The 63,289-nt window shown below is 58.4% G+C and overlaps 7 protein-coding genes across 7 annotated transcripts; all 7 read right to left on the reverse strand.

Moving 5' to 3' along the window:
• Window positions 1–762: 762 nt before the first annotated feature.
• On the reverse strand, window positions 763–9,644 carry LOC148050181 (uncharacterized). Its single transcript, XM_087744277.1, has 11 exons — window positions 9,549–9,644; window positions 4,981–5,131; window positions 4,826–4,898; window positions 4,299–4,369; window positions 4,058–4,135; window positions 3,868–3,966; window positions 2,744–3,029; window positions 2,489–2,523; window positions 1,842–2,256; window positions 1,286–1,336; window positions 763–1,135 (listed from the first exon to the last, which is right to left on the reverse strand). The coding sequence occupies exons 1-11, from the start codon at window positions 9,642–9,644 to the stop codon at window positions 763–765; spliced, it is 1,728 nt and encodes a 575-aa protein (XP_087600403.1).
• Window positions 9,645–9,706: 62 nt separating this feature from the next.
• On the reverse strand, window positions 9,707–14,677 carry LOC148050182 (uncharacterized). The gene is made up of 10 exons (XM_087744278.1): window positions 14,581–14,677; window positions 14,123–14,275; window positions 13,968–14,040; window positions 13,443–13,513; window positions 13,202–13,279; window positions 13,012–13,110; window positions 11,888–12,173; window positions 11,633–11,667; window positions 10,986–11,400; window positions 9,707–10,463 (listed from the first exon to the last, which is right to left on the reverse strand). Exons 1-10 carry the CDS (start codon window positions 14,675–14,677, stop codon window positions 9,707–9,709), a joined length of 2,064 nt encoding a protein of 687 aa, XP_087600404.1.
• Window positions 14,678–15,068: 391 nt separating this feature from the next.
• Window positions 15,069–23,298, reverse strand: LOC148050183 (uncharacterized). The gene is made up of 7 exons (XM_087744283.1): window positions 22,588–23,298; window positions 22,347–22,424; window positions 22,157–22,255; window positions 21,211–21,318; window positions 20,131–20,305; window positions 19,325–19,608; window positions 15,069–15,172 (listed from the first exon to the last, which is right to left on the reverse strand). Exons 1-7 carry the CDS (start codon window positions 22,589–22,591, stop codon window positions 15,069–15,071), a joined length of 852 nt encoding a protein of 283 aa, XP_087600409.1. The 5' UTR covers window positions 22,592–23,298.
• Window positions 23,299–28,151: 4,853 nt separating this feature from the next.
• Window positions 28,152–37,080, reverse strand: LOC148050184 (uncharacterized). Its single transcript, XM_087744284.1, has 11 exons — window positions 36,985–37,080; window positions 32,875–33,041; window positions 32,417–32,571; window positions 32,262–32,334; window positions 31,735–31,805; window positions 31,494–31,571; window positions 31,304–31,402; window positions 30,358–30,465; window positions 29,278–29,452; window positions 28,667–28,755; window positions 28,152–28,486 (listed from the first exon to the last, which is right to left on the reverse strand). The coding sequence occupies exons 1-11, from the start codon at window positions 37,078–37,080 to the stop codon at window positions 28,152–28,154; spliced, it is 1,446 nt and encodes a 481-aa protein (XP_087600410.1).
• Window positions 37,081–38,877: 1,797 nt separating this feature from the next.
• LOC148050185 (uncharacterized) lies at window positions 38,878–46,225 on the reverse strand. Its single transcript, XM_087744285.1, has 7 exons — window positions 46,153–46,225; window positions 41,562–41,633; window positions 41,406–41,478; window positions 40,879–40,949; window positions 40,638–40,715; window positions 40,448–40,546; window positions 38,878–39,609 (listed from the first exon to the last, which is right to left on the reverse strand). The coding sequence occupies exons 1-7, from the start codon at window positions 46,223–46,225 to the stop codon at window positions 39,308–39,310; spliced, it is 768 nt and encodes a 255-aa protein (XP_087600411.1). The 3' UTR covers window positions 38,878–39,307.
• Window positions 46,226–46,444: 219 nt separating this feature from the next.
• LOC148050186 (uncharacterized) lies at window positions 46,445–55,373 on the reverse strand. Its single transcript, XM_087744286.1, has 11 exons — window positions 55,278–55,373; window positions 51,168–51,334; window positions 50,710–50,855; window positions 50,555–50,627; window positions 50,027–50,097; window positions 49,787–49,864; window positions 49,597–49,695; window positions 48,651–48,758; window positions 47,571–47,745; window positions 46,960–47,048; window positions 46,445–46,779 (listed from the first exon to the last, which is right to left on the reverse strand). The coding sequence occupies exons 1-11, from the start codon at window positions 55,371–55,373 to the stop codon at window positions 46,445–46,447; spliced, it is 1,437 nt and encodes a 478-aa protein (XP_087600412.1).
• A 219-nt stretch (window positions 55,374–55,592) lies between these two features.
• LOC148050187 (uncharacterized) lies at window positions 55,593–60,407 on the reverse strand. The gene is made up of 11 exons (XM_087744287.1): window positions 60,311–60,407; window positions 59,853–59,924; window positions 59,698–59,770; window positions 59,171–59,241; window positions 58,930–59,007; window positions 58,740–58,838; window positions 57,794–57,901; window positions 56,716–56,890; window positions 56,145–56,195; window positions 55,729–55,964; window positions 55,593–55,696 (listed from the first exon to the last, which is right to left on the reverse strand). The coding sequence occupies exons 1-11, from the start codon at window positions 60,405–60,407 to the stop codon at window positions 55,593–55,595; spliced, it is 1,164 nt and encodes a 387-aa protein (XP_087600413.1).
• Between the last annotated feature and the right edge of the window lie 2,882 nt (window positions 60,408–63,289).

Genomic DNA, 63,289 nt, shown 5'->3' on the forward strand with positions numbered 1-63,289 from the left:
TGGTGTCTCACGAGAGCGGAGCAGAGGGGGAGAATCGCCTCCCTCGACCTGCTGGTCACGCTTCTTTTGATGCGGCCCAGGATCCAGTTGGCTTTCTGGGCTGCAAGCGCACATGGCCAGGTCCTGTTGAGTTTCTCATCAACCAACACGCCCAAGGCCTTCTCCTCAGAGCTGCTCTCTACCCATTCTCTGCCCAGCCTGTATTTGTGCTTGGGATTGCCCCAACCCATGTGCGGGACCTTGCACTTGGCCTTGTTGAACCTCATGAGGTTCGCACGGGCCCACCTCTCCGGCCTGTCAAGGTCCCTCTGGATGGCATCCCTACCCTCCAGCGTGTCGACCGCACCACACAGCTTGGTGTCATCGGGAAACTTGCTGAGGGCGCGCACAGTCCCACTGGCCACGTCGCCGACAAAGATGTTAAACAGTGCCGGTCCCAAGACCGACCCCTGAGGAACGCCACTCGTCACGTGGACATCTTGCCGTTGGCCGATCTCCACTTGGACATCGAGCCGTTGACCGCAACTCTTTGAGCGCGACCATCCCGCCAATTCCGAATCCACCGAGCGTGGGCATCCACAGCTGCGCGCGGGCGCGGAGCTCAGCTAGCGCTGGTGCCTCGCGGTGTTTGCTGTTGGTACCACCCGGACACTTGTGCGACAGCTCTGTCCCTCTTTATTTGGAGGGAAATGGCTGATCCCAAAGCTGTTGGGGGGGGTTTCTGTCAGCGCACCCCCAACCCTTGCCCTGGCGGGGCTGCCTTCAGCGCTTGCCGGAGGGCCGGAGCAGCGGGCTCGGGGGGCGGGGGGCCTGTTTCTGCTGGGGCTGGGGCTGGAGGGCGCTGGGCTGGTTCCGCCACAGCAGGGCTTCTGGGGACGGGCTGGCGGGGCGCAGGGGCCTTGGGGAGGACGGGCTGGGGGGGCGCGGGGGCCGTGGGGAGGACGGGCTGGGGGTGTGCAGGGGCCGTGGGGAGGACGGGCTGGGGGGGCGCGGGGACCATGGGGAGGACGGGCTGGGGGGGCGCGGGGGCCGTGGGGAGGACGGGCGCGCCGGTGTTTGAGGCCGGTGTGGCGGCTGCTGGCGTTGGGTCTGGCTCTGAGGGACGCTGGGGCGGCTGGTTCGGCTCTCAGGGACGCTGGGGCGGTTGGTCCGGCTCTCAGGGATGCTGGGGCGGCTGGTCTGGCTCTCAGGGACGCTGGGGCGGTTCGTCCAGCTCTCTGGGATGCTGGGGCAGCTGGTCCGGCTCTCAGGGATGCCAGGGCGGCCGGTCCGGCTGTCCGGGCGCGAGGGGCGGCTGCCAGTTTCCCGCTGGGCTCCTGAAGCTGCAGAGAGCTGCCTGTGGAGGGAGGAGGCTGCTGAGGCCCTCAGCTGCAGATGGGCCACAGGGACTCTCCTCCACAGCACGGCGCAGAGCTGGCAAGGTTCACCACCGGGGGCTGAGCTGCTGGCACAGCTTGGCCGAGGTGGCACCACCGAGCCCCAGCAGGGGCATTCCTCCCGGCAGGTTCACTGGTCAGGAGCGGGAGCTAGCGCACGTCTCGCTTTCTACGGTAATCTCATGCCCCTCTCTTTCTCTTCCTGACCTTGCTTTGCCTATGCCTGTTGCTCCTGGGGGCTGCTCTTGTCCAGGCAGGGTCAGCTTGAGCTAACACTGGCTCCAGCCAGAGCGGGCTCCCGAGAAGAACACCCGGGAGTTAAGACACCACTTAAAGCCTCTGCCAGCAGCAGAAGCCTTGGCAGAGTTTTTTGGCCAACCACTAACTCGCCGCTCGACAGCAGCCTGACTAGAAATGCTTTGTGGCTACAAGCAGCCATTGAAGGGGGGGAAAGCAACGACTCACTGTTTTCTCTTCCTCCGCCGATGGATCCAAACACAGCACAACGCTATCGCAAGTGGCACGGAAACCACGGCTGCTCCTGTGCCTATCATACAGCGCCTTCGTATGTCTTGGGGACACAAACCACTTGTGATGTTCTGGGGATCGTAAACCCTTGCGGTTGTCTTGCCGAGCACATCTGGAGGAGCAATTTGCGACGTTAGGCCATCCTGTGCACCACTGGTAAGCTTGCAGCACGTTTGATATGGCCGTGAAGTTCTCTGTTTCCCCCCAGTGCTGGTGCCTGGAGGCACGCTCCCACCCTTTGGCACAGGTTGTCCCACCGACCAAAACTCGGAAGGCCAGAAGGAGAGCAGGGGGAGGGGAGCACAGCTGCTTGCCCAGTCGCTCCTTCGAGGGACACGGGCAAAAACCATTCCTGCAGCAGGCAGTGCCACCCCCAACTCTCCCTCGCCCCAGGCCAGCTCCCACAGCCCGAGGGGACAGAGTCAGGCCTTCCCAAGAGATGCTTGAGCCTTGCTCTCCCCCTTCTGCCTTTTCCCCAGCACGGCACCGCTTGCAGCCGCTCCCAGGTTTCGGGACTTGTCTCCCACTTAGGGAGCTCAGCAAGACTGCTCAGTACCTGAGTCCGTTTGAGGAAATCCATATACCCTGCTGCGCTGGTCTTCTCTGGGCCTTGGCAGCACTGCCAAAAAGCAGAGACGACAGGGAAAGCCTCAGCATGGCTCAGGCACAGAGGATGCAGGAGGATGGGGAGGTTCCCTCTAAGACCAAGCCCAGTCTGGGAGTCAGGGCATCGCTCTGGACCTCAGCTGACGGGAGGGATCCCGCTCTGTGCTGCTCTTGTGCCCTGGGCCTCTAGGGACTCAGGGCAAGCTCTGGGATGCAGCTAGAGCGGGAGGTACGTTCGTGCAAGAGTCACGTTTCCCATCATCCGCGGAACATGGTCCAGATGCCTCGAACCCAAAACACTCCCAGCTTTGGCTGCTGACGTGACGTGCAAGAGCGGGCACTGGGGGAAGAGCCTGCTGACACACAGCCATCCTGATGGGTGACACTGGCTGACCACGGGACAGCAATTACCTGGCGTGCCGGCGGCTTGCATCGCCTCTCTTTCTTCAGCAGAGACTGGCAGTGAGCCACCGCTTCCTTCCGGCAGCGCCTCCTTCTGCACAGCCTCTCGGTCCATCTCTTGAAAAAGCAAGCGGGACAGTTGGATCAGATGGAACTGTTCCCCATCAGGGAGATGGCATCTTCAGGAGGCAAGACTTTCTTTGAGAAAGACATTGATAAGGTTTTGAAAAAACGCCTGGGCTTTTGGGGCTGCGCCTAGTCACTGCTCCAAACACCAGCCACGCCTGACCTGCTGGGAGACCAGGCAATTGCACGTAGTGCATTCTCCGCAAAGTGTAAGGCGATGCTAAAGGCCTTCCTTCAAAGAGGACGGGAAGAAGCTGCAGCCAGGCCAGGCGGGGAAACAGCCCTTCTGAGAAGGGCTCCTCCGCAAGGCCCTCATGCCCTTCCCTGTAAGCACCAGCAACGGTCACGTTGGTCCCATCCCAGCTATCGCTCTGCAGACGGGAAATGGAGCACAACCCAAAAAGCCTGCCCAGTCAGCATCTCCACCTGACTTCCAGCACTAGGAAAGGGCAAGCAGCATTGCCTGGGACCTCGCTCCCGCCTGGAACTGGCCCAGTGTCAAGCAGTGCTGCGCGTGAGCCCAACACAAGTTCAGCCCATGCCAGGCCCTCAAATCTGCCTACCGACATGTGCACAAGCCACCTCCGAGCCCTACTGGTCAAACTGGGGCAGCAGCAGCCCCTGGCACTCGGCCTGAACCACGACTGGCAGCAGAGGCTCTGCACCATCTCTGTGGCTCGCCAGCACCTGCAAGGCGTGAAAGCCAGCATTGCTGCTGCGAGGCTCCGATCGAGCCCTTCCTGCTGTGCCGGCTACAACGTGTGCAGACGTGTATCTAAATCCTCCGGTTGCTGAGCCTCACGGCTAAGGCAGAGTGAAATATACCCACCGTGTCCTCTCTTCAGTTCCTCCAGGATTTGCCTTAGGACCTCAGATGGCTCCGGGGACTTTCTTCCTCCTTCAGCTTGGTACTTTGCTCTTGGAGGACCTTAACAGAAAGCATTTGGTTCAACTTCACATGATTAAATTACAGAAAAGCAGTGCACAGCCTGCAAGGTCAGCAGAGACCGACTACTCACCCCTGCGATGCCAGCCTGGCTCTAGCGCAGCATCCAGCTGAGGAGCTGGAAAAGTCCTCCCTGCGGGCTCATCTGTAACTAAACACCCAGAGAAGCTTCCGCCATCTATTGTGATCTACTGAGTCGCAGAAGCCGTAAGGGGATCACGCGAGGAGAGGGCGCACGCGTAGAGGCGCCTGGCTGGCTGACCCTTGGGCTTTCAGCTGGCAGCTCTCAAAGGGGGGAAAAAGCCGTGACGTACCCATGCCATCTGCCAGAGGCTCCGTCCTGGAACCCAAGCGGGAAGCTGGATCACCTTCGCCTACAGGCACGGCTGCAAAGAAGCGCAGGACAGAACAGCTCCCGTGACACAGTTCAAGATACTTCTTCAGACGGGAGCGGCAGTGAGTGCAATTCAAAGACGGGATTACTCCATGGCACTCATCTCTCCCTTCCACTCAGGAGCACGGTGCAAAGAGTTACCGCGTGCCTGCAGTGGCACCGCGCTGGGACGAAACGAACCGCGTGTGGAGCTGCCGGGAGGAAGGACTCCCTGGAGCTCACGCCAGCTCTAAACTCAACCCCAACAAGCCCGCTGGCTTGGCTGGCACCGGGAGCAGCTCAGGCTCCGCGGGGCTGGCAAAGACAGCTTTGCAAGGCAAAACCACTCAGCCCAACGCGTCCCCCCCCGCTCTTCTCCACGTCTGTGCATCGGCCACGGAAGGAGCAACGGGCATTTCACGGGGAAAGAAGATTAAAAGGTAAATGCTCCTTCCTCCCACTGACTTCCCTGTGGGATTGCTCTCAGGCTCGAGGACAGGCATAGGCCAAGAAGTCGGGAAGCCGTCGACCTTGAGAGGAACTTAAGGAAAATTGCACGTGAACAAGCTCTTGCCACGCTGTCAGTGTTTATTCTTTCAAGGGAAGGAACACTGAGAACTTACCTCCGGGATGCCCCAAGGGCTCCAAACCAACATCCAGCCGAGAAGCTGGATAACCATTGCCGCCACCCTCACCTAGACGCAAGCACAAATGAGAAATGTTTCCATTGCATGCTGGGATCCACTGCTGCCTTAGTGAACTGCAGGCACTGGAAGGGGGGGGTCAGGTGACAGCGGGGGAGCCAGACGTAGGTGGAGTTTGCCAAAGCTGCAGAGGGGCCCAGTGACCTCCTGTCTGTCTCCTGGCAGCTCTCCAAACACTCTTTCCAGGCCACGTGCAACACCCCTCGAGGAGCGGATGGACCAACGTACGGCCCCTCGGGGCTTTCTTACTGGGAGAGTTCTCACGCACGCGGAGGAAACCCTCGCTAAAGCACTGGAGGGAAAAAACCATCATCCACACTTCCCGGGGAGAAGAGCCCGCTGGCCCGTGAAAGGCTGCACCAGTGTCCCCCGCTTACCTGCTCCCTGCGCTCGCCACGGAGCAGCCCAGGCAGCCCTGACATGTAGGGCCACCAGGAGGAGGAGGATGAGGAGGAGGCGGCGGGCGGGGGCCATGGCCCCCTGCACTCGCACCATGTTGCTGCTGCTGCTGCCGCTGCCGCTGTTGCCGCTGCTGCCGCTGCTGCTGCAGTTGGGACCGGGTGCTGAGCGGTTGGTGCTTATGGCCAGCGCGGCACCGTGGGGCTCTGTGACCTCACAGCCCTGCTGTGACCTCACGGCTGTGCTGAGGCAGCGTGGAGAGGGCTCTCAGGGCGCTTGTGGAGAGCCGCTGGAGCGCAGTCCCAGCCGGGGCTGAGCCCACAGCTCTGCCCTGTTTTCCGGGCGCTGTCACAGGGGCAGCGAGGAGCTCACAGTCCCCCAAAACAACAGGAAACCAGAGCCAAGGGATTTCGGACCTCCTCGGGTGCTGTTAGCAACAGCTCATGAGGCTGAAGAGTGAGTGGTTTCAGTCTCGAGACTCAAGTGCAAGATCCCCTCCTGTAGGCAGCTTCCAGGCTGGAGCCCCGTTTGGTGCCTTGGGGGACCCCAGGGCTAACGAGTCACTTTCACCTTACGGGAAAGAGGAAGCCGTTACTTCTCCATTTCTTCTTCATGCGAAATCTAAGGGAATACTTTCTGTCAGGTCCTCAAAGAGCTAAGTCATAGAATCATAGAATCGTTTAGGTGGGAAAAGACCTTTAAGATCATCGAGACCAACTGTTGGCCTAGCACTGCCAAGTCCACCACTAAACCATGTCCCTAAGCACCACATCTACCCGTCTTTGAAATACCTCCAGGAATGGGGACTCAAGCACAAGGTGCTGGCCTCTCCACATCCCTCTGTAGAGCCCTCCCACCCTCCAGCAGATCAACACTTTCGCCCAGCTTGGTGTCGTCTGCTATTTCACTCGATCCCCTCGTCCAGATCATTGACAGAGATATAAAACAGAACCGGCTCCAATACTGAGCCCTGGGCAACACCACTTGTGACCGGCCGCCAACTGGATTTAACTCCGTTCACCACCACTCTTTGGGCCCGGCCATTCAGCCAGTTTTTTACCCAGCGAAGAGTACACCTGTCCAAGCCATGAGCAGCCAGTTTCTCCAGGAGAATGCTGTGGGCAACGGTGCCAAAGGCTTTACTAAAGGCCACGTAGACAACATCCACAGCCTCTCCGTCGTCCATTAAGCAGGTCACCTTGTCACAGAAAGAGGTCAGGTTAGTCAGGCAGGACCTGCCTTTCATAAACCCATGCTGAGTGCGCCCGATCACCTGCTTGTCTTGTATGTGCCGCGTGATGGCACTCAGGATGATCTGCTCCATAACCTTGTGCGGCACCGAGGTCAGGCTGACAGCCCTGTAGTTCCCCGGATCCTCCTCCCGGCCCTTCTTGTAGATGGGCATGACGTTGGCTAACTTCCAGTCAACTGGGACCTCCCCGGTTAGCCAGGACTGCTGAGAGATGATGGAAAGTGGCTTGGCGAGCTCTTCTGCCAGCTCCCTCAGTACCCTTGCGTGGATCCCGTCCGGCCCCATAGACTTGTGTGTGTCAAAGTGGTGTAGCAGGTCACTAACCATTTCCCCTTGGATTATGGGGGCTTCGTTCTGCTCCCTGTCCCTGTCTTCCAGCTCAGAGGGCTGGGTACCCCAGGAACAACTGGTCAATCAATAAAACAACTGGTCAATCACTCAAACAGAACAAATATTCTCTTAAATTATTTGACATGCAAAAGGAAACCTCGAGAGAGCACACGGCGGGTATATGCTGCCTGACCGTCCTAGCGGCCTTCTGCTACATCATGATGTGACTACATCAGTGGAGAAAGGAAGCGCTACGGACGTCATCTCTCTGCACTTGTGTAAGGCCTTTGACATGGTCCTCCACAGCATCCTTCTCTCTAAATTGGAGAGATACGGATCTGTTGGATGGACTGTTTGTGGGTAAGGAATTGGTTGGATGGTCCAGTCAATGTTAATGGCAGTCCCTGCCAGGTGAAAGCAAATCTCTCCCTATCTGTCCCCGATATGGGGAGCCTAAAAAGAACATATCCTTCCCACCTACTATTGCCATTCACGGCAAGGCTTGTTCGTTGACACAACGGGCTGTCGCAATCAGACCAAGAGCAGCCGCAGCGAGCAGTTCAGCGGCGGTGTTCAGGGCTCTGTCATCTAGCGCTAGTCACCACTTGCCATGAGGTCTCTCTACCGGCCATGCAGGAGAATTGTAGCGGGAAGGAGACTTGACCACGCTTCCCCGTCCTTCCAGCTCTTTTCAGGAGCAGCCCGGATGGCATCAGAAGGTGACTTGTATTGTGAGAAAAAGGGGCAGGAGCTGGACCTCATGCTACTGACCTGTTTGCAACAGGTTCACAGTCAGGGATGTGCTGATGCGAGGTAAACTGTGGGGCAGAGCGCGTGGTGCCCCTATCTCCCACGAGTCCACCCACGACTGACCCTTCAAGGCATCCACACCTAACCTGTTACGGGGACCTAGAAGTAGGGCCGGACTGTCCGTCCATTAGATAGAATTAATTTAGCCTTGACCAGTGGGTGGGTGGTGATTTGCCATTACCACCTACAAGAGAAACTCTTGGCTTGCTAAGTGGAGGCTGTCCTTTGTTAAGTGTCCTTACCTACCATCCATATTTGGGCTCCTGTGTCAATGAGGAATGTTGTAAAGTAGCAGTCACTAATGGCCGCCATCAGCTCAGGACTGGGAGCCTGAGCAGTGGGGGCAGCGGCCCCAGGGATCAAGCTCTGACCCCAGTTTCCTACATATTGGCAGTGGAGGAGGTTCAGCGCTGATGGGTTCGGGCACCTCCCCGGGCTCACACCCCTCACATCCGCTGGCTCCCGTGTCGTACGGTGTCACTCCATCGCCTGACACAGACCCCGGAGGACAATCGTGAGGAATTCATGAGGGAAACCGGGACCAATTGCCATACAACGGGAGTTGGCAGCCCATTTAACGGTCTCGTGGAGAGCCCTTTGTCGAACCACATCTTCCATCACGGGTCATGCTCAGTGGTGACTGAGGGTGCTCCCCAGTTTCCCCTTTCTGCTTTCATCTTTTGCACAGAGACAGGCTGGGTCTTTCCTGTTATGTAGACTCATAGACTCATAAAGTCATAGAATGGTTTGGGTTGGAAGGAACCTTAAAGATCATCTAGTTCCAACCCCTCTGCCATGGGCAGAAACACCTTCCACTAGAGCAGGTTGCTCAAAGGCCCCGTCCAACCTGGCCTTGAACACTTCCAGGGATGGGGCATCCACAACTTCTCTGGGCAACCTGTTCCAGTGCCTCACCACCCTCTGAGTAAAGAAGTTCTTCCTTATATCTAATCTAAATCTATCCTCTTTCAGTTTAAAGCCATTACCCCTTGGCCTATCACGATATGCCCTTGTAAAAAGTCCCTCTCCAGCTTTCTTGCAGGCCCCCTTCAGGTACTGGAAGGCTCCTATAAGGTCTCGCCGGAGCCTTCTCTTCTCCAGGCTGAACAACCCCAACTCGCTCAGCCTGTCCTCATAGGAGAGGTGCTCCGGCCCACTGGTTGTCTCCGTGGCCCTCCTCTGGACTCGCTCCAGCAGGTCCACGTCCTTCTGAGGCTGGCAGCCCCAGAGCTGAACGCAGCATTCCAGGTGGTGTCTCACGAGAGCGGAGCAGAGGGGGAGAATCGCCTCCCTCGACCTGCTGGTCACGCTTCTTTTGATGCCGCCCAGGATCCAGTTGGCTTTCTGGGCTGCAAGCGCACATGGCCAGGTCCTGTTGAGTTTCTCATCAACCAACACGCCCAAGGCCTTCTCCTCAGAGCTGCTCTCTACCCATTCTCTGCCCAGCCTGTATTTGTGCTTGGGATTGCCCCAACCCATGTGCGGGACCTTGCACTTGGCCTTGTTGAACCTCATGAGGTTCGCACGGGCCCACCTCTCCGGCCTGTCAAGGTCCCTCTGGATGGCATCCCTACCCTCCAGCGTGTCGACCGCACCACACAGCTTGGTGTCATCGGGAAACTTGCTGAGGGCGCGCACAGTCCCACTGGCCACGTCGCCGACAAAGATGTTAAACAGTGCCGGTCCCAAGACCGACCCCTGAGGAACGCCACTTGTCACTTGGACATCTTGCCGTTGGCCGATCTCCACTTGGACATCGAGCCGTTGACCGCAACTCTTTGAGCGCGACCATCCCGCCAATTCCGAATCCACCGAGCGTGGGCATCCACAGCTGCGCGCGGGCGCGGAGCTCAGCTAGCGCTGGTGCCTCGCGGTGTTTGCTGTTGGTACCACCCGGACACTTGTGCGACAGCTCTGTCCCTCTTTATTTGGAGGGAAATGGCTGATCCCAAAGCTGTTGGGGGGGGTTTCTGTCAGCGCACCCCCAACCCTTGCCCTGGCGGGGCTGCCTTCAGCGCTTGCCGGAGGGCCGGAGCAGCGGGCTCGGGGGCGGGGGGCCTGTTTCTGCTGGGGCTGGGGCTGGAGGGCGCTGGGCTGGTTCCGCCACAGCAGGGCTTCTGGGGACGGGCTGGCGGGGCGCAGGGGCCTTGGGGAGGACGGGCTGGGGGCGCGGGGGCCGTGGGGAGGACGGGCTGGGGGTGTGCGGGGGCCGTGGGGAGGACGGGCTGGGGGGCGCGGGGACCATGGGGAGGACGGGCTGGGGGGGCGCGGGGGCCGTGGGGAGGACGGGCGCGCCGGTGTTTGAGGCCGGTGTGGCGGCTGCTGGCGTTGGGTCTGGCTCTGAGGGACGCTGGGGCGGCTGGTTCGGCTCTCAGGGACGCTGGGGCGGTTGGTCCGGCTCTCAGGGATGCTGGGGCGGCTGGTCTGGCTCTCAGGGACGCTGGGGCGGTTCGTCCAGCTCTCTGGGATGCTGGGGCGGCTGGTCCAGCTCTCTGGGATGCTGGGGCAGCTGGTCCGGCTCTCAGGGATGCCAGGGCGGCCGGTCCGGCTGTCCGGGCGCGAGGGGCGGCTGCCAGTTTCCCGCTGGGCTCCTGAAGCTGCAGAGAGCTGCCTGTGGAGGGAGGAGGCTGCTGAGGCCCTCAGCTGCAGATGGGCCACAGGGACTCTCCTCCACAGCACGGCGCAGAGCTGGCAAGGTTCACCACCGGGGGCTGAGCTGCTGGCACAGCTTGGCCGAGGTGGACACCTGCACCTCGTGGCACCACCGAGCCCCAGCAGGGGCATTCCTCCCGGCAGGTTCACTGGTCAGGAGCGGGAGCTAGCGCACGTCTCGCTTTCTACGGTAATCTCATGCCCCTCTCTTTCTCTTCCTGACCTTGCTTTGCCTATGCCTGTTGCTCCTGGGGGCTGCTCTTGTCCAGGCAGGGTCAGCTTGAGCTAACACTGGCTCCAGCCAGAGCGGGCTCCCGAGAAGAACACCCGGGAGTTAAGACACCACTTAAAGCCTCTGCCAGCAGCAGAAGCCTTGGCAGAGTTTTTTGGCCAACCACTAACTCGCCGCTCGACAGCAGCCTGACTAGAAATGCTTTGTGGCTACAAGCAGCCATTGAAGGGGGGGAAAGCAACGACTCACTGTTTTCTCTTCCTCCGCCGATGGATCCAAACACAGCACAACGCTATCGCAAGTGGCACGGAAACCACGGCTGCTCCTGTGCCTATCATACAGCGCCTTCGTATGTCTTGGGGACACAAACCACTTGTGATGTTCTGGGGATCGTAAACCCTTGCGGTTGTCTTGCCGAGCACATCTGGAGGAGCAATTTGCGACGTTAGGCCATCCTGTGCACCACTGGTAAGCTTGCAGCACGTTTGATATGGCCGTGAAGTTCTCTGTTTCCCCCCAGTGCTGGTGCCTGGAGGCACGCTCCCACCCTTTGGCACAGGTTGTCCCACCGACCAAAACTCGGAAGGCCAGAAGGAGAGCAGGGGGAGGGGAGCACAGCTGCTTGCCCAGTCGCTCCTTCGAGGGACACGGGCAAAAACCATTCCTGCAGCAGGCAGTGCCACCCCCAACTCTCCCTCGCCCCAGGCCAGCTCCCACAGCCCGAGGGGACAGAGTCAGGCCTTCCCAAGAGATGCTTGAGCCTTGCTCTCCCCCTTCTGCCTTTTCCCCAGCACGGCACCGCTTGCAGCCGCTCCCAGGTTTCGGGACTTGTCTCCCACTTAGGGAGCTCAGCAAGACTGCTCAGTACCTGAGTCCGTTTGAGGAAATCCATATACCCTGCTGCGCTGGTCTTCTCTGGGCCTTGGCAGCACTGCCAAAAAGCAGAGACGACAGGGAAAGCCTCAGCATGGCTCAGGCACAGAGGATGCAGGAGGATGGGGAGGTTCCCTCTAAGACCAAGCCCAGTCTGGGAGTCAGGGCATCGCTCTGGACCTCAGCTGACGGGAGGGATCCCGCTCTGTGCTGCTCTTGTGCCCTGGGCCTCTAGGGACTCAGGGCAAGCTCTGGGATGCAGCTAGAGCGGGAGGTACGTTCGTGCAAGAGTCACGTTTCCCATCATCCGCGGAACATGGTCCAGATGCCTCGAACCCAAAACACTCCCAGCTTTGGCTGCTGACGTGACGTGCAAGAGCGGGCACTGGGGGAAGAGCCTGCTGACACACAGCCATCCTGATGGGTGACACTGGCTGACCACGGGACAGCAATTACCTGGCGTGCCGGCGGCTTGCATCGCCTCTCTTTCTTCAGCAGAGACTGGCAGTGAGCCACCGCTTCCTTCCGGCAGCGCCTCCTTCTGCACAGCCTCTCGGTCCATCTCTTGAAAAAGCAAGCGGGACAGTTGGATCAGATGGAACTGTTCCCCATCAGGGAGATGGCATCTTCAGGAGGCAAGACTTTCTTTGAGAAAGACATTGATAAGGTTTTGAAAAAACGCCTGGGCTTTTGGGGCTGCGCCTAGTCACTGCTCCAAACACCAGCCATGCCTGACCTGCTGGGAGACCAGGCAATTGCACGTAGTGCATTCTCCGCAAAGTGTAAGGCGATGCTAAAGGCCTTCCTTCAAAGAGGACGGGAAGAAGCTGCAGCCAGGCCAGGCGGGGAAACAGCCCTTCTGAGAAGGGCTCCTCCGCAAGGCCCTCATGCCCTTCCCTGTAAGCACCAGCAACGGTCACGTTGGTCCCATCCCAGCTATCGCTCTGCAGACGGGAAATGGAGCACAACCCAAAAAGCCTGCCCAGTCAGCATCTCCACCTGACTTCCAGCACTAGGAAAGGGCAAGCAGCATTGCCTGGGACCTCGCTCCCGCCTGGAACTGGCCCAGTGTCAAGCAGTGCTGCGCGTGAGCCCAACACAAGTTCAGCCCATGCCAGGCCCTCAAATCTGCCTACCGACATGTGCACAAGCCACCTCCGAGCCCTACTGGTCAAACTGGGGCAGCAGCAGCCCCTGGCACTCGGCCTGAACCACGACTGGCAGCAGAGGCTCTGCACCATCTCTGTGGCTCGCCAGCACCTGCAAGGCGTGAAAGCCAGCATTGCTGCTGCGAGGCTCCGATCGAGCCCTTCCTGCTGTGCCGGCTACAACGTGTGCAGACGTGTATCTAAATCCTCCGGTTGCTGAGCCTCACGGCTAAGGCAGAGTGAAATATACCCACCGTGTCCTCTCTTCAGTTCCTCCAGGATTTGCCTTAGGACCTCAGATGGCTCCGGGGACTTTCTTCCTCCTTCAGCTTGGTACTTTGCTCTTGGAGGACCTTAACAGAAAGCATTTGGTTCAACTTCACATGATTAAATTACAGAAAAGCAGTGCACAGCCTGCAAGGTCAGCAGAGACCGACTACTCACCCCTGCGATGCCAGCCTGGCTCTAGCGCAGCATCCAGCTGAGGAGCTGGAAAAGTCCTCCCTGCGGGCTCATCTGTAACTAAACACCCAGAGAAGCTTCCGCCATCTATTGTGATCTACTGAGTCGCAGAAGCCGTAAGGGGATCACGCGAGGAGAGGGCGCACGCGTAGAGGCGCCTGGCTGGCTGACCCTTGGGCTTTCAGCTGGCAGCTCTCAAAGGGGGGAAAAAGCCGTGACGTACCCATGCCATCTGCCAGAGGCTCCGTCCTGGAACCCAAGCGGGAAGCTGGATCACCTTCGCCTACAGGCACGGCTGCAAAGAAGCGCAGGACAGAACAGCTCCCGTGACACAGTTCAAGATACTTCTTCAGACGGGAGCGGCAGTGAGTGCAATTCAAAGACGGGATTACTCCATGGCACTCATCTCTCCCTTCCACTCAGGAGCACGGTGCAAAGAGTTACCGCGTGCCTGCAGTGGCACCGCGCTGGGACGAAACGAACCGCGTGTGGAGCTGCCGGGAGGAAGGACTCCCTGGAGCTCACGCCAGCTCTAAACTCAACCCCAACAAGCCCGCTGGCTTGGCTGGCACCGGGAGCAGCTCAGGCTCCGCGGGGCTGGCAAAGACAGCTTTGCAAGGCAAAACCACTCAGCCCAACGCGTCCCCCCGCTCTTCTCCACGTCTGTGCATCGGCCACGGAAGGAGCAACGGGCATTTCACGGGGAAAGAAGATTAAAAGGTAAATGCTCCTTCCTCCCACTGACTTCCCTGTGGGATTGCTCTCAGGCTCGAGGACAGGCATAGGCCAAGAAGTCGGGAAGCCGTCGACCTTGAGAGGAACTTAAGGAAAATTGCACGTGAACAAGCTCTTGCCACGCTGTCAGTGTTTATTCTTTCAAGGGAAGGAACACTGAGAACTTACCTCCGGGATGCCCCAAGGGCTCCAAACCAACATCCAGCCGAGAAGCTGGATAACCATTGCCGCCACCCTCACCTAGACGCAAGCACAAATGAGAAATGTTTCCATTGCATGCTGGGATCCACTGCTGCCTTAGTGAACTGCAGGCACTGGAAGGGGGGGGTCAGGTGACAGCGGGGGAGCCAGACGTAGGTGGAGTTTGCCAAAGCTGCAGAGGGGCCCAGTGACCTCCTGTCTGTCTCCTGGCAGCTCTCCAAACACTCTTTCCAGGCCACGTGCAACACCCCTCGAGGAGCGGATGGACCAACGTACGGCCCCTCGGGGCTTTCTTACTGGGAGAGTTCTCACGCACGCGGAGGAAACCCTCGCTAAAGCACTGGAGGGAAAAAACCATCATCCACACTTCCCGGGGAGAAGAGCCCGCTGGCCCGTGAAAGGCTGCACCAGTGTCCCCCGCTTACCTGCTCCCTGCGCTCGCCACGGAGCAGCCCAGGCAGCCCTGACATGTAGGGCCACCAGGAGGAGGAGGATGAGGAGGAGGCGGCGGGCGGGGGCCATGGCCCCCTGCACTCGCACCATGTTGCTGCTGCTGCTGCCGCTGCCGCTGTTGCCGCTGCTGCCGCTGCTGCTGCAGTTGGGACCGGGTGCTGAGCGGTTGGTGCTTATGGCCAGCGCGGCACCGTGGGGCTCTGTGACCTCACAGCCCTGCTGTGACCTCACGGCTGTGCTGAGGCAGCGTGGAGAGGGCTCTCAGGGCGCTTGTGGAGAGCCGCTGGAGCGCAGTCCCAGCCCGGGCTGAGCCCACAGCTCTGCCCTGTTTTCCGGGCGCTGTCACAGGGGCAGCGAGGAGCTCACAGTCCCCCAAAACAACAGGAAACCAGAGCCAAGGGATTTCGGACCTCCTCGGGTGCTGTTAGCAACAGCTCATGAGGCTGAAGAGTGAGTGGTTTCAGTCTCGAGACTCAAGTGCAAGATCCCCTCCTGTAGGCAGCTTCCAGGCTGGAGCCCCGTTTGGTGCCTTGGGGGACCCCAGGGCTAACGAGTCACTTTCACCTTACGGGAAAGAGGAAGCCGTTACTTCTCCATTTCTTCTTCATGCGAAATCTAAGGGAATACTTTCTGTCAGGTCCTCAAAGAGCTAAGTCATAGAATCATAGAATCGTTTAGGTGGGAAAAGACCTTTAAGATCATCGAGACCAACTGTTGGCCTAGCACTGCCAAGTCCACCACTAAACCATGTCCCTAAGCACCACATCTACCCGTCTTTGAAATACCTCCAGGAATGGGGACTCAAGCACAAGGTGCTGGCCTCTCCACATCCCTCTGTAGAGCCCTCCCACCCTCCAGCAGATCAACACTTTCGCCCAGCTTGGTGTCGTCTGCTATTTCACTCGATCCCCTCGTCCAGATCATTGACAGAGATATAAAACAGAACCGGCTCCAATACTGAGCCCTGGGCAACACCACTTGTGACCGGCCGCCAACTGGATTTAACTCCGTTCACCACCACTCTTTGGGCCCGGCCATTCAGCCAGTTTTTTACCCAGCGAAGAGTACACCTGTCCAAGCCATGAGCAGCCAGTTTCTCCAGGAGAATGCTGTGGGCAACGGTGCCAAAGGCTTTACTAAAGGCCACGTAGACAACATCCACAGCCTCTCCGTCGTCCATTAAGCAGGTCACCTTGTCACAGAAAGAGGTCAGGTTAGTCAGGCAGGACCTGCCTTTCATAAACCCATGCTGAGTGCGCCCGATCACCTGCTTGTCTTGTATGTGCCGCGTGATGGCACTCAGGATGATCTGCTCCATAACCTTGTGCGGCACCGAGGTCAGGCTGACAGCCCTGTAGTTCCCCGGATCCTCCTCCCGGCCCTTCTTGTAGATGGGCATGACGTTGGCTAACTTCCAGTCAACTGGGACCTCCCCGGTTAGCCAGGACTGCTGAGAGATGATGGAAAGTGGCTTGGCGAGCTCTTCTGCCAGCTCCCTCAGTACCCTTGCGTGGATCCCGTCCGGCCCCATAGACTTGTGTGTGTCAAAGTGGTGTAGCAGGTCACTAACCATTTCCCCTTGGATTATGGGGGCTTCGTTCTGCTCCCTGTCCCTGTCTTCCAGCTCAGAGGGCTGGGTACCCCAGGAACAACTGGTCAATCAATAAAACAACTGGTCAATCACTCAAACAGAACAAATATTCTCTTAAATTATTTGACATGCAAAAGGAAACCTCGAGAGAGCACACGGCGGGTATATGCTGCCTGACCGTCCTAGCGGCCTTCTGCTACATCATGATGTGACTACATCAGTGGAGAAAGGAAGCGCTACGGACGTCATCTCTCTGCACTTGTGTAAGGCCTTTGACATGGTCCTCCACAGCATCCTTCTCTCTAAATTGGAGAGATACGGATCTGTTGGATGGACTGTTTGTGGGTAAGGAATTGGTTGGATGGTCCAGTCAATGTTAATGGCAGTCCCTGCCAGGTGAAAGCAAATCTCTCCCTATCTGTCCCCGATATGGGGAGCCTAAAAAGAACATATCCTTCCCACCTACTATTGCCATTCACGGCAAGGCTTGTTCGTTGACACAACGGGCTGTCGCAATCAGACCAAGAGCAGCCGCAGCGAGCAGTTCAGCGGCGGTGTTCAGGGCTCTGTCATCTAGCGCTAGTCACCACTTGCCATGAGGTCTCTCTACCGGCCATGCAGGAGAATTGTAGCGGGAAGGAGACTTGACCACGCTTCCCCGTCCTTCCAGCTCTTTTCAGGAGCAGCCCGGATGGCATCAGAAGGTGACTTGTATTGTGAGAAAAAGGGGCAGGAGCTGGACCTCATGCTACTGACCTGTTTGCAACAGGTTCACAGTCAGGGATGTGCTGATGCGAGGTAAACTGTGGGGCAGAGCGCGTGGTGCCCCTATCTCCCACGAGTCCACCCACGACTGACCCTTCAAGGCATCCACACCTAACCTGTTACGGGGACCTAGAAGTAGGGCCGGACTGTCCGTCCATTAGATAGAATTAATTTAGCCTTGACCAGTGGGTGGGTGGTGATTTGCCATTACCACCTACAAGAGAAACTCTTGGCTTGCTAAGTGGAGGCTGTCCTTTGTTAAGTGTCCTTACCTACCATCCATATTTGGGCTCCTGTGTCAATGAGGAATGTTGTAAAGTAGCAGTCACTAATGGCCGCCATCAGCTCAGGACTGGGAGCCTGAGCAGTGGGGGCAGCGGCCCCAGGGATCAAGCTCTGACCCCAGTTTCCTACATATTGGCAGTGGAGGAGGTTCAGCGCTGATGGGTTCGGGCACCTCCCCGGGCTCACACCCCTCACATCCGCTGGCTCCCGTGTCGTACGGTGTCACTCCATCGCCTGACACAGACCCCGGAGGACAATCGTGAGGAATTCATGAGGGAAACCGGGACCAATTGCCATACAACGGGAGTTGGCAGCCCATTTAACGGTCTCGTGGAGAGCCCTTTGTCGAACCACATCTTCCATCACGGGTCATGCTCAGTGGTGACTGAGGGTGCTCCCCAGTTTCCCCTTTCTGCTTTCATCTTTTGCACAGAGACAGGCTGGGTCTTTCCTGTTATGTAGACTCATAGACTCATAAAGTCATAGAATGGTTTGGGTTGGAAGGAACCTTAAAGATCATCTAGTTCCAACCCCTCTGCCATGGGCAGAAACACCTTCCACTAGAGCAGGTTGCTCAAAGGCCCCGTCCAACCTGGCCTTGAACACTTCCAGGGATGGGGCATCCACAACTTCTCTGGGCAACCTGTTCCAGTGCCTCACCACCCTCTGAGTAAAGAAGTTCTTCCTTATATCTAATCTAAATCTATCCTCTTTCAGTTTAAAGCCATTACCCCTTGGCCTATCACGATATGCCCTTGTAAAAAGTCCCTCTCCAGCTTTCTTGCAGGCCCCCTTCAGGTACTGGAAGGCTCCTATAAGGTCTCGCCGGAGCCTTCTCTTCTCCAGGCTGAACAACCCCAACTCGCTCAGCCTGTCCTCATAGGAGAGGTGCTCCGGCCCACTGGTTGTCTCCGTGGCCCTCCTCTGGACTCGCTCCAGCAGGTCCACGTCCTTCTGAGGCTGGCAGCCCCAGAGCTGAACGCAGCATTCCAGGTGGTGTCTCACGAGAGCGGAGCAGAGGGGGAGAATCGCCTCCCTCGACCTGCTGGTCACGCTTCTTTTGATGCCGCCCAGGATCCAGTTGGCTTTCTGGGCTGCAAGCGCACATGGCCAGGTCCTGTTGAGTTTCTCATCAACCAACACGCCCAAGGCCTTCTCCTCAGAGCTGCTCTCTACCCATTCTCTGCCCAGCCTGTATTTGTGCTTGGGATTGCCCCAACCCATGTGCGGGACCTTGCACTTGGCCTTGTTGAACCTCATGAGGTTCGCACGGGCCCACCTCTCCGGCCTGTCAAGGTCCCTCTGGATGGCATCCCTACCCTCCAGCGTGTCGACCGCACCACACAGCTTGGTGTCATCGGGAAACTTGCTGAGGGCGCGCACAGTCCCACTGGCCACGTCGCCGACAAAGATGTTAAACAGTGCCGGTCCCAAGACCGACCCCTGAGGAACGCCACTTGTCACTTGGACATCTTGCCGTTGGCCGATCTCCACTTGGACATCGAGCCGTTGACCGCAACTCTTTGAGCGCGACCATCCCGCCAATTCCGAATCCACCGAGCGTGGGCATCCACAGCTGCGCGCGGGCGCGGAGCTCAGCTAGCGCTGGTGCCTCGCGGTGTTTGCTGTTGGTACCACCCGGACACTTGTGCGACAGCTCTGTCCCTCTTTATTTGGAGGGAAATGGCTGATCCCAAAGCTGTTGGGGGGGGTTTCTGTCAGCGCACCCCCAACCCTTGCCCTGGCGGGGCTGCCTTCAGCGCTTGCCGGAGGGCCGGAGCAGCGGGCTCGGGGGGCGGGGGGCCTGTTTCTGCTGGGGCTGGGGCTGGAGGGCGCTGGGCTGGTTCCGCCACAGCAGGGCTTCTGGGGACGGGCTGGCGGGGCGCAGGGGCCTTGGGGAGGACGGGCTGGGGGGGCGCGGGGGCCGTGGGGAGGACGGGCTGGGGGTGTGCGGGGGCCGTGGGGAGGACGGGCTGGGGGGCGCGGGGACCATGGGGAGGACGGGCTGGGGGGGCGCGGGGGCCGTGGGGAGGACGGGCGCGCCGGTGTTTGAGGCCGGTGTGGCGGCTGCTGGCGTTGGGTCTGGCTCTGAGGGACGCTGGGGCGGCTGGTTCGGCTCTCAGGGACGCTGGGGCGGTTGGTCCGGCTCTCAGGGATGCTGGGGCGGCTGGTCTGGCTCTCAGGGACGCTGGGGCGGTTCGTCCAGCTCTCTGGGATGCTGGGGCGGCTGGTCCAGCTCTCTGGGATGCTGGGGCAGCTGGTCCGGCTCTCAGGGATGCCAGGGCGGCCGGTCCGGCTGTCCGGGCGCGAGGGGCGGCTGCCAGTTTCCCGCTGGGCTCCTGAAGCTGCAGAGAGCTGCCTGTGGAGGGAGGAGGCTGCTGAGGCCCTCAGCTGCAGATGGGCCACAGGGACTCTCCTCCACAGCACGGCGCAGAGCTGGCAAGGTTCACCACCGGGGGCTGAGCTGCTGGCACAGCTTGGCCGAGGTGGACACCTGCACCTCGTGGCACCACCGAGCCCCAGCAGGGGCATTCCTCCCGGCAGGTTCACTGGTCAGGAGCGGGAGCTAGCGCACGTCTCGCTTTCTACGGTAATCTCATGCCCCTCTCTTTCTCTTCCTGACCTTGCTTTGCCTATGCCTGTTGCTCCTGGGGGCTGCTCTTGTCCAGGCAGGGTCAGCTTGAGCTAACACTGGCTCCAGCCAGAGCGGGCTCCCGAGAAGAACACCCGGGAGTTAAGACACCACTTAAAGCCTCTGCCAGCAGCAGAAGCCTTGGCAGAGTTTTTTGGCCAACCACTAACTCGCCGCTCGACAGCAGCCTGACTAGAAATGCTTTGTGGCTACAAGCAGCCATTGAAGGGGGGGAAAGCAACGACTCACTGTTTTCTCTTCCTCCGCCGATGGATCCAAACACAGCACAACGCTATCGCAAGTGGCACGGAAACCACGGCTGCTCCTGTGCCTATCATACAGCGCCTTCGTATGTCTTGGGGACACAAACCACTTGTGATGTTCTGGGGATCGTAAACCCTTGCGGTTGTCTTGCCGAGCACATCTGGAGGAGCAATTTGCGACGTTAGGCCATCCTGTGCACCACTGGTAAGCTTGCAGCACGTTTGATATGGCCGTGAAGTTCTCTGTTTCCCCCCAGTGCTGGTGCCTGGAGGCACGCTCCCACCCTTTGGCACAGGTTGTCCCACCGACCAAAACTCGGAAGGCCAGAAGGAGAGCAGGGGGAGGGGAGCACAGCTGCTTGCCCAGTCGCTCCTTCGAGGGACACGGGCAAAAACCATTCCTGCAGCAGGCAGTGCCACCCCCAACTCTCCCTCGCCCCAGGCCAGCTCCCACAGCCCGAGGGGACAGAGTCAGGCCTTCCCAAGAGATGCTTGAGCCTTGCTCTCCCCCTTCTGCCTTTTCCCCAGCACGGCACCGCTTGCAGCCGCTCCCAGGTTTCGGGACTTGTCTCCCACTTAGGGAGCTCAGCAAGACTGCTCAGTACCTGAGTCCGTTTGAGGAAATCCATATACCCTGCTGCGCTGGTCTTCTCTGGGCCTTGGCAGCACTGCCAAAAAGCAGAGACGACAGGGAAAGCCTCAGCATGGCTCAGGCACAGAGGATGCAGGAGGATGGGGAGGTTCCCTCTAAGACCAAGCCCAGTCTGGGAGTCAGGGCATCGCTCTGGACCTCAGCTGACGGGAGGGATCCCGCTCTGTGCTGCTCTTGTGCCCTGGGCCTCTAGGGACTCAGGGCAAGCTCTGGGATGCAGCTAGAGCGGGAGGTACGTTCGTGCAAGAGTCACGTTTCCCATCATCCGCGGAACATGGTCCAGATGCCTCGAACCCAAAACACTCCCAGCTTTGGCTGCTGACGTGACGTGCAAGAGCGGGCACTGGGGGAAGAGCCTGCTGACACACAGCCATCCTGATGGGTGACACTGGCTGACCACGGGACAGCAATTACCTGGCGTGCCGGCGGCTTGCATCGCCTCTCTTTCTTCAGCAGAGACTGGCAGTGAGCCACCGCTTCCTTCCGGCAGCGCCTCCTTCTGCACAGCCTCTCGGTCCATCTCTTGAAAAAGCAAGCGGGACAGTTGGATCAGATGGAACTGTTCCCCATCAGGGAGATGGCATCTTCAGGAGGCAAGACTTTCTTTGAGAAAGACATTGATAAGGTTTTGAAAAAACGCCTGGGCTTTTGGGGCTGCGCCTAGTCACTGCTCCAAACACCAGCCACGCCTGACCTGCTGGGAGACCAGGCAATTGCACGTAGTGCATTCTCCGCAAAGTGTAAGGCGATGCTAAAGGCCTTCCTTCAAAGAGGACGGGAAGAAGCTGCAGCCAGGCCAGGCGGGGAAACAGCCCTTCTGAGAAGGGCTCCTCCGCAAGGCCCTCATGCCCTTCCCTGTAAGCACCAGCAACGGTCACGTTGGTCCCATCCCAGCTATCGCTCTGCAGACGGGAAATGGAGCACAACCCAAAAAGCCTGCCCAGTCAGCATCTCCACCTGACTTCCAGCACTAGGAAAGGGCAAGCAGCATTGCCTGGGACCTCGCTCCCGCCTGGAACTGGCCCAGTGTCAAGCAGTGCTGCGCGTGAGCCCAACACAAGTTCAGCCCATGCCAGGCCCTCAAATCTGCCTACCGACATGTGCACAAGCCACCTCCGAGCCCTACTGGTCAAACTGGGGCAGCAGCAGCCCCTGGCACTCGGCCTGAACCACGACTGGCAGCAGAGGCTCTGCACCATCTCTGTGGCTCGCCAGCACCTGCAAGGCGTGAAAGCCAGCATTGCTGCTGCGAGGCTCCGATCGAGCCCTTCCTGCTGTGCCGGCTACAACGTGTGCAGACGTGTATCTAAATCCTCCGGTTGCCGAGCCTCACGGCTAAGGCAGAGTGAAATATACCCACCGTGTCCTCTCTTCAGTTCCTCCAGGATTTGCCTTAGGACCTCAGATGGCTCCGGGGACTTTCTTCCTCCTTCAGCTTGGTACTTTGCTCTTGGAGGACCTTAACAGAAAGCATTTGGTTCAACTTCACACGATTAAATTACAGAAAAGCAGTGCACAGCCTGCAAGGTCAGCAGAGACCGACTACTCACCCCTGCGATGCCAGCCTGGCTCTAGCGCAGCATCCAGCTGAGGAGCTGGAAAAGTCCTCCCTGCGGGCTCATCTGTAACTAAACACCCAGAGAAGCTTCCGCCATCTATTGTGATCTACTGAGTCGCAGAAGCCGTAAGGGAATCACGCGAGGAGAGGGCGCACGCGTAGAGGCGCCTGGCTGGCTGACCCTTGGGCTTTCAGCTGGCAGCTCTCAAAGGGGGGAAAAAGCCGTGACGTACCCATGCCATCTGCCAGCGGCTCCGTCCTGGAACCCAAGCGGGAAGCTGGATCACCTTCGCCTACAGGCACGGCTGCAAAGAAGCGCAGGACAGAACAGCTCCCGTGACACAGTTCAAGATACTTCTTCAGACGGGAGCGGCAGTGAGTGCAATTCAAAGACGGGATTACTCCATGGCACTCATCTCTCCCTTCCACTCAGGAGCACGGTGCAAAGAGTTACCGCGTGCCTGCAGTGGCACCGCGCTGGGACGAAACGAACCGCGTGCGGAGCTGCCGGGAGGAAGGACTCCCTGGAGCTCACGCCAGCTCTAAACTCAACCCCAACAAGCCCGCTGGCTTGGCTGGCACCGGGAGCAGCTCAGGCTCCGCGGGGCTGGCAAAGACAGCTTTGCAAGGCAAAACCACTCAGCCCAACGCGTCCCCCCCCGCTCTTCTCCACGTCTGTGCATCGGCCACGGAAGGAGCAACGGGCATTTCACGGGGAAAGAAGATTAAAAGGTAAATGCTCCTTCCTCCCACTGACTTCCCTGTGGGATTGCTCTCAGGCTCGAGGACAGGCATAGGCCAAGAAGTCGGGAAGCCGTCGACCTTGAGAGGAACTTAAGGAAAATTGCACGTGAACAAGCTCTTGCCACGCTGTCAGTGTTTATTCTTTCAAGGGAAGGAACACTGAGAACTTACCTCCGGGATGCCCCAAGGGCTCCAAACCAACATCCAGCCGAGAAGCTGGATAAGCATTGCCGCCACCCTCACCTAGACGCAAGCACAAATGAGAAATGTTTCCATTGCATGCTGGGATCCACTGCTGCCTTAGTGAACTGCAGGCACTGGAGGGGGGGCTTCAGGTGACAGCGGGGGAGCCAGACGTAGGTGGAGTTTGCCAAAGCTGCAGAGGGGCCCAGTGACCTCCTGTCTGTCTCCTGGCAGCTCTCCAAACACTCTTTCCAGGCCACGTGCAACACCCCTCGAGGAGCGGATGGACCAACGTACGGCCCCTCGGGGCTTTCTTACTGGGAGAGTTCTCACGCACGCGGAGGAAACCCTCGCTAAAGCACTGGAGGGAAAAAACCATCATCCACACTTCCCGGGGAGAAGAGCCCACTGGCCCGTGAAAGGCTGCACCAGTGTCCCCCGCTTACCTGCTCCCTGCGCTCGCCACGGAGCAGCCCAGGCAGCCCTGACATGTAGGGCCACCAGGAGGAGGAGGATGAGGAGGAGGCGGCGGGCGGGGGCCATGGCCCCCTGCGCTCGCACCATGTTGCTGCTGCTGCTGCGGCTGCCGCTGTTGCCGCTGCTGCCGCTGCTGCTGCAGTTGGGGCCGGGGGCTGAGCGGTTGGTGCTTATGGCCAGCGCGGCACCGTGGGGCTCTGTGACCTCACAGCCCTGCTGTGACCTCACGGCTGTGCTGAGGCAGCGTGGAGAGGGCTCTCAGGGCGCTTGTGGAGAGCCGCTGGAGCGCAGTCCCAGCCGGGGCTGAGCCCACAGCTCTGCCCTGTTTTCCGGGCGCTGTCACAGGGGCAGCGAGGAGCTCACAGTCCCCCAAAACAACAGGAAACCAGAGCCAAGGGATTTCGGACCTCCTCGGGTGCTGTTAGCAACAGCTCATGAGGCTGAAGAGTGAGTGGTTTCAGTCTCGAGACTCAAGTGCAAGATCCCCTCCTGTAGGCAGCTTCCAGGCTGGAGCCCCGTTTGGTGCCTTGGGGGACCCCAGGGCTAACGAGTCACTTTCACCTTACGGGAAAGAGGAAGCCGTTACTTCTCCATTTCTTCTTCATGCGAAATCTAAGGGAATACTTTCTGTCAGGTCCTCAAAGAGCTAAGTCATAGAATCATAGAATCGTTTAGGTGGGAAAAGACCTTTAAGATCATCGAGACCAACTGTTGGCCTAGCACTGCCAAGTCCACCACTAAACCATGTCCCTAAGCACCACATCTACCCGTCTTTGAAATACCTCCAGGAATGGGGACTCAAGCACAAGGTGCTGGCCTCTCCACATCCCTCTGTAGAGCCCTCCCACCCTCCAGCAGATCAACACTTTCGCCCAGCTTGGTGTCGTCTGCTATTTCACTCGATCCCCTCGTCCAGATCATTGACAGAGATATAAAACAGAACCGGCTCCAATACTGAGCCCTGGGCAACACCACTTGTGACCGGCCGCCAACTGGATTTAACTCCGTTCACCACCACTCTTTGGGCCCGGCCATTCAGCCAGTTTTTTACCCAGCGAAGAGTACACCTGTCCAAGCCATGAGCAGCCAGTTTCTCCAGGAGAATGCTGTGGGCAACGGTGCCAAAGGCTTTACTAAAGGCCACGTAGACAACATCCACAGCCTCTCCGTCGTCCATTAAGCAGGTCACCTTGTCACAGAAAGAGGTCAGGTTAGTCAGGCAGGACCTGCCTTTCATAAACCCATGCTGAGTGCGCCCGATCACCTGCTTGTCTTGTATGTGCCGCGTGATGGCACTCAGGATGATCTGCTCCATAACCTTGTGCGGCACCGAGGTCAGGCTGACAGCCCTGTAGTTCCCCGGATCCTCCTCCCGGCCCTTCTTGTAGATGGGCATGACGTTGGCTAACTTCCAGTCAACTGGGACCTCCCCGGTTAGCCAGGACTGCTGAGAGATGATGGAAAGTGGCTTGGCGAGCTCTTCTGCCAGCTCCCTCAGTACCCTTGCGTGGATCCCGTCCGGCCCCATAGACTTGTGTGTGTCAAAGTGGTGTAGCAGGTCACTAACCATTTCCCCTTGGATTATGGGGGCTTCGTTCTGCTCCCTGTCCCTGTCTTCCAGCTCAGAGGGCTGGGTACCCCAGGAACAACTGGTCAATCAATAAAACAACTGGTCAATCACTCAAACAGAACAAATATTCTCTTAAATTATTTGACATGCAAAAGGAAACCTCGAGAGAGCACACGGCGGGTATATGCTGCCTGACCGTCCTAGCGGCCTTCTGCTACATCATGATGTGACTACATCAGTGGAGAAAGGAAGCGCTACGGACGTCATCTCTCTGCACTTGTGTAAGGCCTTTGACATGGTCCTCCACAGCATCCTTCTCTCTAAATTGGAGAGATACGGATCTGTTGGATGGACTGTTTGTGGGTAAGGAATTGGTTGGATGGTCCAGTCAATGTTAATGGCAGTCCCTGCCAGGTGAAAGCAAATCTCTCCCTATCTGTCCCCGATATGGGGAGCCTAAAAAGAACATATCCTTCCCACCTACTATTGCCATTCACGGCAAGGCTTGTTCGTTGACACAACGGGCTGTCGCAATCAGACCAAGAGCAGCCGCAGCGAGCAGTTCAGCGGCGGTGTTCAGGGCTCTGTCATCTAGCGCTAGTCACCACTTGCCATGAGGTCTCTCTACCGGCCATGCAGGAGAATTGTAGCGGGAAGGAGACTTGACCACGCTTCCCCGTCCTTCCAGCTCTTTTCAGGAGCAGCCCGGATGGCATCAGAAGGTGACTTGTATTGTGAGAAAAAGGGGCAGGAGCTGGACCTCATGCTACTGACCTGTTTGCAACAGGTTCACAGTCAGGGATGTGCTGATGCGAGGTAAACTGTGGGGCAGAGCGCGTGGTGCCCCTATCTCCCACGAGTCCACCCACGACTGACCCTTCAAGGCATCCACACCTAACCTGTTACGGGGACCTAGAAGTAGGGCCGGACTGTCCGTCCATTAGATAGAATTAATTTAGCCTTGACCAGTGGGTGGGTGGTGATTTGCCATTACCACCTACAAGAGAAACTCTTGGCTTGCTAAGTGGAGGCTGTCCTTTGTTAAGTGTCCTTACCTACCATCCATATTTGGGCTCCTGTGTCAATGAGGAATGTTGTAAAGTAGCAGTCACTAATGGCCGCCATCAGCTCAGGACTGGGAGCCTGAGCAGTGGGGGCAGCGGCCCCAGGGATCAAGCTCTGACCCCAGTTTCCTACATATTGGCAGTGGAGGAGGTTCAGCGCTGATGGGTTCGGGCACCTCCCCGGGCTCACACCCCTCACATCCGCTGGCTCCCGTGTCGTACGGTGTCACTCCATCGCCTGACACAGACCCCGGAGGACAATCGTGAGGAATTCATGAGGGAAACCGGGACCAATTGCCATACAACGGGAGTTGGCAGCCCATTTAACGGTCTCGTGGAGAGCCCTTTGTCGAACCACATCTTCCATCACGGGTCATGCTCAGTGGTGACTGAGGGTGCTCCCCAGTTTCCCCTTTCTGCTTTCATCTTTTGCACAGAGACAGGCTGGGTCTTTCCTGTTATGTAGACTCATAGACTCATAAAGTCATAGAATGGTTTGGGTTGGAAGGAACCTTAAAGATCATCTAGTTCCAACCCCTCTGCCATGGGCAGAAACACCTTCCACTAGAGCAGGTTGCTCAAAGGCCCCGTCCAACCTGGCCTTGAACACTTCCAGGGATGGGGCATCCACAACTTCTCTGGGCAACCTGTTCCAGTGCCTCACCACCCTCTGAGTAAAGAAGTTCTTCCTTATATCTAATCTAAATCTATCCTCTTTCAGTTTAAAGCCATTACCCCTTGGCCTATCACGATATGCCCTTGTAAAAAGTCCCTCTCCAGCTTTCTTGCAGGCCCCCTTCAGGTACTGGAAGGCTCCTATAAGGTCTCGCCGGAGCCTTCTCTTCTCCAGGCTGAACAACCCCAACTCGCTCAGCCTGTCCTCATAGGAGAGGTGCTCCGGCCCACTGGTTGTCTCCGTGGCCCTCCTCTGGACTCGCTCCAGCAGGTCCACGTCCTTCTGAGGCTGGCAGCCCCAGAGCTGAACGCAGCATTCCAGGTGGTGTCTCACGAGAGCGGAGCAGAGGGGGAGAATCGCCTCCCTCGACCTGCTGGTCACGCTTCTTTTGATGCCGCCCAGGATCCAGTTGGCTTTCTGGGCTGCAAGCGCACATGGCCAGGTCCTGTTGAGTTTCTCATCAACCAACACGCCCAAGGCCTTCTCCTCAGAGCTGCTCTCTACCCATTCTCTGCCCAGCCTGTATTTGTGCTTGGGATTGCCCCAACCCATGTGCGGGACCTTGCACTTGGCCTTGTTGAACCTCATGAGGTTCGCACGGGCCCACCTCTCCGGCCTGTCAAGGTCCCTCTGGATGGCATCCCTACCCTCCAGCGTGTCGACCGCACCACACAGCTTGGTGTCATCGGGAAACTTGCTGAGGGCGCGCACAGTCCCACTGGCCACGTCGCCGACAAAGATGTTAAACAGTGCCGGTCCCAAGACCGACCCCTGAGGAACGCCACTCGTCACTTGGACATCTTGCCGTTGGCCGATCTCCACTTGGACATCGAGCCGTTGACCGCAACTCTTTGAGCGCGACCATCCCGCCAATTCCGAATCCACCGAGCGTGGGCATCCACAGCTGCGCGCGGGCGCGGAGCTCAGCTAGCGCTGGTGCCTCGCGGTGTTTGCTGTTGGTACCACCCGGACACTTGTGCGACAGCTCTGTCCCTCTTTATTTGGAGGGAAATGGCTGATCCCAAAGCTGTTGGGGGGGTTTCTGTCAGCGCACCCCCAACCCTTGCCCTGGCGGGGCTGCCTTCAGCGCTTGCCGGAGGGCCGGAGCAGCGGGCTCGGGGGGCGGGGGGCCTGTTTCTGCTGGGGCTGGGGCTGGAGGGCGCTGGGCTGGTTCCGCCACAGCAGGGCTTCTGGGGACGGGCTGGCGGGGCGCAGGGGCCTTGGGGAGGACGGGCTGGGGGGGCGCGGGGGCCGTGGGGAGGACGGGCTGGGGGTGTGCGGGGGCCGTGGGGAGGACGGGCTGGGGGGGCGCGGGGACCATGGGGAGGACGGGCTGGGGGGGCGCGGGGGCCGTGGGGAGGACGGGCGCGCCGGTGTTTGAGGCCGGTGTGGCGGCTGCTGGCGTTGGGTCTGGCTCTGAGGGACGCTGGGGCGGCTGGTTCGGCTCTCAGGGACGCTGGGGCGGTTGGTCCGGCTCTCAGGGATGCTGGGGCGGCTGGTCTGGCTCTCAGGGACGCTGGGGCGGTTCGTCCAGCTCTCTGGGATGCTGGGGCGGCTGGTCCAGCTCTCTGGGATGCTGGGGCAGCTGGTCCGGCTCTCAGGGATGCCAGGGCGGCCGGTCCGGCTGTCCGGGCGCGAGGGGCGGCTGCCAGTTTCCCGCTGGGCTCCTGAAGCTGCAGAGAGCTGCCTGTGGAGGGAGGAGGCTGCTGAGGCCCTCAGCTGCAGATGGGCCACAGGGACTCTCCTCCACAGCACGGCGCAGAGCTGGCAAGGTTCACCACCGGGGGCTGAGCTGCTGGCACAGCTTGGCCGAGGTGGACACCTGCACCTCGTGGCACCACCGAGCCCCAGCAGGGGCATTCCTCCCGGCAGGTTCACTGGTCAGGAGCGGGAGCTAGCGCACGTCTCGCTTTCTACGGTAATCTCATGCCCCTCTCTTTCTCTTCCTGACCTTGCTTTGCCTATGCCTGTTGCTCCTGGGGGCTGCTCTTGTCCAGGCAGGGTCAGCTTGAGCTAACACTGGCTCCAGCCAGAGCGGGCTCCCGAGAAGAACACCCGGGAGTTAAGACACCACTTAAAGCCTCTGCCAGCAGCAGAAGCCTTGGCAGAGTTTTTTGGCCAACCACTAACTCGCCGCTCGACAGCAGCCTGACTAGAAATGCTTTGTGGCTACAAGCAGCCATTGAAGGGGGGGAAAGCAACGACTCACTGTTTTCTCTTCCTCCGCCGATGGATCCAAACACAGCACAACGCTATCGCAAGTGGCACGGAAACCACGGCTGCTCCTGTGCCTATCATACAGCGCCTTCGTATGTCTTGGGGACACAAACCACTTGTGATGTTCTGGGGATCGTAAACCCTTGCGGTTGTCTTGCCGAGCACATCTGGAGGAGCAATTTGCGACGTTAGGCCATCCTGTGCACCACTGGTAAGCTTGCAGCACGTTTGATATGGCCGTGAAGTTCTCTGTTTCCCCCCAGTGCTGGTGCCTGGAGGCACGCTCCCACCCTTTGGCACAGGTTGTCCCACCGACCAAAACTCGGAAGGCCAGAAGGAGAGCAGGGGGAGGGGAGCACAGCTGCTTGCCCAGTCGCTCCTTCGAGGGACACGGGCAAAAACCATTCCTGCAGCAGGCAGTGCCACCCCCAACTCTCCCTCGCCCCAGGCCAGCTCCCACAGCCCGAGGGGACAGAGTCAGGCCTTCCCAAGAGATGCTTGAGCCTTGCTCTCCCCCTTCTGCCTTTTCCCCAGCACGGCACCGCTTGCAGCCGCTCCCAGGTTTCGGGACTTGTCTCCCACTTAGGGAGCTCAGCAAGACTGCTCAGTACCTGAGTCCGTTTGAGGAAATCCATATACCCTGCTGCGCTGGTCTTCTCTGGGCCTTGGCAGCACTGCCAAAAAGCAGAGACGACAGGGAAAGCCTCAGCATGGCTCAGGCACAGAGGATGCAGGAGGATGGGGAGGTTCCCTCTAAGACCAAGCCCAGTCTGGGAGTCAGGGCATCGCTCTGGACCTCAGCTGACGGGAGGGATCCCGCTCTGTGCTGCTCTTGTGCCCTGGGCCTCTAGGGACTCAGGGCAAGCTCTGGGATGCAGCTAGAGCGGGAGGTACGTTCGTGCAAGAGTCACGTTTCCCATCATCCGCGGAACATGGTCCAGATGCCTCGAACCCAAAACACTCCCAGCTTTGGCTGCTGACGTGACGTGCAAGAGCGGGCACTGGGGGAAGAGCCTGCTGACACACAGCCATCCTGATGGGTGACACTGGCTGACCACGGGACAGCAATTACCTGGCGTGCCGGCGGCTTGCATCGCCTCTCTTTCTTCAGCAGAGACTGGCAGTGAGCCACCGCTTCCTTCCGGCAGCGCCTCCTTCTGCACAGCCTCTCGGTCCATCTCTTGAAAAAGCAAGCGGGACAGTTGGATCAGATGGAACTGTTCCCCATCAGGGAGATGGCATCTTCAGGAGGCAAGACTTTCTTTGAGAAAGACATTGATAAGGTTTTGAAAAAACGCCTGGGCTTTTGGGGCTGCGCCTAGTCACTGCTCCAAACACCAGCCACGCCTGACCTGCTGGGAGACCAGGCAATTGCACGTAGTGCATTCTCCGCAAAGTGTAAGGCGATGCTAAAGGCCTTCCTTCAAAGAGGACGGGAAGAAGCTGCAGCCAGGCCAGGCGGGGAAACAGCCCTTCTGAGAAGGGCTCCTCCGCAAGGCCCTCATGCCCTTCCCTGTAAGCACCAGCAACGGTCACGTTGGTCCCATCCCAGCTATCGCTCTGCAGACGGGAAATGGAGCACAACCCAAAAAGCCTGCCCAGTCAGCATCTCCACCTGACTTCCAGCACTAGGAAAGGGCAAGCAGCATTGCCTGGGACCTCGCTCCCGCCTGGAACTGGCCCAGTGTCAAGCAGTGCTGCGCGTGAGCCCAACACAAGTTCAGCCCATGCCAGGCCCTCAAATCTGCCTACCGACATGTGCACAAGCCACCTCCGAGCCCTACTGGTCAAACTGGGGCAGCAGCAGCCCCTGGCACTCGGCCTGAACCACGACTGGCAGCAGAGGCTCTGCACCATCTCTGTGGCTCGCCAGCACCTGCAAGGCGTGAAAGCCAGCATTGCTGCTGCGAGGCTCCGATCGAGCCCTTCCTGCTGTGCCGGCTACAACGTGTGCAGACGTGTATCTAAATCCTCCGGTTGCTGAGCCTCACGGCTAAGGCAGAGTGAAATATACCCACCGTGTCCTCTCTTCAGTTCCTCCAGGATTTGCCTTAGGACCTCAGATGGCTCCGGGGACTTTCTTCCTCCTTCAGCTTGGTACTTTGCTCTTGGAGGACCTTAACAGAAAGCATTTGGTTCAACTTCACACGATTAAATTACAGAAAAGCAGTGCACAGCCTGCAAGGTCAGCAGAGACCGACTACTCACCCCTGCGATGCCAGCCTGGCTCTAGCGCAGCATCCAGCTGAGGAGCTGGAAAAGTCCTCCCTGCGGGCTCATCTGTAACTAAACACCCAGAGAAGCTTCCGCCATCTATTGTGATCTACTGAGTCGCAGAAGCCGTAAGGGAATCACGCGAGGAGAGGGCGCACGCGTAGAGGCGCCTGGCTGGCTGACCCTTGGGCTTTCAGCTGGCAGCTCTCAAAGGGGGGAAAAAGCCGTGACGTACCCATGCCATCTGCCAGAGGCTCCGTCCTGGAACCCAAGCGGGAAGCTGGATCACCTTCGCCTACAGGCACGGCTGCAAAGAAGCGCAGGACAGAACAGCTCCCGTGACACAGTTCAAGATACTTCTTCAGACGGGAGCGGCAGTGAGTGCAATTCAAAGACGGGATTACTCCATGGCACTCATCTCTCCCTTCCACTCAGGAGCACGGTGCAAAGAGTTACCGCGTGCCTGCAGTGGCACCGCGCTGGGACGAAACGAACCGCGTGCGGAGCTGCCGGGAGGAAGGACTCCCTGGAGCTCACGCCAGCTCTAAACTCAACCCCAACAAGCCCGCTGGCTTGGCTGGCACCGGGAGCAGCTCAGGCTCCGCGGGGCTGGCAAAGACAGCTTTGCAAGGCAAAACCACTCAGCCCAACGCGTCCCCCCCCGCTCTTCTCCACGTCTGTGCATCGGCCACGGAAGGAGCAACGGGCATTTCACGGGGAAAGAAGATTAAAAGGTAAATGCTCCTTCCTCCCACTGACTTCCCTGTGGGATTGCTCTCAGGCTCGAGGACAGGCATAGGCCAAGAAGTCGGGAAGCCGTCGACCTTGAGAGGAACTTAAGGAAAATTGCACGTGAACAAGCTCTTGCCACGCTGTCAGTGTTTATTCTTTCAAGGGAAGGAACACTGAGAACTTACCTCCGGGATGCCCCAAGGGCTCCAAACCAACATCCAGCCGAGAAGCTGGATAACCATTGCCGCCACCCTCACCTAGACGCAAGCACAAATGAGAAATGTTTCCATTGCATGCTGGGATCCACTGCTGCCTTAGTGAACTGCAGGCACTGGAAGGGGGGGGTCAGGTGACAGCGGGGGAGCCAGACGTAGGTGGAGTTTGCCAAAGCTGCAGAGGGGCCCAGTGACCTCCTGTCTGTCTCCTGGCAGCTCTCCAAACACTCTTTCCAGGCCACGTGCAACACCCCTCGAGGAGCGGATGGACCAACGTACGGCCCCTCGGGGCTTTCTTACTGGGAGAGTTCTCACGCACGCGGAGGAAACCCTCGCTAAAGCACTGGAGGGAAAAAACCATCATCCACACTTCCCGGGGAGAAGAGCCCACTGGCCCGTGAAAGGCTGCACCAGTGTCCCCCGCTTACCTGCTCCCTGCGCTCGCCACGGAGCAGCCCAGGCAGCCCTGACATGTAGGGCCACCAGGAGGAGGAGGATGAGGAGGAGGCGGCGGGCGGGGGCCATGGCCCCCTGCGCTCGCACCATGTTGCTGCTGCTGCTGCGGCTGCCGCTGTTGCCGCTGCTGCCGCTGCTGCTGCAGTTGGGACCGGGTGCTGAGCGGTTGGTGCTTATGGCCAGCGCGGCACCGTGGGGCTCTGTGACCTCACAGCCCTGCTGTGACCTCACGGCTGTGCTGAGGCAGCGTGGAGAGGGCTCTCAGGGCGCTTGTGGAGAGCCGCTGGAGCGCAGTCCCAGCCGGGGCTGAGCCCACAGCTCTGCCCTGTTTTCCGGGCGCTGTCACAGGGGCAGCGAGGAGCTCACAGTCCCCCAAAACAACAGGAAACCAGAGCCAAGGGATTTCGGACCTCCTCGGGTGCTGTTAGCAACAGCTCATGAGGCTGAAGAGTGAGTGGTTTCAGTCTCGAGACTCAAGTGCAAGATCCCCTCCTGTAGGCAGCTTCCAGGCTGGAGCCCCGTTTGGTGCCTTGGGGGACCCCAGGGCTAACGAGTCACTTTCACCTTACGGGAAAGAGGAAGCCGTTACTTCTCCATTTCTTCTTCATGCGAAATCTAAGGGAATACTTTCTGTCAGGTCCTCAAAGAGCTAAGTCATAGAATCATAGAATCGTTTAGGTGGGAAAAGACCTTTAAGATCATCGAGACCAACTGTTGGCCTAGCACTGCCAAGTCCACCACTAAACCATGTCCCTAAGCACCACATCTACCCGTCTTTGAAATACCTCCAGGAATGGGGACTCAAGCACAAGGTGCTGGCCTCTCCACATCCCTCTGTAGAGCCCTCCCACCCTCCAGCAGATCAACACTTTCGCCCAGCTTGGTGTCGTCTGCTATTTCACTCGATCCCCTCGTCCAGATCATTGACAGAGATATAAAACAGAACCGGCTCCAATACTGAGCCCTGGGCAACACCACTTGTGACCGGCCGCCAACTGGATTTAACTCCGTTCACCACCACTCTTTGGGCCCGGCCATTCAGCCAGTTTTTTACCCAGCGAAGAGTACACCTGTCCAAGCCATGAGCAGCCAGTTTCTCCAGGAGAATGCTGTGGGCAACGGTGCCAAAGGCTTTACTAAAGGCCACGTAGACAACATCCACAGCCTCTCCGTCGTCCATTAAGCAGGTCACCTTGTCACAGAAAGAGGTCAGGTTAGTCAGGCAGGACCTGCCTTTCATAAACCCATGCTGAGTGCGCCCGATCACCTGCTTGTCTTGTATGTGCCGCGTGATGGCACTCAGGATGATCTGCTCCATAACCTTGTGCGGCACCGAGGTCAGGCTGACAGCCCTGTAGTTCCCCGGATCCTCCTCCCGGCCCTTCTTGTAGATGGGCATGACGTTGGCTAACTTCCAGTCAACTGGGACCTCCCCGGTTAGCCAGGACTGCTGAGAGATGATGGAAAGTGGCTTGGCGAGCTCTTCTGCCAGCTCCCTCAGTACCCTTGCGTGGATCCCGTCCGGCCCCATAGACTTGTGTGTGTCAAAGTGGTGTAGCAGGTCACTAACCATTTCCCCTTGGATTATGGGGGCTTCGTTCTGCTCCCTGTCCCTGTCTTCCAGCTCAGAGGGCTGGGTACCCCAGGAACAACTGGTCAATCAATAAAACAACTGGTCAATCACTCAAACAGAACAAATATTCTCTTAAATTATTTGACATGCAAAAGGAAACCTCGAGAGAGCACACGGCGGGTATATGCTGCCTGACCGTCCTAGCGGCCTTCTGCTACATCATGATGTGACTACATCAGTGGAGAAAGGAAGCGCTACGGACGTCATCTCTCTGCACTTGTGTAAGGCCTTTGACATGGTCCTCCACAGCATCCTTCTCTCTAAATTGGAGAGATACGGATCTGTTGGATGGACTGTTTGTGGGTAAGGAATTGGTTGGATGGTCCAGTCAATGTTAATGGCAGTCCCTGCCAGGTGAAAGCAAATCTCTCCCTATCTGTCCCCGATATGGGGAGCCTAAAAAGAACATATCCTTCCCACCTACTATTGCCATTCACGGCAAGGCTTGTTCGTTGACACAACGGGCTGTCGCAATCAGACCAAGAGCAGCCGCAGCGAGCAGTTCAGCGGCGGTGTTCAGGGCTCTGTCATCTAGCGCTAGTCACCACTTGCCATGAGGTCTCTCTACCGGCCATGCAGGAGAATTGTAGCGGGAAGGAGACTTGACCACGCTTCCCCGTCCTTCCAGCTCTTTTCAGGAGCAGCCCGGATGGCATCAGAAGGTGACTTGTATTGTGAGAAAAAGGGGCAGGAGCTGGACCTCATGCTACTGACCTGTTTGCAACAGGTTCACAGTCAGGGATGTGCTGATGCGAGGTAAACTGTGGGGCAGAGCGCGTGGTGCCCCTATCTCCCACGAGTCCACCCACGACTGACCCTTCAAGGCATCCACACCTAACCTGTTACGGGGACCTAGAAGTAGGGCCGGACTGTCCGTCCATTAGATAGAATTAATTTAGCCTTGACCAGTGGGTGGGTGGTGATTTGCCATTACCACCTACAAGAGAAACTCTTGGCTTGCTAAGTGGAGGCTGTCCTTTGTTAAGTGTCCTTACCTACCATCCATATTTGGGCTCCTGTGTCAATGAGGAATGTTGTAAAGTAGCAGTCACTAATGGCCGCCATCAGCTCAGGACTGGGAGCCTGAGCAGTGGGGGCAGCGGCCCCAGGGATCAAGCTCTGACCCCAGTTTCCTACATATTGGCAGTGGAGGAGGTTCAGCGCTGATGGGTTCGGGCACCTCCCCGGGCTCACACCCCTCACATCCGCTGGCTCCCGTGTCGTACGGTGTCACTCCATCGCCTGACACAGACCCCGGAGGACAATCGTGAGGAATTCATGAGGGAAACCGGGACCAATTGCCATACAACGGGAGTTGGCAGCCCATTTAACGGTCTCGTGGAGAGCCCTTTGTCGAACCACATCTTCCATCACGGGTCATGCTCAGTGGTGACTGAGGGTGCTCCCCAGTTTCCCCTTTCTGCTTTCATCTTTTGCACAGAGACAGGCTGGGTCTTTCCTGTTATGTAGACTCATAGACTCATAAAGTCATAGAATGGTTTGGGTTGGAAGGAACCTTAAAGATCATCTAGTTCCAACCCCTCTGCCATGGGCAGAAACACCTTCCACTAGAGCAGGTTGCTCAAAGGCCCCGTCCAACCTGGCCTTGAACACTTCCAGGGATGGGGCATCCACAACTTCTCTGGGCAACCTGTTCCAGTGCCTCACCACCCTCTGAGTAAAGAAGTTCTTCCTTATATCTAATCTAAATCTATCCTCTTTCAGTTTAAAGCCATTACCCCTTGGCCTATCACGATATGCCCTTGTAAAAAGTCCCTCTCCAGCTTTCTTGCAGGCCCCCTTCAGGTACTGGAAGGCTCCTATAAGGTCTCGCCGGAGCCTTCTCTTCTCCAGGCTGAACAACCCCAACTCGCTCAGCCTGTCCTCATAGGAGAGGTGCTCCGGCCCACTGGTTGTCTCCGTGGCCCTCCTCTGGACTCGCTCCAGCAGGTCCACGTCCTTCTGAGGCTGGCGGCCCCAGAGCTGAACGCAGCATTCCAGGTGGTGTCTCACGAGAGCGGAGCAGAGGGGGAGAATCGCCTCCCTCGACCTGCTGGTCACGCTTCTTTTGATGCCGCCCAGGATCCAGTTGGCTTTCTGGGCTGCAAGCGCACATGGCCAGGTCCTGTTGAGTTTCTCATCAACCAACACGCCCAAGGCCTTCTCCTCAGAGCTGCTCTCTACCCATTCTCTGCCCAGCCTGTATTTGTGCTTGGGATTGCCCCAACCCATGTGCGGGACCTTGCACTTGGCCTTGTTGAACCTCATGAGGTTCGCACGGGCCCACCTCTCCGGCCTGTCAAGGTCCCTCTGGATGGCATCCCTACCCTCCAGCGTGTCGACCGCACCACACAGCTTGGTGTCATCGGGAAACTTGCTGAGGGCGCGCACAGTCCCACTGGCCACGTCGCCGACAAAGATGTTAAACAGTGCCGGTCCCAAGACCGACCCCTGAGGAACGCCACTCGTCACTTGGACATCTTGCCGTTGGCCGATCTCCACTTGGACATCGAGCCGTTGACCGCAACTCTTTGAGCGCGACCATCCCGCCAATTCCGAATCCACCGAGCGTGGGCATCCACAGCTGCGCGCGGGCGCGGAGCTCAGCTAGCGCTGGTGCCTCGCGGTGTTTGCTGTTGGTACCACCCGGACACTTGTGCGACAGCTCTGTCCCTCTTTATTTGGAGGGAAATGGCTGATCCCAAAGCTGTTGGGGGGGGTTTCTGTCAGCGCACCCCCAACCCTTGCCCTGGCGGGGCTGCCTTCAGCGCTTGCCGGAGGGCCGGAGCAGCGGGCTCGGGGGGCGGGGGGCCTGTTTCTGCTGGGGCTGGGGCTGGAGGGCGCTGGGCTGGTTCCGCCACAGCAGGGCTTCTGGGGACGGGCTGGCGGGGCGCAGGGGCCTTGGGGAGGACGGGCTGGGGGGGCGCGGGGGCCGTGGGGAGGACGGGCTGGGGGTGTGGGGGGGCCGTGGGGAGGACGGGCTGGGGGGCGCGGGGACCATGGGGAGGACGGGCTGGGGGGGCGCGGGGGCCGTGGGGAGGACGGGCGCGCCGGTGTTTGAGGCCGGTGTGGCGGCTGCTGGCGTTGGGTCTGGCTCTGAGGGACGCTGGGGCGGCTGGTTCGGCTCTCAGGGACGCTGGGGCGGTTGGTCCGGCTCTCAGGGATGCTGGGGCGGCTGGTCTGGCTCTCAGGGACGCTGGGGCGGTTCGTCCAGCTCTCTGGGATGCTGGGGCGGCTGGTCCAGCTCTCTGGGATGCTGGGGCAGCTGGTCCGGCTCTCAGGGATGCCAGGGCGGCCGGTCCGGCTGTCCGGGCGCGAGGGGCGGCTGCCAGTTTCCCGCTGGGCTCCTGAAGCTGCAGAGAGCTGCCTGTGGAGGGAGGAGGCTGCTGAGGCCCTCAGCTGCAGATGGGCCACAGGGACTCTCCTCCACAGCACGGCGCAGAGCTGGCAAGGTTCACCACCGGGGGCTGAGCTGCTGGCACAGCTTGGCCGAGGTGGACACCTGCACCTCGTGGCACCACCGAGCCCCAGCAGGGGCATTCCTCCCGGCAGGTTCACTGGTCAGGAGCGGGAGCTAGCGCACGTCTCGCTTTCTACGGTAATCTCATGCCCCTCTCTTTCTCTTCCTGACCTTGCTTTGCCTATGCCTGTTGCTCCTGGGGGCTGCTCTTGTCCAGGCAGGGTCAGCTTGAGCTAACACTGGCTCCAGCCAGAGCGGGCTCCCGAGAAGAACACCCGGGAGTTAAGACACCACTTAAAGCCTCTGCCAGCAGCAGAAGCCTTGGCAGAGTTTTTTGGCCAACCACTAACTCGCCGCTCGACAGCAGCCTGACTAGAAATGCTTTGTGGCTACAAGCAGCCATTGAAGGGGGAAAGCAACGACTCACTGTTTTCTCTTCCTCCGCCGATGGATCCAAACACAGCACAACGCTATCGCAAGTGGCACGGAAACCACGGCTGCTCCTGTGCCTATCATACAGCGCCTTCGTATGTCTTGGGGACACAAACCACTTGTGATGTTCTGGGGATCGTAAACCCTTGCGGTTGTCTTGCCGAGCACATCTGGAGGAGCAATTTGCGACGTTAGGCCATCCTGTGCACCACTGGTAAGCTTGCAGCACGTTTGATATGGCCGTGAAGTTCTCTGTTTCCCCCAGTGCTGGTGCCTGGAGGCACGCTCCCACCCTTTGGCACAGGTTGTCCCACCGACCAAAACTCGGAAGGCCAGAAGGAGAGCAGGGGGAGGGGAGCACAGCTGCTTGCCCAGTCGCTCCTTCGAGGGACACGGGCAAAAACCATTCCTGCAGCAGGCAGTGCCACCCCCAACTCTCCCTCGCCCCAGGCCAGCTCCCACAGCCCGAGGGGACAGAGTCAGGCCTTCCCAAGAGATGCTTGAGCCTTGCTCTCCCCCTTCTGCCTTTTCCCCAGCACGGCACCGCTTGCAGCCGCTCCCAGGTTTCGGGACTTGTCTCCCACTTAGGGAGCTCAGCAAGACTGCTCAGTACCTGAGTCCGTTTGAGGAAATCCATATACCCTGCTGCGCTGGTCTTCTCTGGGCCTTGGCAGCACTGCCAAAAAGCAGAGACGACAGGGAAAGCCTCAGCATGGCTCAGGCACAGAGGATGCAGGAGGATGGGGAGGTTCCCTCTAAGACCAAGCCCAGTCTGGGAGTCAGGGCATCGCTCTGGACCTCAGCTGACGGGAGGGATCCCGCTCTGTGCTGCTCTTGTGCCCTGGGCCTCTAGGGACTCAGGGCAAGCTCTGGGATGCAGCTAGAGCGGGAGGTACGTTCGTGCAAGAGTCACGTTTCCCATCATCCGCGGAACATGGTCCAGATGCCTCGAACCCAAAACACTCCCAGCTTTGGCTGCTGACGTGACGTGCAAGAGCGGGCACTGGGGGAAGAGCCTGCTGACACACAGCCATCCTGATGGGTGACACTGGCTGACCACGGGACAGCAATTACCTGGCGTGCCGGCGGCTTGCATCGCCTCTCTTTCTTCAGCAGAGACTGGCAGTGAGCCACCGCTTCCTTCCGGCAGCGCCTCCTTCTGCACAGCCTCTCGGTCCATCTCTTGAAAAAGCAAGCGGGACAGTTGGATCAGATGGAACTGTTCCCCATCAGGGAGATGGCATCTTCAGGAGGCAAGACTTTCTTTGAGAAAGACATTGATAAGGTTTTGAAAAAACGCCTGGGCTTTTGGGGCTGCGCCTAGTCACTGCTCCAAACACCAGCCACGCCTGACCTGCTGGGAGACCAGGCAATTGCACGTAGTGCATTCTCCGCAAAGTGTAAGGCGATGCTAAAGGCCTTCCTTCAAAGAGGACGGGAAGAAGCTGCAGCCAGGCCAGGCGGGGAAACAGCCCTTCTGAGAAGGGCTCCTCCGCAAGGCCCTCATGCCCTTCCCTGTAAGCACCAGCAACGGTCACGTTGGTCCCATCCCAGCTATCGCTCTGCAGACGGGAAATGGAGCACAACCCAAAAAGCCTGCCCAGTCAGCATCTCCACCTGACTTCCAGCACTAGGAAAGGGCAAGCAGCATTGCCTGGGACCTCGCTCCCGCCTGGAACTGGCCCAGTGTCAAGCAGTGCTGCGCGTGAGCCCAACACAAGTTCAGCCCATGCCAGGCCCTCAAATCTGCCTACCGACATGTGCACAAGCCACCTCCGAGCCCTACTGGTCAAACTGGGGCAGCAGCAGCCCCTGGCACTCGGCCTGAACCACGACTGGCAGCAGAGGCTCTGCACCATCTCTGTGGCTCGCCAGCACCTGCAAGGCGTGAAAGCCAGCATTGCTGCTGCGAGGCTCCGATCGAGCCCTTCCTGCTGTGCCGGCTACAACGTGTGCAGACGTGTATCTAAATCCTCCGGTTGCCGAGCCTCACGGCTAAGGCAGAGTGAAATATACCCACCGTGTCCTCTCTTCAGTTCCTCCAGGATTTGCCTTAGGACCTCAGATGGCTCCGGGGACTTTCTTCCTCCTTCAGCTTGGTACTTTGCTCTTGGAGGACCTTAACAGAAAGCATTTGGTTCAACTTCACACGATTAAATTACAGAAAAGCAGTGCACAGCCTGCAAGGTCAGCAGAGACCGACTACTCACCCCTGCGATGCCAGCCTGGCTCTAGCGCAGCATCCAGCTGAGGAGCTGGAAAAGTCCTCCCTGCGGGCTCATCTGTAACTAAACACCCAGAGAAGCTTCCGCCATCTATTGTGATCTACTGAGTCGCAGAAGCCGTAAGGGGATCACGCGAGGAGAGGGCGCACGCGTAGAGGCGCCTGGCTGGCTGACCCTTGGGCTTTCAGCTGGCAGCTCTCAAAGCCGGGAAAAAGCCGTGACGTACCCATGCCATCTGCCAGAGGCTCCGTCCTGGAACCCAAGCGGGAAGCTGGATCACCTTCGCCTACAGGCACGGCTGCAAAGAAGCGCAGGACAGAACAGCTCCCGTGACACAGTTCAAGATACTTCTTCAGACGGGAGCGGCAGTGAGTGCAATTCAAAGACGGGATTACTCCATGGCACTCATCTCTCCCTTCCACTCAGGAGCACGGTGCAAAGAGTTACCGCGTGCCTGCAGTGGCACCGCGCTGGGACGAAACGAACCGCGTGCGGAGCTGCCGGGAGGAAGGACTCCCTGGAGCTCACGCCAGCTCTAAACTCAACCCCAACAAGCCCGCTGGCTTGGCTGGCACCGGGAGCAGCTCAGGCTCCGCGGGGCTGGCAAAGACAGCTTTGCAAGGCAAAACCACTCAGCCCAACGCGTCCCCCCCCGCTCTTCTCCACGTCTGTGCATCGGCCACGGAAGGAGCAACGGGCATTTCACGGGGAAAGAAGATTAAAAGGTAAATGCTCCTTCCTCCCACTGACTTCCCTGTGGGATTGCTCTCAGGCTCGAGGACAGGCATAGGCCAAGAAGTCGGGAAGCCGTCGACCTTGAGAGGAACTTAAGGAAAATTGCACGTGAACAAGCTCTTGCCACGCTGTCAGTGTTTATTCTTTCAAGGGAAGGGAACACTGAGAACTTACCTCCGGGATGCCCCAAGGGCTCCAAACCAACATCCAGCCGAGAAGCTGGATAAGCATTGCCGCCACCCTCACCTAGACGCAAGCACAAATGAGAAATGTTTCCATTGCATGCTGGGATCCACTGCTGCCTTAGTGAACTGCAGGCACTGGAAGGGGGGGGTCAGGTGACAGCGGGGGAGCCAGACGTAGGTGGAGTTTGCCAAAGCTGCAGAGGGGCCCAGTGACCTCCTGTCTGTCTCCTGGCAGCTCTCCAAACACTCTTTCCAGGCCACGTGCAACACCCCTCGAGGAGCGGATGGACCAACGTACGGCCCCTCGGGGCTTTCTTACTGGGAGAGCTCTCACGCACGCGGAGGAAACCCTCGCTAAAGCACTGGAGGGAAAAAACCATCATCCACACTTCCCGGGGAGAAGAGCCCGCTGGCCCGTGAAAGGCTGCACCAGTGTCCCCCGCTTACCTGCTCCCTGCGCTCGCCACGGAGCAGCCCAGGCAGCCCTGACATGTAGGGCCACCAGGAGGAGGAGGATGAGGAGGAGGCGGCGGGCGGGGGCCATGGCCCCCTGCGCTCGCACCATGTTGCTGCTGCTGCTGCGGCTGCCGCTGTTGCCGCTGCTGCCGCTGCTGCTGCAGTTGGGGCCGGGGGCTGAGCGGTTGGTGCTTATGGCCAGCGCGGCACCGTGGGGCTCTGTGACCTCACAGCCCTGCTGTGACCTCACGGCTGTGCTGAGGCAGCGTGGAGAGGGCTCTCAGGGCGCTTGTGGAGAGCCGCTGGAGCGCAGTCCCAGCCGGGGCTGAGCCCACAGCTCTGCCCTGTTTTCCGGGCGCTGTCACAGGGGCAGCGAGGAGCTCACAGTCCCCCAAAACAACAGGAAACCAGAGCCAAGGGATTTCGGACCTCCTCGGGTGCTGTTAGCAACAGCTCATGAGGCTGAAGAGTGAGTGGTTTCAGTCTCGAGACTCAAGTGCAAGATCCCCTCCTGTAGGCAGCTTCCAGGCTGGAGCCCCGTTTGGTGCCTTGGGGGACCCCAGGGCTAACGAGTCACTTTCACCTTACGGGAAAGAGGAAGCCGTTACTTCTCCATTTCTTCTTCATGCGAAATCTAAGGGAATACTTTCTGTCAGGTCCTCAAAGAGCTAAGTCATAGAATCATAGAATCGTTTAGGTGGGAAAAGACCTTTAAGATCATCGAGACCAACTGTTGGCCTAGCACTGCCAAGTCCACCACTAAACCATGTCCCTAAGCACCACATCTACCCGTCTTTGAAATACCTCCAGGAATGGGGACTCAAGCACAAGGTGCTGGCCTCTCCACATCCCTCTGTAGAGCCCTCCCACCCTCCAGCAGATCAACACTTTCGCCCAGCTTGGTGTCGTCTGCTATTTCACTCGATCCCCTCGTCCAGATCATTGACAGAGATATAAAACAGAACCGGCTCCAATACTGAGCCCTGGGCAACACCACTTGTGACCGGCCGCCAACTGGATTTAACTCCGTTCACCACCACTCTTTGGGCCCGGCCATTCAGCCAGTTTTTTACCCAGCGAAGAGTACACCTGTCCAAGCCATGAGCAGCCAGTTTCTCCAGGAGAATGCTGTGGGCAACGGTGCCAAAGGCTTTACTAAAGGCCACGTAGACAACATCCACAGCCTCTCCGTCGTCCATTAAGCAGGTCACCTTGTCACAGAAAGAGGTCAGGTTAGTCAGGCAGGACCTGCCTTTCATAAACCCATGCTGAGTGCGCCCGATCACCTGCTTGTCTTGTATGTGCCGCGTGATGGCACTCAGGATGATCTGCTCCATAACCTTGTGCGGCACCGAGGTCAGGCTGACAGCCCTGTAGTTCCCCGGATCCTCCTCCCGGCCCTTCTTGTAGATGGGCATGACGTTGGCTAACTTCCAGTCAACTGGGACCTCCCCGGTTAGCCAGGACTGCTGAGAGATGATGGAAAGTGGCTTGGCGAGCTCTTCTGCCAGCTCCCTCAGTACCCTTGCGTGGATCCCGTCCGGCCCCATAGACTTGTGTGTGTCAAAGTGGTGTAGCAGGTCACTAACCATTTCCCCTTGGATTATGGGGGCTTCGTTCTGCTCCCTGTCCCTGTCTTCCAGCTCAGAGGGCTGGGTACCCCAGGAACAACTGGTCAATCAATAAAACAACTGGTCAATCACTCAAACAGAACAAATATTCTCTTAAATTATTTGACATGCAAAAGGAAACCTCGAGAGAGCACACGGCGGGTATATGCTGCCTGACCGTCCTAGCGGCCTTCTGCTACATCATGATGTGACTACATCAGTGGAGAAAGGAAGCGCTACGGACGTCATCTCTCTGCACTTGTGTAAGGCCTTTGACATGGTCCTCCACAGCATCCTTCTCTCTAAATTGGAGAGATACGGATCTGTTGGATGGACTGTTTGTGGGTAAGGAATTGGTTGGATGGTCCAGTCAATGTTAATGGCAGTCCCTGCCAGGTGAAAGCAAATCTCTCCCTATCTGTCCCCGATATGGGGAGCCTAAAAAGAACATATCCTTCCCACCTACTATTGCCATTCACGGCAAGGCTTGTTCGTTGACACAACGGGCTGTCGCAATCAGACCAAGAGCAGCCGCAGCGAGCAGTTCAGCGGCGGTGTTCAGGGCTCTGTCATCTAGCGCTAGCCACCACTTGCCATGAGGTCTCTCTACCGGCCATGCAGGAGAATTGTAGCGGGAAGGAGACTTGACCACGCTTCCCCGTCCTTCCAGCTCTTTTCAGGAGCAGCCCGGATGGCATCAGAAGGTGACTTGTATTGTGAGAAAAAGGGGCAGGAGCTGGACCTCATGCTACTGACCTGTTTGCAACAGGTTCACAGTCAGGGATGTGCTGATGCGAGGTAAACTGTGGGGCAGAGCGCGTGGTGCCCCTATCTCCCACGAGTCCACCCACGACTGACCCTTCAAGGCATCCACACCTAACCTGTTACGGGGACCTAGAAGTAGGGCCGGACTGTCCGTCCATTAGATAGAATTAATTTAGCCTTGACCAGTGGGTGGGTGGTGATTTGCCATTACCACCTACAAGAGAAACTCTTGGCTTGCTAAGTGGAGGCTGTCCTTTGTTAAGTGTCCTTACCTACCATCCATATTTGGGCTCCTGTGTCAATGAGGAATGTTGTAAAGTAGCAGTCACTAATGGCCGCCATCAGCTCAGGACTGGGAGCCTGAGCAGTGAGGGCAGCGGCCCCAGGGATCAAGCTCTGACCCCAGTTTCCTACATATTGGCAGTGGAGGAGGTTCAGCGCTGATGGGTTCGGGCACCTCCCCGGGCTCACACCCCTCACATCCGCTGGCTCCCGTGTCGTACGGTGTCACTCCATCGCCTGACACAGACCCCGGAGGACAATCGTGAGGAATTCATGAGGGAAACCGGGACCAATTGCCATACAACGGGAGTTGGCAGCCCATTTAACGGTCTCGTGGAGAGCCCTTTGTCGAACCACATCTTCCATCACGGGTCATGCTCAGTGGTGACTGAGGGTGCTCCCCAGTTTCCCCTTTCTGCTTTCATCTTTTGCACAGAGACAGGCTGGGTCTTTCCTGTTATGTAGACTCATAGACTCATAAAGTCATAGAATGGTTTGGGTTGGAAGGAACCTTAAAGATCATCTAGTTCCAACCCCTCTGCCATGGGCAGAAACACCTTCCACTAGAGCAGGTTGCTCAAAGGCCCCGTCCAACCTGGCCTTGAACACTTCCAGGGATGGGGCATCCACAACTTCTCTGGGCAACCTGTTCCAGTGCCTCACCACCCTCTGAGTAAAGAAGTTCTTCCTTATATCTAATCTAAATCTATCCTCTTTCAGTTTAAAGCCATTACCCCTTGGCCTATCACGATATGCCCTTGTAAAAAGTCCCTCTCCAGCTTTCTTGCAGGCCCCCTTCAGGTACTGGAAGGCTCCTATAAGGTCTCGCCGGAGCCTTCTCTTCTCCAGGCTGAACAACCCCAACTCGCTCAGCCTGTCCTCATAGGAGAGGTGCTCCGGCCCACTGGTTGTCTCCGTGGCCCTCCTCTGGACTCGCTCCAGCAGGTCCACGTCCTTCTGAGGCTGGCGGCCCCAGAGCTGAACGCAGCATTCCAGGTGGTGTCTCACGAGAGCGGAGCAGAGGGGGAGAATCGCCTCCCTCGACCTGCTGGTCACGCTTCTTTTGATGCCGCCCAGGATCCAGTTGGCTTTCTGGGCTGCAAGCGCACATGGCCAGGTCCTGTTGAGTTTCTCATCAACCAACACGCCCAAGGCCTTCTCCTCAGAGCTGCTCTCTACCCATTCTCTGCCCAGCCTGTATTTGTGCTTGGGATTGCCCCAACCCATGTGCGGGACCTTGCACTTGGCCTTGTTGAACCTCATGAGGTTCGCACGGGCCCACCTCTCCGGCCTGTCAAGGTCCCTCTGGATGGCATCCCTACCCTCCAGCGTGTCGACCGCACCACACAGCTTGGTGTCATCGGGAAACTTGCTGAGGGCGCGCACAGTCCCACTGGCCACGTCGCCGACAAAGATGTTAAACAGTGCCGGTCCCAAGACCGACCCCTGAGGAACGCCACTCGTCACTTGGACATCTTGCCGTTGGCCGATCTCCACTTGGACATCGAGCCGTTGACCGCAACTCTTTGAGCGCGACCATCCCGCCAATTCCGAATCCACCGAGCGTGGGCATCCACAGCTGCGCGCGGGCGCAGAGCTCAGCTAGCGCTGGTGCCTCGCGGTGTTTGCTGTTGGTACCACCCGGACACTTGTGCGACAGCTCTGTCCCTCTTTATTTGGAGGGAAATGGCTGATCCCAAAGCTGTTGGGGGGGGTTTCTGTCAGCGCACCCCCAACCCTTGCCCTGGCGGGGCTGCCTTCAGCGCTTGCCGGAGGGCCGGAGCAGCGGGCTCGGGGGGCGGGGGGCCTGTTTCTGCTGGGGCTGGGGCTGGAGGGCGCTGGGCTGGTTCCGCCACAGCAGGGCTTCTGGGGACGGGCTGGCGGGGCGCAGGGGCCTTGGGGAGGACGGGCTGGGGGGGCGCGGGGGCCGTGGGGAGGACGGGCTGGGGGTGTGCGGGGGCCGTGGGGAGGACGGGCTGGGGGGGCGCGGGGACCATGGGGAGGACGGGCTGGGGGGGCGCGGGGGCCGTGGGGAGGACGGGCGCGCCGGTGTTTGAGGCCGGTGTGGCGGCTGCTGGCGTTGGGTCTGGCTCTGAGGGACGCTGGGGCGGCTGGTTCGGCTCTCAGGGACGCTGGGGCGGTTGGTCCGGCTCTCAGGGATGCTGGGGCGGCTGGTCTGGCTCTCAGGGACGCTGGGGCGGTTCGTCCAGCTCTCTGGGATGCTGGGGCGGCTGGTCCAGCTCTCTGGGATGCTGGGGCAGCTGGTCCGGCTCTCAGGGATGCCAGGGCGGCCGGTCCGGCTGTCCGGGCGCGAGGGGCGGCTGCCAGTTTCCCGCTGGGCTCCTGAAGCTGCAGAGAGCTGCCTGTGGAGGGAGGAGGCTGCTGAGGCCCTCAGCTGCAGATGGGCCACAGGGACTCTCCTCCACAGCACGGCGCAGAGCTGGCAAGGTTCACCACCGGGGGCTGAGCTGCTGGCACAGCTTGGCCGAGGTGGACACCTGCACCTCGTGGCACCACCGAGCCCCAGCAGGGGCATTCCTCCCGGCAGGTTCACTGGTCAGGAGCGGGAGCTAGCGCACGTCTCGCTTTCTACGGTAATCTCATGCCCCTCTCTTTCTCTTCCTGACCTTGCTTTGCCTATGCCTGTTGCTCCTGGGGGCTGCTCTTGTCCAGGCAGGGTCAGCTTGAGCTAACACTGGCTCCAGCCAGAGCGGGCTCCCGAGAAGAACACCCGGGAGTTAAGACACCACTTAAAGCCTCTGCCAGCAGCAGAAGCCTTGGCAGAGTTTTTTGGCCAACCACTAACTCGCCGCTCGACAGCAGCCTGACTAGAAATGCTTTGTGGCTACAAGCAGCCATTGAAGGGGGGGAAAGCAACGACTCACTGTTTTCTCTTCCTCCGCCGATGGATCCAAACACAGCACAACGCTATCGCAAGTGGCACGGAAACCACAGCTGCTCCTGTGCCTATCATACAGCGCCTTCGTATGTCTTGGGGACACAAACCACTTGTGATGTTCTGGGGATCGTAAACCCTTGCGGTTGTCTTGCCGAGCACATCTGGAGGAGCAATTTGCGACGTTAGGCCATCCTGTGCACCACTGGTAAGCTTGCAGCACGTTTGATATGGCCGTGAAGTTCTCTGTTTCCCCCCAGTGCTGGTGCCTGGAGGCACGCTCCCACCCTTTGGCACAGGTTGTCCCACCGACCAAAACTCGGAAGGCCAGAAGGAGAGCAGGGGGAGGGGAGCACAGCTGCTTGCCCAGTCGCTCCTTCGAGGGACACGGGCAAAAACCATTCCTGCAGCAGGCAGTGCCACCCCCAACTCTCCCTCGCCCCAGGCCAGCTCCCACAGCCCGAGGGGACAGAGTCAGGCCTTCCCAAGAGATGCTTGAGCCTTGCTCTCCCCCTTCTGCCTTTTCCCCAGCACGGCACCGCTTGCAGCCGCTCCCAGGTTTCGGGACTTGTCTCCCACTTAGGGAGCTCAGCAAGACTGCTCAGTACCTGAGTCCGTTTGAGGAAATCCATATACCCTGCTGCGCTGGTCTTCTCTGGGCCTTGGCAGCACTGCCAAAAAGCAGAGACGACAGGGAAAGCCTCAGCATGGCTCAGGCACAGAGGATGCAGGAGGATGGGGAGGTTCCCTCTAAGACCAAGCCCAGTCTGGGAGTCAGGGCATCGCTCTGGACCTCAGCTGACGGGAGGGATCCCGCTCTGTGCTGCTCTTGTGCCCTGGGCCTCTAGGGACTCAGGGCAAGCTCTGGGATGCAGCTAGAGCGGGAGGTACGTTCGTGCAAGAGTCACGTTTCCCATCATCCGCGGAACATGGTCCAGATGCCTCGAACCCAAAACACTCCCAGCTTTGGCTGCTGACGTGACGTGCAAGAGCGGGCACTGGGGGAAGAGCCTGCTGACACACAGCCATCCTGATGGGTGACACTGGCTGACCACGGGACAGCAATTACCTGGCGTGCCGGCGGCTTGCATCGCCTCTCTTTCTTCAGCAGAGACTGGCAGTGAGCCACCGCTTCCTTCCGGCAGCGCCTCCTTCTGCACAGCCTCTCGGTCCATCTCTTGAAAAAGCAAGCGGGACAGTTGGATCAGATGGAACTGTTCCCCATCAGGGAGATGGCATCTTCAGGAGGCAAGACTTTCTTTGAGAAAGACATTGATAAGGTTTTGAAAAAACGCCTGGGCTTTTGGGGCTGCGCCTAGTCACTGCTCCAAACACCAGCCACGCCTGACCTGCTGGGAGACCAGGCAATTGCACGTAGTGCATTCTCCGCAAAGTGTAAGGCGATGCTAAAGGCCTTCCTTCAAAGAGGACGGGAAGAAGCTGCAGCCAGGCCAGGCGGGGAAACAGCCCTTCTGAGAAGGGCTCCTCCGCAAGGCCCTCATGCCCTTCCCTGTAAGCACCAGCAACGGTCACGTTGGTCCCATCCCAGCTATCGCTCTGCAGACGGGAAATGGAGCACAACCCAAAAAGCCTGCCCAGTCAGCATCTCCACCTGACTTCCAGCACTAGGAAAGGGCAAGCAGCATTGCCTGGGACCTCGCTCCCGCCTGGAACTGGCCCAGTGTCAAGCAGTGCTGCGCGTGAGCCCAACACAAGTTCAGCCCATGCCAGGCCCTCAAATCTGCCTACCGACATGTGCACAAGCCACCTCCGAGCCCTACTGGTCAAACTGGGGCAGCAGCAGCCCCTGGCACTCGGCCTGAACCACGACTGGCAGCAGAGGCTCTGCACCATCTCTGTGGCTCGCCAGCACCTGCAAGGCGTGAAAGCCAGCATTGCTGCTGCGAGGCTCCGATCGAGCCCTTCCTGCTGTGCCGGCTACAACGTGTGCAGACGTGTATCTAAATCCTCCGGTTGCCGAGCCTCACGGCTAAGGCAGAGTGAAATATACCCACCGTGTCCTCTCTTCAGTTCCTCCAGGATTTGCCTTAGGACCTCAGATGGCTCCGGGGACTTTCTTCCTCCTTCAGCTTGGTACTTTGCTCTTGGAGGACCTTAACAGAAAGCATTTGGTTCAACTTCACACGATTAAATTACAGAAAAGCAGTGCACAGCCTGCAAGGTCAGCAGAGACCGACTACTCACCCCTGCGATGCCAGCCTGGCTCTAGCGCAGCATCCAGCTGAGGAGCTGGAAAAGTCCTCCCTGCGGGCTCATCTGTAACTAAACACCCAGAGAAGCTTCCGCCATCTATTGTGATCTACTGAGTCGCAGAAGCCGTAAGGGAATCACGCGAGGAGAGGGCGCACGCGTAGAGGCGCCTGGCTGGCTGACCCTTGGGCTTTCAGCTGGCAGCTCTCAAAGGGGGAAAAAGCCGTGACGTACCCATGCCATCTGCCAGCGGCTCCGTCCTGGAACCCAAGCGGGAAGCTGGATCACCTTCGCCTACAGGCACGGCTGCAAAGAAGCGCAGGACAGAACAGCTCCCGTGACACAGTTCAAGATACTTCTTCAGACGGGAGCGGCAGTGAGTGCAATTCAAAGACGGGATTACTCCATGGCACTCATCTCTCCCTTCCACTCAGGAGCACGGTGCAAAGAGTTACCGCGTGCCTGCAGTGGCACCGCGCTGGGACGAAACGAACCGCGTGCGGAGCTGCCGGGAGGAAGGACTCCCTGGAGCTCACGCCAGCTCTAAACTCAACCCCAACAAGCCCGCTGGCTTGGCTGGCACCGGGAGCAGCTCAGGCTCCGCGGGGCTGGCAAAGACAGCTTTGCAAGGCAAAACCACTCAGCCCAACGCGGACACCCCCCGCTCTTCTCCACGTCTGTGCATCGGCCACGGAAGGAGCAACGGGCATTTCACGGGGAAAGAAGATTAAAAGGTAAATGCTCCTTCCTCCCACTGACTTCCCTGTGGGATTGCTCTCAGGCTCGAGGACAGGCATAGGCCAAGAAGTCGGGAAGCCGTCGACCTTGAGAGGAACTTAAGGAAAATTGCACGTGAACAAGCTCTTGCCACGCTGTCAGTGTTTATTCTTTCAAGGGAAGGAACACTGAGAACTTACCTCCGGGATGCCCCAAGGGCTCCAAACCAACATCCAGCCGAGAAGCTGGATAAGCATTGCCGCCACCCTCACCTAGACGCAAGCACAAATGAGAAATGTTTCCATTGCATGCTGGGATCCACTGCTGCCTTAGTGAACTGCAGGCACTGGAAGGGGGGGGTCAGGTGACAGCGGGGGAGCCAGACGTAGGTGGAGTTTGCCAAAGCTGCAGAGGGGCCCAGTGACCTCCTGTCTGTCTCCTGGCAGCTCTCCAAACACTCTTTCCAGGCCACGTGCAACACCCCTCGAGGAGCGGATGGACCAACGTACGGCCCCTCGGGGCTTTCTTACTGGGAGAGTTCTCACGCACGCGGAGGAAACCCTCGCTAAAGCACTGGAGGGAAAAAACCATCATCCACACTTCCCGGGGAGAAGAGCCCACTGGCCCGTGAAAGGCTGCACCAGTGTCCCCCGCTTACCTGCTCCCTGCGCTCGCCACGGAGCAGCCCAGGCAGCCCTGACATGTAGGGCCACCAGGAGGAGGAGGATGAGGAGGAGGCGGCGGGCGGGGGCCATGGCCCCCTGCGCTCGCACCATGTTGCTGCTGCTGCTGCGGCTGCCGCTGTTGCCGCTGCTGCCGCTGCTGCTGCAGTTGGGGCCGGGGGCTGAGCGGTTGGTGCTTATGGCCAGCGCGGCACCGTGGGGCTCTGTGACCTCACAGCCCTGCTGTGACCTCACGGCTGTGCTGAGGCAGCGTGGAGAGGGCTCTCAGGGCGCTTGTGGAGAGCCGCTGGAGCGCAGTCCCAGCCGGGGCTGAGCCCACAGCTCTGCCCTGTTTTCCGGGCGCTGTCACAGGGGCAGCGAGGAGCTCACAGTCCCCCAAAACAACAGGAAACCAGAGCCAAGGGATTTCGGACCTCCTCGGGTGCTGTTAGCAACAGCTCATGAGGCTGAAGAGTGAGTGGTTTCAGTCTCGAGACTCAAGTGCAAGATCCCCTCCTGTAGGCAGCTTCCAGGCTGGAGCCCCGTTTGGTGCCTTGGGGGACCCCAGGGCTAACGAGTCACTTTCACCTTACGGGAAAGAGGAAGCCGTTACTTCTCCATTTCTTCTTCATGCGAAATCTAAGGGAATACTTTCTGTCAGGTCCTCAAAGAGCTAAGTCATAGAATCATAGAATCGTTTAGGTGGGAAAAGACCTTTAAGATCATCGAGACCAACTGTTGGCCTAGCACTGCCAAGTCCACCACTAAACCATGTCCCTAAGCACCACATCTACCCGTCTTTGAAATACCTCCAGGAATGGGGACTCAAGCACAAGGTGCTGGCCTCTCCACATCCCTCTGTAGAGCCCTCCCACCCTCCAGCAGATCAACACTTTCGCCCAGCTTGGTGTCGTCTGCTATTTCACTCGATCCCCTCGTCCAGATCATTGACAGAGATATAAAACAGAACCGGCTCCAATACTGAGCCCTGGGCAACACCACTTGTGACCGGCCGCCAACTGGATTTAACTCCGTTCACCACCACTCTTTGGGCCCGGCCATTCAGCCAGTTTTTTACCCAGCGAAGAGTACACCTGTCCAAGCCATGAGCAGCCAGTTTCTCCAGGAGAATGCTGTGGGCAACGGTGCCAAAGGCTTTACTAAAGGCCACGTAGACAACATCCACAGCCTCTCCGTCGTCCATTAAGCAGGTCACCTTGTCACAGAAAGAGGTCAGGTTAGTCAGGCAGGACCTGCCTTTCATAAACCCATGCTGAGTGCGCCCGATCACCTGCTTGTCTTGTATGTGCCGCGTGATGGCACTCAGGATGATCTGCTCCATAACCTTGTGCGGCACCGAGGTCAGGCTGACAGCCCTGTAGTTCCCCGGATCCTCCTCCCGGCCCTTCTTGTAGATGGGCATGACGTTGGCTAACTTCCAGTCAACTGGGACCTCCCCGGTTAGCCAGGACTGCTGAGAGATGATGGAAAGTGGCTTGGCGAGCTCTTCTGCCAGCTCCCTCAGTACCCTTGCGTGGATCCCGTCCGGCCCCATAGACTTGTGTGTGTCAAAGTGGTGTAGCAGGTCACTAACCATTTCCCCTTGGATTATGGGGGCTTCGTTCTGCTCCCTGTCCCTGTCTTCCAGCTCAGAGGGCTGGGTACCCCAGGAACAACTGGTCAATCAATAAAACAACTGGTCAATCACTCAAACAGAACAAATATTCTCTTAAATTATTTGACATGCAAAAGGAAACCTCGAGAGAGCACACGGCGGGTATATGCTGCCTGACCGTCCTAGCGGCCTTCTGCTACATCATGATGTGACTACATCAGTGGAGAAAGGAAGCGCTACGGACGTCATCTCTCTGCACTTGTGTAAGGCCTTTGACATGGTCCTCCACAGCATCCTTCTCTCTAAATTGGAGAGATACGGATCTGTTGGATGGACTGTTTGTGGGTAAGGAATTGGTTGGATGGTCCAGTCAATGTTAATGGCAGTCCCTGCCAGGTGAAAGCAAATCTCTCCCTATCTGTCCCCGATATGGGGAGCCTAAAAAGAACATATCCTTCCCACCTACTATTGCCATTCACGGCAAGGCTTGTTCGTTGACACAACGGGCTGTCGCAATCAGACCAAGAGCAGCCGCAGCGAGCAGTTCAGCGGCGGTGTTCAGGGCTCTGTCATCTAGCGCTAGCCACCACTTGCCATGAGGTCTCTCTACCGGCCATGCAGGAGAATTGTAGCGGGAAGGAGACTTGACCACGCTTCCCCGTCCTTCCAGCTCTTTTCAGGAGCAGCCCGGATGGCATCAGAAGGTGACTTGTATTGTGAGAAAAAGGGGCAGGAGCTGGACCTCATGCTACTGACCTGTTTGCAACAGGTTCACAGTCAGGGATGTGCTGATGCGAGGTAAACTGTGGGGCAGAGCGCGTGGTGCCCCTATCTCCCACGAGTCCACCCACGACTGACCCTTCAAGGCATCCACACCTAACCTGTTACGGGGACCTAGAAGTAGGGCCGGACTGTCCGTCCATTAGATAGAATTAATTTAGCCTTGACCAGTGGGTGGGTGGTGATTTGCCATTACCACCTACAAGAGAAACTCTTGGCTTGCTAAGTGGAGGCTGTCCTTTGTTAAGTGTCCTTACCTACCATCCATATTTGGGCTCCTGTGTCAATGAGGAATGTTGTAAAGTAGCAGTCACTAATGGCCGCCATCAGCTCAGGACTGGGAGCCTGAGCAGTGAGGGCAGCGGCCCCAGGGATCAAGCTCTGACCCCAGTTTCCTACATATTGGCAGTGGAGGAGGTTCAGCGCTGATGGGTTCGGGCACCTCCCCGGGCTCACACCCCTCACATCCGCTGGCTCCCGTGTCGTACGGTGTCACTCCATCGCCTGACACAGACCCCGGAGGACAATCGTGAGGAATTCATGAGGGAAACCGGGACCAATTGCCATACAACGGGAGTTGGCAGCCCATTTAACGGTCTCGTGGAGAGCCCTTTGTCGAACCACATCTTCCATCACGGGTCATGCTCAGTGGTGACTGAGGGTGCTCCCCAGTTTCCCCTTTCTGCTTTCATCTTTTGCACAGAGACAGGCTGGGTCTTTCCTGTTATGTAGACTCATAGACTCATAAAGTCATAGAATGGTTTGGGTTGGAAGGAACCTTAAAGATCATCTAGTTCCAACCCCTCTGCCATGGGCAGAAACACCTTCCACTAGAGCAGGTTGCTCAAAGGCCCCGTCCAACCTGGCCTTGAACACTTCCAGGGATGGGGCATCCACAACTTCTCTGGGCAACCTGTTCCAGTGCCTCACCACCCTCTGAGTAAAGAAGTTCTTCCTTATATCTAATCTAAATCTATCCTCTTTCAGTTTAAAGCCATTACCCCTTGGCCTATCACGATATGCCCTTGTAAAAAGTCCCTCTCCAGCTTTCTTGCAGGCCCCCTTCAGGTACTGGAAGGCTCCTATAAGGTCTCGCCGGAGCCTTCTCTTCTCCAGGCTGAACAACCCCAACTCGCTCAGCCTGTCCTCATAGGAGAGGTGCTCCGGCCCACTGGTTGTCTCCGTGGCCCTCCTCTGGACTCGCTCCAGCAGGTCCACGTCCTTCTGAGGCTGGCGGCCCCAGAGCTGAACGCAGCATTCCAGGTGGTGTCTCACGAGAGCGGAGCAGAGGGGGAGAATCGCCTCCCTCGACCTGCTGGTCACGCTTCTTTTGATGCCGCCCAGGATCCAGTTGGCTTTCTGGGCTGCAAGCGCACATGGCCAGGTCCTGTTGAGTTTCTCATCAACCAACACGCCCAAGGCCTTCTCCTCAGAGCTGCTCTCTACCCATTCTCTGCCCAGCCTGTATTTGTGCTTGGGATTGCCCCAACCCATGTGCGGGACCTTGCACTTGGCCTTGTTGAACCTCATGAGGTTCGCACGGGCCCACCTCTCCGGCCTGTCAAGGTCCCTCTGGATGGCATCCCTACCCTCCAGCGTGTCGACCGCACCACACAGCTTGGTGTCATCGGGAAACTTGCTGAGGGCGCGCACAGTCCCACTGGCCACGTCGCCGACAAAGATGTTAAACAGTGCCGGTCCCAAGACCGACCCCTGAGGAACGCCACTCGTCACTTGGACATCTTGCCGTTGGCCGATCTCCACTTGGACATCGAGCCGTTGACCGCAACTCTTTGAGCGCGACCATCCCGCCAATTCCGAATCCACCGAGCGTGGGCATCCACAGCTGCGCGCGGGCGCAGAGCTCAGCTAGCGCTGGTGCCTCGCGGTGTTTGCTGTTGGTACCACCCGGACACTTGTGCGACAGCTCTGTCCCTCTTTATTTGGAGGGAAATGGCTGATCCCAAAGCTGTTGGGGGGGGTTTCTGTCAGCGCACCCCCAACCCTTGCCCTGGCGGGGCTGCCTTCAGCGCTTGCCGGAGGGCCGGAGCAGGGGGCTGGGGGGGGGGGGGGCCTGTTTCTGCTGGGGCTGGGGCTGGAGGGCGCTGGGCTGGTTCCGCCACAGCAGGGCTTCTGGGGACGGGCTGGCGGGGCGCAGGGGCCTTGGGGAGGACGGGCTGGGGGGGCGCGGGGGCCGTGGGGAGGACGGGCTGGGGGTGTGCGGGGGCCGTGGGGAGGACGGGCTGGGGGGCGCGGGGACCATGGGGAGGACGGGCTGGGGGGGCGCGGGGGCCGTGGGGAGGACGGGCGCGCCGGTGTTTGAGGCCGGTGTGGCGGCTGCTGGCGTTGGGTCTGGCTCTGAGGGACGCTGGGGCGGCTGGTTCGGCTCTCAGGGACGCTGGGGCGGTTGGTCCGGCTCTCAGGGATGCTGGGGCGGCTGGTCTGGCTCTCAGGGACGCTGGGGCGGTTCGTCCAGCTCTCTGGGATGCTGGGGCGGCTGGTCCAGCTCTCTGGGATGCTGGGGCAGCTGGTCCGGCTCTCAGGGATGCCAGGGCGGCCGGTCCGGCTGTCCGGGCGCGAGGGGCGGCTGCCAGTTTCCCGCTGGGCTCCTGAAGCTGCAGAGAGCTGCCTGTGGAGGGAGGAGGCTGCTGAGGCCCTCAGCTGCAGATGGGCCACAGGGACTCTCCTCCACAGCACGGCGCAGAGCTGGCAAGGTTCACCACCGGGGGCTGAGCTGCTGGCACAGCTTGGCCGAGGTGGACACCTGCACCTCGTGGCACCACCGAGCCCCAGCAGGGGCATTCCTCCCGGCAGGTTCACTGGTCAGGAGCGGGAGCTAGCGCACGTCTCGCTTTCTACGGTAATCTCATGCCCCTCTCTTTCTCTTCCTGACCTTGCTTTGCCTATGCCTGTTGCTCCTGGGGGCTGCTCTTGTCCAGGCAGGGTCAGCTTGAGCTAACACTGGCTCCAGCCAGAGCGGGCTCCCGAGAAGAACACCCGGGAGTTAAGACACCACTTAAAGCCTCTGCCAGCAGCAGAAGCCTTGGCAGAGTTTTTTGGCCAACCACTAACTCGCCGCTCGACAGCAGCCTGACTAGAAATGCTTTGTGGCTACAAGCAGCCATTGAAGGGGGAAAGCAACGACTCACTGTTTTCTCTTCCTCCGCCGATGGATCCAAACACAGCACAACGCTATCGCAAGTGGCACGGAAACCACAGCTGCTCCTGTGCCTATCATACAGCGCCTTCGTATGTCTTGGGGACACAAACCACTTGTGATGTTCTGGGGATCGTAAACCCTTGCGGTTGTCTTGCCGAGCACATCTGGAGGAGCAATTTGCGACGTTAGGCCATCCTGTGCACCACTGGTAAGCTTGCAGCACGTTTGATATGGCCGTGAAGTTCTCTGTTTCCCCCAGTGCTGGTGCCTGGAGGCACGCTCCCACCCTTTGGCACAGGTTGTCCCACCGACCAAAACTCGGAAGGCCAGAAGGAGAGCAGGGGAGGGGAGCACAGCTGCTTGCCCAGTCGCTCCTTCGAGGGACACGGGCAAAAACCATTCCTGCAGCAGGCAGTGCCACCCCCAACTCTCCCTCGCCCCAGGCCAGCTCCCACAGCCCGAGGGGACAGAGTCAGGCCTTCCCAAGAGATGCTTGAGCCTTGCTCTCCCCCTTCTGCCTTTTCCCCAGCACGGCACCGCTTGCAGCCGCTCCCAGGTTTCGGGACTTGTCTCCCACTTAGGGAGCTCAGCAAGACTGCTCAGTACCTGAGTCCGTTTGAGGAAATCCATATACCCTGCTGCGCTGGTCTTCTCTGGGCCTTGGCAGCACTGCCAAAAAGCAGAGACGACAGGGAAAGCCTCAGCATGGCTCAGGCACAGAGGATGCAGGAGGATGGGGAGGTTCCCTCTAAGACCAAGCCCAGTCTGGGAGTCAGGGCATCGCTCTGGACCTCAGCTGACGGGAGGGATCCCGCTCTGTGCTGCTCTTGTGCCCTGGGCCTCTAGGGACTCAGGGCAAGCTCTGGGATGCAGCTAGAGCGGGAGGTACGTTCGTGCAAGAGTCACGTTTCCCATCATCCGCGGAACATGGTCCAGATGCCTCGAACCCAAAACACTCCCAGCTTTGGCTGCTGACGTGACGTGCAAGAGCGGGCACTGGGGGAAGAGCCTGCTGACACACAGCCATCCTGATGGGTGACACTGGCTGACCACGGGACAGCAATTACCTGGCGTGCCGGCGGCTTGCATCGCCTCTCTTTCTTCAGCAGAGACTGGCAGTGAGCCACCGCTTCCTTCCGGCAGCGCCTCCTTCTGCACAGCCTCTCGGTCCATCTCTTGAAAAAGCAAGCGGGACAGTTGGATCAGATGGAACTGTTCCCCATCAGGGAGATGGCATCTTCAGGAGGCAAGACTTTCTTTGAGAAAGACATTGATAAGGTTTTGAAAAAACGCCTGGGCTTTTGGGGCTGCGCCTAGTCACTGCTCCAAACACCAGCCACGCCTGACCTGCTGGGAGACCAGGCAATTGCACGTAGTGCATTCTCCGCAAAGTGTAAGGCGATGCTAAAGGCCTTCCTTCAAAGAGGACGGGAAGAAGCTGCAGCCAGGCCAGGCGGGGAAACAGCCCTTCTGAGAAGGGCTCCTCCGCAAGGCCCTCATGCCCTTCCCTGTAAGCACCAGCAACGGTCACGTTGGTCCCATCCCAGCTATCGCTCTGCAGACGGGAAATGGAGCACAACCCAAAAAGCCTGCCCAGTCAGCATCTCCACCTGACTTCCAGCACTAGGAAAGGGCAAGCAGCATTGCCTGGGACCTCGCTCCCGCCTGGAACTGGCCCAGTGTCAAGCAGTGCTGCGCGTGAGCCCAACACAAGTTCAGCCCATGCCAGGCCCTCAAATCTGCCTACCGACATGTGCACAAGCCACCTCCGAGCCCTACTGGTCAAACTGGGGCAGCAGCAGCCCCTGGCACTCGGCCTGAACCACGACTGGCAGCAGAGGCTCTGCACCATCTCTGTGGCTCGCCAGCACCTGCAAGGCGTGAAAGCCAGCATTGCTGCTGCGAGGCTCCGATCGAGCCCTTCCTGCTGTGCCGGCTACAACGTGTGCAGACGTGTATCTAAATCCTCCGGTTGCCGAGCCTCACGGCTAAGGCAGAGTGAAATATACCCACCGTGTCCTCTCTTCAGTTCCTCCAGGATTTGCCTTAGGACCTCAGATGGCTCCGGGGACTTTCTTCCTCCTTCAGCTTGGTACTTTGCTCTTGGAGGACCTTAACAGAAAGCATTTGGTTCAACTTCACACGATTAAATTACAGAAAAGCAGTGCACAGCCTGCAAGGTCAGCAGAGACCGACTACTCACCCCTGCGATGCCAGCTTGGCTCTAGCGCAGCATCCAGCTGAGGAGCTGGAAAAGTCCTCCCTGCGGGCTCATCTGTAACTAAACACCCAGAGAAGCTTCCGCCATCTATTGTGATCTACTGAGTCGCAGAAGCCGTAAGGGGATCACGCGAGGAGAGGGCGCACGCGTAGAGGCGCCTGGCTGGCTGACCCTTGGGCTTTCAGCTGGCAGCTCTCAAAGGGGGGAAAAAGCCGTGACGTACCCATGCCATCTGCCAGAGGCTCCGTCCTGGAACCCAAGCGGGAAGCTGGATCACCTTCGCCTACAGGCACGGCTGCAAAGAAGCGCAGGACAGAACAGCTCCCGTGACACAGTTCAAGATACTTCTTCAGACGGGAGCGGCAGTGAGCGCAATTCAAAGACGGGATTACTCCATGGCACTCATCTCTCCCTTCCACTCAGGAGCACGGTGCAAAGAGTTACCGCGTGCCTGCAGTGGCACCGCGCTGGGACGAAACGAACCGCGCGCGGAGCTGCCGGGAGGAAGGACTCCCTGGAGCTCACGCCAGCTCTAAACTCAACCCCAACAAGCCCGCTGGCTTGGCTGGCACCGGGAGCAGCTCAGGCTCCGCGGGGCTGGCAAAGACAGCTTTGCAAGGCAAAACCACTCAGCCCAACGCGTCCCGCCCCGCTCTTCTCCACGTCTGTGCATCGGTCACGGAAGGAGCAACGGGCATTTCACGGGGAAAGAAGATTAAAAGGTAAATGCTCCTTCCTCCCACTGACTTCCCTGTGGGATTGCTCTCAGGCTCGAGGACAGGCATAGGCCAAGAAGTCGGGAAGCCGTCGACCTTGAGAGGAACTTAAGGAAAATTGCACGTGAACAAGCTCTTGCCACGCTGTCAGTGTTTATTCTTTCAAGGGAAGGGACACTGAGAACTTACCTCCGGGATGCCCCAAGGGCTCCAAACCAACATCCAGCCGAGAAGCTGGATAAGCATTGCCGCCACCCTCACCTAGACGCAAGCACAAATGAGAAATGTTTCCATTGCATGCTGGGATCCACTGCTGCCTTAGTGAACTGCAGGCACTGGAAGGGGGGGGTCAGGTGACAGCGGGGGAGCCAGACGCAGGTGGAGTTTGCCAAAGCTGCAGAGGGGCCCAGTGACCTCCTGTCTGTCTCCTGGCAGCTCTCCAAACACTCTTTCCAGGCCACGTGCAACACCCCTCGAGGAGCGGATGGACCAACGTACGGCCCCTCGGGGCTTTCTTACTGGGAGAGCTCTCACGCACGCGGAGGAAACCCTCGCTAAAGCACTGGAGGGAAAAAACCATCATCCACACTTCCCGGGGAGAAGAGCCCGCTGGCCCGTGAAAGGCTGCACCAGTGTCCCCCGCTTACCTGCTCCCTGCGCTCGCCACGGAGCAGCCCAGGCAGCCCTGACATGTAGGGCCACCAGGAGGAGGAGGATGAGGAGGAGGCGGCGGGCGGGGGCCATGGCCCCCTGCGCTCGCACCATGTTGCTGCTGCTGCTGCGGCTGCCGCTGTTGCCGCTGCTGCCGCTGCTGCTGCAGTTGGGGCCGGGGGCTGAGCGGTTGGTGCTTATGGCCAGCGCGGCACCGTGGGGCTCTGTGACCTCACAGCCCTGCTGTGACCTCACGGCTGTGCTGAGGCAGCGTGGAGAGGGCTCTCAGGGCGCTTGTGGAGAGCCGCTGGAGCGCAGTCCCAGCCGGGGCTGAGCCCACAGCTCTGCCCTGTTTTCCGGGCGCTGTCACAGGGGCAGCGAGGAGCTCACAGTCCCCCAAAACAACAGGAAACCAGAGCCAAGGGATTTCGGACCTCCTCGGGTGCTGTTAGCAACAGCTCATGAGGCTGAAGAGTGAGTGGTTTCAGTCTCGAGACTCAAGTGCAAGATCCCCTCCTGTAGGCAGCTTCCAGGCTGGAGCCCCGTTTGGTGCCTTGGGGGACCCCAGGGCTAACGAGTCACTTTCACCTTACGGGAAAGAGGAAGCCGTTACTTCTCCATTTCTTCTTCATGCGAAATCTAAGGGAATACTTTCTGTCAGGTCCTCAAAGAGCTAAGTCATAGAATCATAGAATCGTTTAGGTGGGAAAAGACCTTTAAGATCATCGAGACCAACTGTTGGCCTAGCACTGCCAAGTCCACCACTAAACCATGTCCCTAAGCACCACATCTACCCGTCTTTGAAATACCTCCAGGAATGGGGACTCAAGCACAAGGTGCTGGCCTCTCCACATCCCTCTGTAGAGCCCTCCCACCCTCCAGCAGATCAACACTCTCGCCCAGCTTGGTGTCGTCTGCTATTTCACTCGATCCCCTCGTCCAGATCATTGACAGAGATATAAAACAGAACCGGCTCCAATACTGAGCCCTGGGCAACACCACTTGTGACCGGCCGCCAACTGGATTTAACTCCGTTCACCACCACTCTTTGGGCCCGGCCATTCAGCCAGTTTTTTACCCAGCGAAGAGTACACCTGTCCAAGCCATGAGCAGCCAGTTTCTCCAGGAGAATGCTGTGGGCAACGGTGCCAAAGGCTTTACTAAAGGCCACGTAGACAACATCCACAGCCTCTCCGTCGTCCATTAAGCAGGTCACCTTGTCACAGAAAGAGGTCAGGTTAGTCAGGCAGGACCTGCCTTTCATAAACCCATGCTGAGTGTGCCCGATCACCTGCTTGTCTTGTATGTGCCGCGTGATGGCACTCAGGATGATCTGCTCCATAACCTTGTGCGGCACCGAGGTCAGGCTGACAGCCCTGTAGTTCCCCGGATCCTCCTCCCGGCCCTTCTTGTAGATGGGCATGACGTTGGCTAACTTCCAGTCAACTGGGACCTCCCCGGTTAGCCAGGACTGCTGAGAGATGATGGAAAGTGGCTTGGCGAGCTCTTCTGCCAGCTCCCTCAGTACCCTTGCGTGGATCCCGTCCGGCCCCATAGACTTGTGTGTGTCAAAGTGGTGTAGCAGGTCACTAACCATTTCCCCTTGGATTATGGGGGCTTCGTTCTGCTCCCTGTCCCTGTCTTCCAGCTCAGAGGGCTGGGTACCCCAGGAACAACTGGTCAATCAATAAAACAACTGGTCAATCACTCAAACAGAACAAATATTCTCTTAAATTATTTGACATGCAAAAGGAAACCTCGAGAGAGCACACGGCGGGTATATGCTGCCTGACCGTCCTAGCGGCCTTCTGCTACATCATGATGTGACTACATCAGTGGAGAAAGGAAGCGCTACGGACGTCATCTCTCTGCACTTGTGTAAGGCCTTTGACATGGTCCTCCACAGCATCCTTCTCTCTAAATTGGAGAGATACGGATCTGTTGGATGGACTGTTTGTGGGTAAGGAATTGGTTGGATGGTCCAGTCAATGTTAATGGCAGTCCCTGCCAGGTGAAAGCAAATCTCTCCCTATCTGTCCCCGATATGGGGAGCCTAAAAAGAACATATCCTTCCCACCTACTATTGCCATTCACGGCAAGGCTTGTTCGTTGACACAACGGGCTGTCGCAATCAGACCAAGAGCAGCCGCAGCGAGCAGTTCAGCGGCGGTGTTCAGGGCTCTGTCATCTAGCGCTAGCCACCACTTGCCATGAGGTCTCTCTACCGGCCATGCAGGAGAATTGTAGCGGGAAGGAGACTTGACCACGCTTCCCCGTCCTTCCAGCTCTTTTCAGGAGCAGCCCGGATGGCATCAGAAGGTGACTTGTATTGTGAGAAAAAGGGGCAGGAGCTGGACCTCATGCTACTGACCTGTTTGCAACAGGTTCACAGTCAACTTCCTGCACAGGCAGACATTCTTCTGTTTTTTTTTTTAAATCCCAGCTGGCTGAACACCTGAACATCTGCTGTTTTCTTGTCCTAGCCTATCCCAGCCCTGCCAGTGTTGGATAACCAGCTCTCTGACACCAGTTCGGATACCCTCCTGATAAGGAGGACGAGCATCACCAGTGGCTTTGTACCATCTCCTGATGACCAGCAGAGCTTGAAGTGGAGCAAGAATGTTATCCCTGGCACAACAGAGCATGATAAGTTTGAAGAACTCTGAGGTGCAGATTTCGAGTAAGACAACCTAATTGCTAGAAATAACATAAGTAGGCCCATGTCATTTCATATGGTGTGTGTCAAAGAGACATAGTATACAGACATTAGAATAATACATTACTAGTTTGATAAATTAAACTCGTAGGGTGTATCCCAAAGAAACAAACCCATCATATAGGACAACTTGGCGTTCTTGGGAGGTCTCCCTTTCAAGTCCAAACTCCAGAATTAAGGAATTAGGTTTGTCACTGGTAAACATTGGCCCTGGGTGTCACTCTGTATTACCTGCATGTTCACAGATAGAGCTTTCCAC

This window comes from Nipponia nippon, unplaced genomic scaffold, assembly GCF_047370975.1.
Source record: "Nipponia nippon isolate SJK-2023a ecotype South Korea unplaced genomic scaffold, ASM4737097v1 scaffold_9, whole genome shotgun sequence".
NCBI lineage: Eukaryota > Metazoa > Chordata > Aves > Pelecaniformes > Threskiornithidae > Nipponia > Nipponia nippon.

Bases quoted from the DNA above. Each gene is read 5' to 3' on its own strand.
- LOC148050181 (XM_087744277.1), bottom strand. From the start codon at position 9,644: ATGGTCGCGCTCAAAGAGTTGCGGTCAACGGCTCGATGTCCAAGTGGA. The intron at 2,257-2,488 runs GTATATGGATTT...TGCCTGCTGCAG, and splicing joins GAGAAGACCAGCGCAGCAGG to GAATGGTTTTTGCCCGTGTC. The intron at 1,337-1,841 runs GTGAGTCGTTGC...CTCCCTCCACAG, and splicing joins CGGCGGAGGAAGAGAAAACA to GCAGCTCTCTGCAGCTTCAG.
- LOC148050184 (XM_087744284.1), bottom strand. From the start codon at position 37,080: ATGGTCGCGCTCAAAGAGTTGCGGTCAACGGCTCGATGTCCAAGTGGA. The intron at 31,403-31,493 runs GTGAGTAGTCGG...CTTTCTGTTAAG, and splicing joins GCCAGGCTGGCATCGCAGGG to GTCCTCCAAGAGCAAAGTAC. The intron at 29,453-30,357 runs GTAATTGCTGTC...TTGCTCCTCCAG, and splicing joins GCAAGCCGCCGGCACGCCAG to ATGTGCTCGGCAAGACAACC.
- LOC148050186 (XM_087744286.1), bottom strand. From the start codon at position 55,373: ATGGTCGCGCTCAAAGAGTTGCGGTCAACGGCTCGATGTCCAAGTGGA. The intron at 51,335-55,277 runs GTCGGTCTTGGG...CCCCAACTGCAG, and splicing joins ACGAGTGGCGTTCCTCAGGG to CAGCAGCGGCAGCAGCGGCA. The intron at 47,049-47,570 runs GTGAGTCGTTGC...CTCCCTCCACAG, and splicing joins CGGCGGAGGAAGAGAAAACA to GCAGCTCTCTGCAGCTTCAG.
- LOC148050185 (XM_087744285.1), bottom strand. From the start codon at position 46,225: ATGGTCGCGCTCAAAGAGTTGCGGTCAACGGCTCGATGTCCAAGTGGA. The intron at 41,479-41,561 runs GTAAGTTCTCAG...ATTTTCCTTAAG, and splicing joins GCCCTTGGGGCATCCCGGAG to TTCCTCTCAAGGTCGACGGC. The intron at 40,950-41,405 runs GAAGTCAGTGGG...CTTCTTTGCAGC, and splicing joins CCTGAGAGCAATCCCACAGG to CGTGCCTGTAGGCGAAGGTG.
- LOC148050187 (XM_087744287.1), bottom strand. From the start codon at position 60,407: ATGGCCCCCGCCCGCCGCCTCCTCCTCATCCTCCTCCTCCTGGTGGCC. The intron at 57,902-58,739 runs GTGGGTATATTT...TGCTTTTTCAAG, and splicing joins GGAACTGAAGAGAGGACACG to AGATGGACCGAGAGGCTGTG. The intron at 55,697-55,728 runs GCCCCTGCGCCC...CGTCCCCAGAAG, and splicing joins CCCAGCCCGTCCTCCCCAAG to CCCTGCTGTGGCGGAACCAG.
- LOC148050183 (XM_087744283.1), bottom strand. The intron at 22,256-22,346 runs GTGAGTAGTCGG...CTTTCTGTTAAG, and splicing joins GCCAGGCTGGCATCGCAGGG to GTCCTCCAAGAGCAAAGTAC. The intron at 21,319-22,156 runs GTGGGTATATTT...TGCTTTTTCAAG, and splicing joins GGAACTGAAGAGAGGACACG to AGATGGACCGAGAGGCTGTG.
- LOC148050182 (XM_087744278.1), bottom strand. From the start codon at position 14,677: ATGGCCCCCGCCCGCCGCCTCCTCCTCATCCTCCTCCTCCTGGTGGCC. The intron at 13,514-13,967 runs GAAGTCAGTGGG...CTTCTTTGCAGC, and splicing joins CCTGAGAGCAATCCCACAGG to CGTGCCTGTAGGCGAAGGTG. The intron at 13,280-13,442 runs GTACGTCACGGC...CTGGGTGTTTAG, and splicing joins GCCTCTGGCAGATGGCATGG to TTACAGATGAGCCCGCAGGG.